Source organism: Rhinichthys klamathensis, unplaced genomic scaffold, assembly GCF_029890125.1.
Source record: "Rhinichthys klamathensis goyatoka isolate OS25496 unplaced genomic scaffold, OSU_Roscu_1.1 h1tg000176l_1, whole genome shotgun sequence".
Classification (NCBI taxonomy): domain Eukaryota; kingdom Metazoa; phylum Chordata; class Actinopteri; order Cypriniformes; family Leuciscidae; genus Rhinichthys; species Rhinichthys klamathensis.
The window spans coordinates 10389535-10450482 of record NW_026606705.1 but is presented as its reverse complement, the minus strand read 5'-3'; the positions used below and the strand labels follow the sequence as shown (position 1 = coordinate 10450482).

The 60948-nt window shown below is 40.3% G+C and overlaps 2 protein-coding genes, 1 long non-coding RNA gene and 1 pseudogene across 4 annotated transcripts; all 4 read right to left on the bottom strand.

Moving 5' to 3' along the window:
• Positions 1–1083: 1083 nt before the first annotated feature.
• On the bottom strand, positions 1084–6916 carry LOC130092525 (solute carrier organic anion transporter family member 1C1-like; annotated as a pseudogene).
• Positions 6917–9949: 3033 nt separating this feature from the next.
• slco1e1 (solute carrier organic anion transporter family, member 1E1) lies at positions 9950–28640 on the bottom strand. The gene is made up of 14 exons (XM_056260413.1): positions 28533–28640; positions 28231–28372; positions 27820–27952; positions 27580–27707; positions 26783–26929; positions 26017–26115; positions 25263–25493; positions 24860–25024; positions 22501–22696; positions 21761–21926; positions 14029–14213; positions 10867–10931; positions 10582–10699; positions 9950–10398 (listed from the first exon to the last, which is right to left on the bottom strand). The coding sequence occupies exons 1-14, from the start codon at positions 28635–28637 to the stop codon at positions 10170–10172; spliced, it is 2109 nt and encodes a 702-aa protein (XP_056116388.1). The 5' UTR covers positions 28638–28640; the 3' UTR covers positions 9950–10169.
• A 3460-nt stretch (positions 28641–32100) lies between these two features.
• Positions 32101–32653, bottom strand: LOC130092351 (uncharacterized). Of its 2 annotated transcripts, none has more exons than XR_008807906.1 (3): positions 32532–32653; positions 32321–32420; positions 32101–32177 (listed from the first exon to the last, which is right to left on the bottom strand). It is a non-coding gene; the product is annotated as an uncharacterized LOC130092351 (long non-coding RNA). The 2 variants fall into 2 exon arrangements; XR_008807907.1 differs by having other exon boundaries at positions 32365–32420.
• Positions 32654–38873: 6220 nt separating this feature from the next.
• slco1d1 (solute carrier organic anion transporter family, member 1D1) lies at positions 38874–58510 on the bottom strand. Its single transcript, XM_056260412.1, has 15 exons — positions 58417–58510; positions 57043–57099; positions 54474–54615; positions 52395–52527; positions 52097–52221; positions 51405–51551; positions 50980–51078; positions 49651–49911; positions 49382–49546; positions 46912–47107; positions 46358–46523; positions 44291–44475; positions 43700–43764; positions 43479–43596; positions 38874–39269 (listed from the first exon to the last, which is right to left on the bottom strand). Exons 2-15 carry the CDS (start codon positions 57091–57093, stop codon positions 39050–39052), a joined length of 2073 nt encoding a protein of 690 aa, XP_056116387.1. The 5' UTR covers positions 57094–57099; positions 58417–58510; the 3' UTR covers positions 38874–39049.
• Between the last annotated feature and the right edge of the window lie 2438 nt (positions 58511–60948).

Here is a 60948-nt window from a genome sequence, read left to right as displayed (position 1 = left end):
CACTAAGGGGCCTAAAGTGTGCCAAGAAAACATCCTCCACACCATTACACCACCACAACCAGCCTGCACAGTGGTCACAAGGCATGATGGATCCATGTTCTCATTCTGTTTGCGCCAAATTCTGACTGATACCATCTGAATGTCTCAACAGAAATCGAGACTCATAAGACCAGGCAACATTTTTCCAGTCTTCAACTGTCCAATTTTGGTGAGCTCTTGCAAATTGTAGCCTCTTTTTCCTATTTGTAGTGGAGATGAGTGGTACCTGGTGGGGTCTTCTGCTGTTGTAGCCCATCCGCCTCATGGTTGTGCGTGTTGTGGCTTCACAAATGCTTTGCTGCATACCTCGGTTGTAACGAGTGGTTATTTCAGTCAAAGTTGCTCTTCTATCAGGTTGAATCAGTCGGCCCATTCTCCTCTGACCTCTAGCATCAACAAGGTATTTTCGCCCACAGGACTGCCGCATACTGGATGTTTTTCCCTTTTCACACCATTCTTTGTAAAGCCTAGAAATGGTTGTGCGTGAAAATCCCAGTAACTGAGCAGATTGTGAAATACTCAGACCGGCCCGTCTGGCACCAACAACCATGCCACGCTCAAAATTGCTTAAATCACCTTTCTTTCCCATTCTGACATTCAGTTTGGAGTTCAGGAGACTTTAAAAACTCTTTTTAAAAACCTAGGACAACTTGACTTTGGATCTTCATCTTTATTTGATTTATGAATCAATGAAGCAAGGGTCACACACTGATCAAGCAAATTGATTATACCATTAAACATTTTTAACATTAATATTAAACAGTGTCACTCTGGTGACATGAGCCATTAACCAGGTCTAAATTTAAAATATTAAGTTATATTTGTAACATTTATATTGTGGGGTTATATCTAACTTTTTTGTCTATTTCTATTTGCAAAACACTTTCTTAACATTGATGACAATACAATATGTTATAATAATACATTTTTAATATAAATTAATTAAATATAAAAAATAAACAATGGGACAAAAGATTCTCAGTCTCCTGGCCACAGAAATAAAATGTCACCTTTTTTTTTTTTTAAATGACCAAGGAACAAAATAAAATAAAACAAAGCACATAAAAAAAAGCACACATAAACAAATACAAAATAAAACAATGCAGAACATTATTTTAGAGTCTTCTGCTTTTCTGGATCATACAGCACAGGCTCCCGGAGTTCTTTGTCCTTGGACATTCGTTCATCATTCTGTACTTTCCTGTTAATCTGTGTAATGGCCACCCATAACAGGATATATCCTAACACCCGCAGACAGTTGACCAGTCCCAGAAACAGGAACCTGATGAGGGTCACATTACATTTTAGCATGCATCAGTTGGGGCTACATGATACTCCTGCCAGATTTGCTCACCTAAAAGTCTCAGTGTCATACATTCTGCAAGCACCTCTTCCACCACATTTCTTGTGACCCCATTTCAGACAGGTAGAGTCAACAAGAGCCCCAAAGTAAATGGGAGCAGGAATACCACCTTTAAAAGAGTGAAATTACATTAAAAACAATGCTGTGCCAGACCTAAATGTGAATAACATCAGTGAATTAATGTCCATTCTTGGGGCACTTCTTCTAAATAAACCCAAACAATACAAATGTGAACCTACCCAAAAGTCTTAAAACTAATAGTAGCACGCCCACTGAGAGAGACTTTAGCTCAGAATCCACAATCCTGCAAGGACATATTAAACATTTAATACACATTTCATCCATATAAATATGGTGTATACCATTGTGGAATAAAACAAAGTTGTGATTAATCACTGCAAGATATGTTGTAAAGTAATTAAACAGAACCTCAATGAGATGATGAAGAAGGGAACAGTTCCCAGACAGAACACAAAGAAGGCGAGAGACTGCAGTGCCAAATAGATGTAGAACATTACAGTACATCTGCTCTCTCGTGAACACTGTCCAAGCACTGCAGAGGAGTTCCCAGCACTCATTCCCCAGCTCTGGACACATGCACAGTGGAGGAATGTCTGACAAACACATGCAAATGAAAAAAAAGAAAGAAAAGACACTCAAACACATGTTATAAAGACACTCAAACACATGTAATAATGAATTTGAGGTCAACAGTTAAAGGTAGTTGTTCACCATATTCTGCCCTGTGCCACGAGTGGAACTGCAGCCTGCGTGACAAGGAGAGATGTAGGTCAGTCCATTCTGTCCACACACTGGGTCCCATTGGAAGTCAGGACACCCACAGTCGGCATTGCAAGAAGTGAGTACATCACTGCTTATATTCTGAACTTCTACAGATCTGCCACATAAACAATGGATTATATTATATTACATATTTATATGACCCTACATAGGGCCAGCAGTTCGTTAAATAGAAAGATTGAATTGATGGATTATGTATAGTTTCCATGATGCAATAAGAATGTGACTGGAGATGAAAGTACCCTTGATAGGGGACTGTGACCCCAGCGACATCTGTATTTTCACAGCTAAGAGCAAAGTAAGGTATGGTGAGAAACAATGCGGCAATTGCAGTGAAAAACGACATTCTTGCAGATCCCAGCAGATCCAGTTTAAACCTCTTCATTATCCATCCACTCAGGAACATACCCAGAGCCACTGGCGGAATAGATGTCACTCCTACAGAAATATATAAGCACACTCAGTTTAAGCAGCCAGCAGACAAATAAAAACATTAAAATAGACATTGCAGTAATCATGGCAGTTGTCACCTATGAGAAAGTTTGTCTTGGATGCACTTTGTCCAAACTGCTGTTCCAAATACTTTGGCGTATATGTTATGAGTATGGCAAAGGCATTGAATGCCACTACATTGGAAACCAGGTATGAGATATATCTTGTTGGTGAGCAGACGCTTCAGAGACGGCCCAAAATCTAGATAACAGGCAAATAAGCAAATGTTGAGAACAATCTCTTTTTTTTTTCCTTTTTTTTTTTACATTGTCATAGTAGACCATAATAATACTTTATAATTTATAATAATAACCTCCATTAATTTCCTGAAAACTCATATTCTTCCAAACCTGTATTACGTTGATCTGTGTTACATAAATTAGATTTTCTGGAGGATCTCCTGATCATCTTTTCAATATGTATAATTAAAAGAGACTGAAACTGTAAAGCTCCATAGTGACACACACACACACACACACACACACACACACACACACACACACACACACACACACACACACACACACACACACACACACACACACACACGCACACACACACACACACGCACACACACACACACACACACACACACACAAACATCATAAAGTACTACATATGACTAATTAGTCTCAGTGACTCAGTGATTTAAATTGACCTAATTTGCATGCATCTAACCCTACCCTTGTGGTCTGTGTAAGGTTGCCATACCTTTAGCCATCTCTGTAATGCTGGGTGTGTGTTTATGTTGTTTTGTGGGGTGGTCTAGCTCATAGGTTTGGGGGTTTTCAGGTAAAGCTCTTGGCAGGAACCAGAGAGGCAAAGCAGCAAGCAGAGTCAACAGCCCAGACACCACATAACCCAACCACCAGGCCCCAACCCAGCGAGAGTCCTGAGGGGTGATGGTCACACTCTCTGATAATGAGAAGAAAATAAACAATATATGTGAATATATATTAAAACCTCAACCGGGCTCACCATCTTATTTCACTATTCGCCCACTCCATTCTATCACACCTGCTATCAAGAACAGCATTTATACTCCACAGTCACTCAGTGTCTGATCTCTGGTAAGAACAAATGGACTTCTCTGTTTTTAGTTAGTAGAGTTACTTACCTCCTGTCCATCTCAGCTTTCCTTCATCGAAAGCAACTTTATCTTCATCTGTTCTCCATCTGTGTGGTTCCCATCTTGCCTGTCCTGCAATCCCAACTGTTCTTTTTCTGTTGTCATACTTACCTGTTCACTATCCATAACTTTAAAAAAAAGACCATGGACTTGGGTTCCCCATGAAACTGTGTGTGTTGTCTACCTGAAAGTAGACCAGCCCTTTATTGTGAACTCAGGGGGATCTTAACTTCTCGCAGAGGACAAGCTGATAACACTCCCTCCTTTATCTTAACCACAGTGAGCAACCATATCTTCATCCCTGCCATCTCTGTTGCTGAGATCAACCATCCTTTCTTCCGTTCCCTTTTCCTGACCATAGAGGCCACTCATGGGCTATAATTCTCTTAGGTATCAGGAGTCTCCATTGAACCTTTTGTTTTGGCCACAAAGACCAACCTTAATCCTCCTTTACTACTCCACCAACTCCTCCATGGTATTTCCATCCATCAACTCCTCAGGGGTCCCTCATTTCACTGGCTCCCTCTGTGTCATTCCTCCCTCCATTTTGATCCTTTTTACCTCTGTCCATTGATTCTGCCAGACTCCTAGTTCCTTCAGCCTCCATGGCTTCATGTGTTGGGCCCCCCTAATTCTGTTTATCCTAACTTTCCAGGGAGTCCTGTTTTCCCCAAGGTACCAAATGGGTCTGTTCTCCTGGTGACAGTAATGGATGGTGGTAATGGCTCAGTCCATCTACAGCCTGAAGACCAACTCAGTGCTCCCAGCTTCATTTGCTGATACTTCCACTTAAGCATACTTCCCCTGATCCGCTGAAGCATCGGAGATCCCTGGGGCACAACCCACACTTCTGGTTCCCTATGGTGGGTTTCTAATCTTCTAATCTGTTGGCTCTTCTGTGGTCTTCCACTCAGCCGGCTTTCCTGAGGCCTCATAGTCTGCCACCCCATCCTGGGTCATTTGCTCCTCTGGCTTCCCCAAAGCCCCCTGTTCTGCCGGATCCCCTAAGGCCTCTTGCTCCACCTGTACCCTCATGGTCTTCTGCTCCACCATCGTTTTCAACTGTTCTGCCACGATTTTTCCTTGGTACCATGGTGGTCTTCTGCTCTGACAATGCTTCTGTGGTAGTCCCCTGTTTTCCAGCTTGATACCCTACCGACCCTCTGACCATTACCATATTCATACACCATGGTATTTGTTATGGTACCTCAAGGTTAAATAACCTTATTAAATAATAGGTTAGTCAAGGTTAAATAAAGGTAAAATAAAAATAAAGGTACTTCAAAGAGGAAGCACTACCATGGTACATGTCAAAACAAACAAAGTAATACCGCTCTTCTTTTTGGTACTTTCTTGTTAGTGAGTTCTTAGGTATAACAATTTTAACTCACCTCTATTAACCAAGCCAATATCCACGTAAATACTAGCACACAGAGATCCAAGTGAGTAACCGAAAATTGGCCCGATGACTCCAAGTGTGTGCAGGCAACCTACGGGGAAAAAAAAAACTGGACTGAGGGACAAGGGAACTTCAGTTTGAAATGTAAAAAAAAAAAAAAACGCACAATTTTCTCACCAATGTAAAAAGCAGAGTTTTCTGGGTGTGCATAATCATCTATGAAAGACATTCCCAAAGGACCGATGCTGGCTTCCCCGATGCCACGAATAATGTTTCCCAACAGCACAATCACCCATGTGGGCGAGCTTTCCTCTTCCCCTTTTTGGCATCCTATACAACCCATATAGAGTGCTCTGTTGGGTATTTTACTGCTTTTTACAATTAAAATATCCCACATGCTTTTCCACATATAACCATGCATTACCGGACACAAGCTGTTGAACAGTATTCTGGGTGTCAGATGAGCATGTGGATCTCACTGTGAAATTATCAGCATCATTAGTGTGGGCGGCAGCTGTATCGTACTTGTACCTGTCAGAAACAAACAGACACATAAATAGTAAAAGCATTAAAAATACAGATCTTCAAGAATACTGATCGTTATGAGGTGGATCTTTATTAAATATTTTAGAATTAATATACTAATTATGTGATGGCCATAAATTAATTTATTCAATATTACGTTAAAATAATTGATAGATACAATGACTTGAAAAGACATCTTTTATAATCAAAAAATCTATTAAAATATCAGAAAAGGAAAATTTTACTTAATGCTTGGACTAAATACTATGTTTTTGAGTCATTCAATTTGAACTTTTCATGAAAATGTTATAAAAGTGTTTTAAAATCATACGAAACTAAACGTGAATACAAAGAGTAAAATTCTAAGGATTTATAAAAGATTTGTTTCTGTTCTTTATCGCAGACACCCTCATTTGTCATTGACCCATGAACGTTACTCACCGGTCCATCATGAAGTGAGGTAAAGCCATTATCAGTGTCCCTATACCCATCAGCAGGACCCCTGCTCCAATGATCTTGGGCCTGTGAAACTTGGCGCCAAAGTAGCTTACCACAGTGATGACCAACAGATTACCTGGAAGCAAATGTGACGTTATTTAAAAAAGTTCTTTGTTGTTTCATAGCATACCATCAATCAACTGTCCCAGATTCAGTCACATTACAGCCTCAGTGGTGTGAGTCACTGCTATAAGCACTCATCTAATGGGTGAACCTCGGCCCTCATTTCTCAGTGCAGCTTGACGCATCTCAACTCACCCATTTCAAAACTGCCATCGATGATACCAACAGTAGAACTTGGGATCTCAAACCGCCTCTCAATCTGAGTGATGGTGCTTTTGGTGTAAGCCCCCGTCAGGGATTTGGAGAAATAACAGAAGGCAAGTACACCAATAAAGATCTTTCCAGTCACAAGGGTAGAAAAGAGATTAAGTTAGAAGATTTAACCTTTTTTGTGGCAGAAGCTATTATACACCATTATACAACAAATAATCAGCTAATAGTGGTTCTACAATTGTTGCTCGGTTAAACATGCATATGGTCAAAGACAATGTCTCTTGCCTTTAGACTTGGGGAGCAGCATTTGGCCTGAGATGTTTTCTTATTACTGTCTGAATACTCCATTGGTCTGGACTCAAAGAACCCCTCCGGGCTGCCCTCCACTATCATAGTAAACAATGGGCTAGTGAAGAGGTAAACAAAAGTCAAAGTTGTGTTCGGATGTGGAAAAATTTAAAATGGAGATTTAAAAAAAAAAATAAGTATAAAAATACTAATAAAATACAAAATAACATTATTGAAACAAATAAAATAAAATTCTAATAATAAAATGTTGACAGACTAAACTATTTTACCTTTCTTAAGGGTCCTTCGGCCCAAATGGACCCGAAGCATTTAAATATTTTTTTTTTTAAATCATAGGATTTGAATAGTCTAAGTGGTTGTAAAAAAAATAGTCACACTCAGGACCTTCGGGTCCAAATGGACCCGCATAGGAAATGAATGGGAAATTGGCAAAAATGTGAAAATACAGAGCCACGATCCAGAAAAAAAGCACACAACAGTGAAGGGGTGAATCTATAAAACATCTAGAGTGCAAAACAGACACACACACACACACACTTTTATACACACACACACTTTTATACACATACACACTAATAAATTCAGATTACATATGGGTTTTGAATTTTTTAAATGCTCTGTTTGTCCACCAGATGGCATCCATCTCATTTCAGACATTGCTTTCATGAGGCCTAGGCTTGACTCTAAAATGAAATACAGCTTTAAAAAAAATTAAAAAAATTCTATTATATTCAATGGGGAAAAAATGGGTCATAATTATTGCATTAATATTAATTATAAATCATTTTTATTTTTGAAATTATCTCAAAACACCAAAAAAAGAAAAGAAAAAATATTATAAAAAACAAGTAAAAAAAAAAAAGATGATTTTTTTAAAATAAATATTAATCCCACCCTTCCGGCCCATTTGGACCCGAAGGTCCTGAGTGTGACTCTGAAATGAAGGACCCCAGAGGGTTACAAAAATAGACAACAAAATACATTTGAGAACCATTGCGTCATACGTTCTGTCCTGATGTTACAGTTTCTTTTAAATATACAAATGTGTATCCATCCACTTCTATCATGTCAGAGATGATCCAAGGCAAATACATTTTAATCAAATGCAAACATTAAAATATTATTAATTTACACTTTTGAAACACTCACATGTCTAGATGTGTCTTAGAGAGGAAGTAGTTGAATATGCAGTTGAAATATGCCCAAAGCGGGATCTCTGAAAGTGTCTTTTATATTCACCTACAAGTCATTAGACAGTTTTATTAACCTTTAACTTGCACTGAGTGTTCCTTTAACCCAATTGTAGATCAATCAAAAACCATCACATTTACAGGCTGTTACAGTTATGTTCAGTTTGTTTTAGTTTTCATGGACATTTAGTTTGTTTTCATCAGTCACATGTTCTTTGTTTCCCGCCACTCATCTGTTTCCATGGACACTAAGCACTCTTCTCAGCTGCTCATCATTTAGTTCGTCACCACTGTGTATTTAAATTCGTACTTGTTCACTCTTCACTTGTTGTTATAATTTGTGTTAGTGCACGCTGCTATGCCTGCTGCCTTCTAGTTTAATAAACCTTTTTGATATTTTATAATCCTGTCGTCCGTCTTCTTCTTCTCCAGACCCCGTGTGACACATACAGTATAGTTTTTTTTAACAAGTTTACATGTTGAACATTCAACACATATCTGTTGGCAGTTCACATGTGCCTTTTCTGTCTTACAAAATCATAAACCTGCAGTTAATATGAACTAAATTATGGCAAAGAAATCACTTTCTCACAAATAATTGCAGGTCCCAACAGGTTTGCAATGCTTCAACAGTTTTTCAGCTACTGGCAAACCCAGTGCCCCGTCAGACCGTTTTGGCGTCCTATACACAATGTACCAGTTAGTCATTTATAGGTACTCTTTGGTCATTTCATGACTTACTAATTGACAAAGTAACTATGACATCTATGGTTGCCAACTTCAGCAAAAGGAAAATAATGGACAATCTTCATTCTTTATTGGAACAGGAAGGCAGTTAAACCAATTCTATTAGCAGTTGATGAGGTCAGATGACCTTACATGTTCTGTCACCAACACCATTAAAGGGCAGCTACATCATCACATCCCCAGTTCTCCACTGAACGAGTATGACGAGACGCAGAATCGTGTTCCATACCAGCCCGTTCTCATCCTTTGGCGTCATACATGTGACGCTTTGTACATTTTGTCGAAATCTTACGCACATGGCATCGTTTAGCGTCAATATGAGACGCAGATCCCAAGGCGTCATACAGGTGACGCTCGTCTAAATCCGACGCACATGGCATCCTTTAGCATCAATATGAGACGCAGAACCCAAGGCGTCATACAGGTGACGCTCGTCTAAATCCGACGCACATGGCATCGTTTAGCGTCAATATGAGACGCAGATCCCAAGGCGTCATAACCGTAACCCTACCCCAGACCTAAACCTACCCATAACAGTGTGTGTTATATTGACGCTAAAGGATGCCATGTGCGTAAGATTTCAACGAAATGTCATATGGCCTCACCTATATGAAGCCAAAGGATGAGAATGCGTTGTCCATACTCAGGGAACCAGTGTTATATGCATAACTGAGATGTTCCCTTCCATAGGTAGCCTAACTCAACGCTGCATCATGAGCTGATGCTAAGATGAACTGCATACCTACAAAATGCCTGGCTAACAAATTTGTGAAATTGCAAGTTTAGCACAAGTTTTGTGAGCACATGAATGAATCAACCCAGGCTTGGGATCGAATTTATATCAACAAAACCTAAAGAATTTTTCCGGGGAAGCCCAACCTGCCGCAGCACTAACAGCATATAAAGACGCACCCTTAGATAGCGCCTTAGAAGAGGCTACACTACTGGTGGAGTTGGCCCTAACCAACAACAGAACCAACTTAACGGTCAGAAATCAGAAAGGGTCAGGTCGGGGCAACTTGTTTTCCGACAAACGGAAGATCGGCAGAATGTTTGAGGAAACTGCTTAAAACCAGGTATTATTTCAGCAATTACATTTGTTGCCACATTTACTTATAACTGTACCATTCCAAGATTTTTTTTTTTTTAATATTATGTAAAATAATGTACAGAGCCACATATTAAAGAATGGAGATTTATTCTTGTTTTCAAATAGAGAGACACACTTTGGATCACGAAACAGATACAGTAGAAGAGAATAAAAAGTGTTATGGGGAGTAACATTGTTTTCCATATGGTTCTGGTCACTGAATTTATTAGTAGTTCTCCACCCATTACCATCTCAGCAATGCCTCCTGAATTCCCTGAAAGAGTTAAATAGCGGTGTGGCGGTGCTCATCGCTAGCCTTCAGTAAGGGTTGCTTCTGTATTTTCTGTGGTATCAGTTTTAGATCCATCATGGTGGCGCTTCTCTGGGGCCTGAAGTTCAATTTCATGTTGTTTGCTGGCTGTTTGCTGTAATGCTTTGACCTCTTCTTTACTAAACTGCTTCTGCAGCAGCACGATGACAGCAATGATGAAGAAGTAGGAGCATCCCCTTAAACATGTGGTCAGGCTCAAGAAGATTACTCTGAAAACAGGACACCAAGGTTTTTGCACAGACATCCAAGGTTTTCCAAATGTGAGCTTTAGGACTTTGTTTAGTAAATATCCAATATATCTAAATGGGCATTTAAAGACGTTATAAGCATGCTTTTTCTTTATTTGATACTAATAAAGACAATGGCATATAATTACATACACAAATACACACCTGTACATATCTGAGTCGTACATACGACAGGCTCCTCGCCCACCGCACTTCTTCATTCCCCATTTTAAACACGTTGAGTCAATGAGAGCTCCGAAATATACCGGAGCAGGAATACCACCTCCAGAAAAATATTAGTCATTAATGGAGTTTGCACAGAACATAATATGCATAAAATGTCAAATACAGTACAATATTGCCCAGCTTATAAGTGTGTATACATGTATGCTTTCTCGCCTTAGTAGCTGAAGTAACACTGAATAGCAATGAACTGAATATTAATTGTACCTAGAGTTCGCATCACAAGAGTTTGAATACCCAATGCCAGTGACTTCAGCTCAGGTGTAATGCATCTAAAAACACATTATATACAGTAAATACATATCATACAGGGATGGAATTTGAATGCATGAATAGTTAAAATAACACTTAAAGGAACACTCCGACTTTAGACTGAGAAAAGCCAGAAAATGTATTTTTGGCTTATGTGGATGAAAGACAACAACTCCCAGAATGCACTTGCTTCGCTGCCCTAGGAGGCCACGCCTACCGGTAACGGAGCGCAGTGTTAAACAACAAGTCTAGGCTACTAGTGTTATGATGGTTGCAGGATAGACGAACCCAAAAGCAGACTGATTGCTCTACACACAATTTATTGACAAAACAGAAAACAAAAACCCACGAGGGGGCAAAACAGGACAGATGGGGCAGTACAACTAGACTAAGACAGGAAATAAACTAGGATTAGATACTGACTGATAAAGACAAGATGAAGAAAACAAACAACTACATAAACTCACAATTCTTAATACAATATTCAGACAAAGTACTCACAGGACTCTCACAAAGAATATCACGCACAGGTTGACAATGTACCGACACAGGACAGCAAACACAAGGGGATTAAAAAGGGAGACACTAATGACAAAGACAGGTGAAGCTGACTAGACAAGGAAAGGTGAAACTGACTAGACAATAATGACAAGACGAGGATAACAAGGGGGCGGGGTAACATAACGAGACAACACAAGCACATGGCACAAAACACAAGACCATGTGCTTGCACACAAAACATGGGTCTGTCATGATCCTGCCTCAAGACTAGAGAAATGAAATGACAAGAGGGCAGAATCATGACAACTAGTGAGTCTCCGTGATGAGTCTGCCCAAAAATGAGTTTCGAGATCGCCCAAAATGTCCGGGATTCGGCTTTTGCGTTCTACAGTCGTCATTCATTATGTTTACTGTGGCGAGCAGCACGAGTGAGGGCCGCGGGAGAACGGCGCGAGGCCGGTGGCGTGATTACCGATGAGCGACACCTGTGAGACGCACCGGTCTCGTATCTCTCACGGAGGAGGGAGAATTTTCTTAGCAATGTTAAAACGCACATCAACCGATCACTTGTTTAGCGCTCATGTAAACACTACATTCAGATTCACCAATCGAATGAATTCAGTTAGATTGAAACAAAAGGTGTGCATGCAAACAATGAATGGCGACTGCAGAAAGCAAAAGCTGAATCCCGGACATTTTGTACGATCTCGACGGCCGGACATGTCCGGGAAAAAGAGGATGAATGGTAACCCCTACTACTCAGCTTTCTCCTACTAAGTTACTCAGCTTTCTCCACAGAACAATAGCCTGCTAGCTTAGCTTCCAAAAAAGATGTCTGACACTTATGTGTACATTCTGTGAGTGAGATCCCACCCTCTATGGGCGGGTTGAGAACATGTGGGACAGCCCCTACTACTGACTGTAGTCTTTAGCCTCTGGCCAAAAAATCATCCGATGACGCAAAATGACGATTTTTGCGTCATCGGAGGATTTTTTCCAGACAAAAAATACATAAATCTCTCGTCTCAGGGGGATATGAGGGTGGAAAGCACAGTCATTTGAAAATACTACAGGTTTTCTACTAATACAAAGCTTAATGCTAAATCCTGAAGTATCCCTTTAACCGTATAAATACTGGGAACTATATTCGTTGGAAAAAGTTTGCGTTATTTTGTCACTTATTTGGATTAGTATGCTAGCTGCAACCATTTACATCCAGTCTTTGTGCTAAGCTAGGCTAGCGGTGGGTGCGTCAAACAGACTTATAGCACACACGGAGATGAAAAAGGTATGTATGGACTTATCTAACTCTGGGGATAAGGTGAATAGGCTAAAGTCCCAAAAAGTCGGAGTGTTCCTTTAAGTAACACTTTAGTTTGGGGAACACATTCACTATTAACTACAACTTTTGCCTCAATAAAATCCTAATTTACTGTTTATTAATAGTTAGCAAGGTAGTTGTTAAATGTAGGTATGGATTAAGGGATGCAGAATATGGTCATGCAGATTAAGGCATGTGCTTTATAAGTACTAATATACTAAACAACCAATATACTAGTAATATGCATACTAATAAGCAACTAATTAATAGTGAGAATCGGACCTTAAATTATAAAGGTCCAAATATCTAATATATACTTATTATATATTTGTTCACACACGCACACACAACACACACACACACACACACACACACACACACACACACACACACACACACACACACACACACACACACACACACACACACACAATAAATATTAAATACAATCCACCGGTTTCACAGACAAGGTTCAAGCGTAGTCCCAGACTAAAACAAATGTTTGAGCTGTTTTAACTGAAAGCAACTTGCACTGATATATCTACAATCCTTTAGTCACTTTTTCAAAACTCTTCACAAAGTTCTCCTAACCAAATTTCAGCTTAGCAGAGCAGTTCAAAGCACTAGAACTATACCATAACACTTCATTCATGTCTCAAATCAACTCATACTTCCATAACACTGGCAAAGATTTTCATCCACCAAAACAAAGTTTGTCACTCATAAAACAACGACCTAAAAAACACTAACAACAGGCACCATTATACAATGTTTTCTTTTGTAAAGTTTCTTTACAAAGCAAGAATGACACTCTCTATTGCTTATAATTCGCTGCAGTGCGTTACATGGTCTGTGTTTACATTGTGGTACAAAAAGTTTTCCATTTTGTACTGTACATGGTAATGTACACCTATGTTCTAATTGTTTTGATAGTATTTCAGTTTTTAGAGTCGGAATATATTTCAATATGGTATTACTGTAGGAATGTAGGTGTCTAATATTATGTTATGTTTTGAACTTAAGTTTACAAGTTTTGAAAAGAGTGTGTTTTGAAAAGGTGCAAATTCTTCTGTAGGTTCGTAGAGTTTTGGTGGTGTTTGTGTCTAAGAAAATAATTAATGTAAATTGAAAGATGAAGAGTTTAGCCCGCATAAACTGCTGTTGTGCTCACTGTGAAGAGATTTAAAAAAATGACCCAAGTATCAAGAAATGTGTCCTAGCGATTGAAATAAAAAAGGCCACATTTTTGCCTTACCAGATATCAATAATTAAATTCTATCCTGGTGGTAACTGACCGTATAGTGATCATGTATCCAGGAGTAGTGCCCAGAGAGCTAATGAAGGAGCTGAGGACAGTTACAGCCATGTAAGAGGTGAAACTCCGGGTACATACTGGCCCACGGGGACACTGGCCCAGAGACACAGATCTGCTGCCCTCTACTGGTGAGGGGGTTAAGACACAGCTGCAGTTCTGGAAAACCTGTGATAAACAAACATAAACGAGAAGAAAAAAATACCACGTTTGTTCAAATTACAGTCTGTAAACAAAGGCTTGCAATACTCATTGGGTGCCTTGGATTTAGAAAAGAGTTTAAAGGGGTGGTTGATTATGATTTCACTTTTCTAACTTAAGTTAGTGTGTAATGTTGCTGTTTGAGCATAAACAACATCTGCAAAGTTACAACGCTCAAAGTTTAAAGCAAAGGGAGATGTTTTCTTTGAAAGAAATTACTTTTTAAGGACTACAACAAACGGCTGGTAGGGACTACGACATTCCTCCCGGGTTAGTGACATCACCAACCCTAAAATTTACATAAACCCCGCCCCCTGAACGTTATAGATGTATGGATTATCAAGACAGAATATGCTAATCAATGACTAGAAGATAACTATACATAAGCTACATAAATTCATCAACTAACCATTCAGAAATGTTGTCTACATGTTGTCACTTCTTCTTGAGTCTCTCCATCTTTGTCTGACTCCAGTTTGAACATAAAAGGCTAAAAGTTTTTGACATTTTCAGTGCACGTCTGTGTGAGGTAAAAGGACACAAGCTGTTGTAGCTCCGCCCTCTGTGCCGTGAGCAGCAGCTCATTTGCATTTAAAGGGACAGACACAAAAACTGTGCGTTTTTGTTCACCCTCAAAAAGTGAACATTTTAACATGCTACTGGTCCTTCTCAAAAAATGATAAAGTTCATTATTTTCCATAATGTAATGACAAAAATTAAACTTTCATATATTTTAGATTCATTGCACACCAACCAAAATTGAATTGAATTCCTAATTCAAAAAATGAGCATATCATTAAAAGGGTCTCTAAATGAGCTATTAACCTAATCATCTGAATCAACTAATTAACTCTAAACACCTGCAAAAGTTTCCTGAGGCTTTTAAAAACTCCCAGCCTGTTTCATTACTCAAAACCGCAATCATGGGTAAGACTGCCGACCTGACTGCTGTCCAGAAGGCCATCATTGACACCCTCAAGCAAGAGGGTAAGACACAGAAAGAAATTTCTGAACAAATAGGCTGTTCCCAGAGTGCTGTATCAAGGCACCTCATGTCACGGAATGGGTAATACAAAAAGGTGTGAGGACTCAAGTGCAGGAGAAAATAACTTTAATTATAAAATAAACAAACACAAACCAAACCCTCTAGGGGGGGAAAACACAATGAATAAACAAAACCACAACAGAACCTGAACAGAGGATCACGGGGAACGGGAGACATTAGACAACGATCCGACAAGGACTGTAAACAAGAGGAGACTTAACCCTTTAAGCGCCAGAGGTTTTTTCCTAAAACGTTCGTTCAATTTGATATCTTAATTTCAAAAGGCGATATCTTAAAAGTGATAAAAGATAGAGACTTTCTGTAAATTAGAGAAATATTAAGGATGACCCAAAGTTTATGTAGGGATTAAATTTTCCCATCTAATTTGCATATTATGACGTTGTCACGGGTTATGGTGCAGGATGAAGGAGAGGCTGAGACAAGGCTCAAATTCCAACATTTACTAAGATTTCCAAAACAGCAAACAGGTACAGGCAGGTTGACAGGCAAAAGGTAAATTCTCACATTAACACGTAACATATACACGTAACATGTTCAACGACCGACAAGGACAGACTGAACAGAAGCAAACTTAATACAAGCATGAATCAGACATAACAAGGTGAAAACAGGTGACACTGATGATGATAACGAGGGACAGGCTGGTAAGTGAGGGAGTGAATACAGGTGTGGAGACAAGAAGGATTCTGGGAAGTGTAGTGAAGATGACTAAGACAGACCGGTGCAGACGAAGACTGTGACAGAATGCCCCCCTTCAACAAGGCCCGGCTATGCTGGATGGAACCAGCGGTGAAGGCTCAGAAGGGCTGGACGGGACCAGCGGAGAAGGCTCTGGCTCGGCAGGCGTGCAGGTAAGCTCAGGCTCGGCAGGCGTGCAGGGAAGCTCAGGCTCGGCAGGCGTGCAGGGAAGCTCAGGCTCGGCAGGCGTGCAGGGAAGCTCAGGCTCGGCAGGCGTGCAGGGAAGCTCAGGCTCGGCAGGCGTGCAGGGAAGCTCAGGCTTGGCAGGCGTGCAGGGAAGCTCAGGCTCGGCAGGCGTGCAGGGAAGCTCAGGCTCGGCAGGCGTGCAGGGAAGCTCAGGCTCGGCAGGCGTGCAGGGAAGCTCAGGCTCGGCAGGCGTGCAGGGAAGCTCAGGCTCGGCAGGCGTGCAGGGAAGCTCAGGCTCGGCAGGGCTGCAGGGAAGCTCAGGCTCGGCAGGGCAGCAGGGAAGCTCAGGCTCGGCAGGCGTGCAGGTGACGTGAAGCTGCGGTGCAGGCCTGGCTGGGCTGGACAGAACCAGTGGTGCAGGCTGCTCTGGGCTGGACAGAACCAGCGGAGAAGGCTTGGCTGGGCTGGACGGAACCAGTGGTGCAGGCTTGGCTGGGCTGGACAGGACCAGTGGCGAACAGGGCTCTGAGCTGGACAGGACCAGCGGCGAAGAGGACTTTGAGCTGGACAGGACCAGCGGCGAAGACGGCTCTGGGCTGGACAGAACCAGCAGCGAAGAGGGCTCGGGAGGATGAGACTCAGATTGGACGGTCTCGGCGGGACGAGACTCAGGCTGGACGGTGTCGGCGGGACGAGACGTAGGCTGGACGGTCTCGGCGGGACGAGACTCAGGCTGGACGGTCTCGGCGGGACGAGACTCAGGCTGGACGGTCTCGGCGGGACGAGACTGAGGCTGGACGGTCTCGGCGAGACGTGACTCAGGCTGGACGGTCTCAGGCTGGATGGTCTCGGGGAGACTAGACTCAGGCTGGACGGTCTCGGCGGGACGAGACTCAGGCTGGACGGTCTCAGGCTGGATGGGCATGACACTTAATGTCTCAGACGCGGCGGGCATGACGCATACTGCCTTGGGCTCGGCAGATCTGGCGTGAAGTGCGGGCTCGGCTGAACTGGCGTTAAGTGCAGGCTTCCTGAGAACGAGGATCAGACGAGGTCGCCTACTCGGCTGGAGATTCCCCAGAAGAGTTGCGGGGTTCATGTTGTTTAGGTCGGTCGTTCTGTCACGGGTTATGGTGCAGGATGAAGGAGAGGCTGAGACAAGGCTCAAATTCCAACATTTACTAAGATTTCCAAAACAACAAACAGGTACAGGCAGGTTGACAGGCAAAAGGTAAATTCTCACATTAACACGTAACATGTTCAACGACCGACAAGGACAGACTGAACAGAAGCAAACTAAATACAAGCATGAATCAGACATAACAAGGTGAAAACAGGTGACACTGATGATGATAACGAGGGACAGGCTGGTAAGTGAGGGAGTGAATACAGGTGTGGAGACAAGAAGGATTCTGGGAAGTGTAGTGAAGATGACTAAGACAGACCGGTGCAGACGAAGACTGTGACAGACGTCATATGGTGGCGGCAATCTTGGATTATAGAATTTTCATGAAAAGTCACATGTTTAAATGATAAAATGCAGCACTTCTTTCCCCCCAAAATATCCATCACCTTCTGTATGCTATATTGCACAATTCTGAATACTCAGGTATATAGTAAGTAGTAAACAAACTGTGTAAATCATTACCAATAAATGGTAGAAACAAACCGAATGCATGTAGTGGTTGGCCTTTTGCTGTAGAGATTTTCCATTTACTAAATACAGTGGGCACTCTGATTCCATGTATGGGGCACATATATATTATTCATATGACATAAAAACACAAGTAGACAAGACCTGTTTAGTTCAAACGCTCACTCGCCACCGCAAGGCACAGATCATGAGTGAGATGATACGAGCAGCGCGGCCAGATCTGCCTCGTGTGCGCGCCGAGTGTGCACAGCTCGGACTACTGTCATTGTCATTGTGACTCCTCACCCTGCCTCCACGTTGCCTCCTTACTGTCCTATGAATACTTCGACCTCGTCTAACATACCCAGTGGTATTAGACAAAGTCTCCACCTGGCTCACTCGTCTCGCACACTAGCTCCGCTTTTGATCGCAGATTCAATGCGCTCTTACTCGAACATTTTGTATAGAAACATGACGTTTTTTTTATTCGGGGATGAAGTATGACATGTCTGCCATCCAGTGGAGGGGAGGTCGAACGAAATTTGACACCCAATTTGACAAAATCGACCATTTTATTCAGTGCCGCATCTTGTCGAGTAAACTCGACCGTGGCGCCTAGAGGGTTAAGAAGGGAACAAATCAAGAGGGAACAGGTGGGAGAACTCAAACAATAATCAGGTAACGAGGGGGATGGATCAGACAATGACAAGAGCACATGGCTCAACATAACAAACACCCATGTGCATCACAAGACAGGACAGACATGTGACATAACCCCCTCACTACGGAGCGGCTACCAGACGCTCCATCAGACCAGGGCGGGACAGGAGGGACAGGTCAGGGGGGGAGGACAGGAGGGACGGACCAGGGCGAAATACAGAGTCCAACGGGCGGCCAGGGTGAAACACATCCATCGGGCGGCCAGGGCGGTGAAGACCCCTCGGGCGGCCAGGGCGGTGCAGACCCCTCGGGCGGCCAGGGCGGTGCAGACCCCTCGGGCGGCCAGGGCGGTGCAGACCCCTCGGGCGGCCAGGGCGGAGCAGACTCCTCGGGCGGCCAGGGCGGAGCAGACCCCTCGGGCGTCCAGGGCGGTGAAGACCCCTCGGGCGGCCAAGGCGGTGATGCACCGGCTCAGGAACAGACACCAGCTCAGGAACAGCCATAAGAACTGTAACATCCACAAGAACAAACACAGGAACAAACACTGGCTCTGGAACTGGAACAGATTCCGGCTCTGGAACAGCCATTGGCTCTGCCTCCGGCACTGGAACAGACTCCGGCTCTGGAACAGGCATTGGCTCTGCCTCCGGCTCTGGAACCGGCATTGGCTCTGCCTCCGGCTCTGGAACAGGCACTGGCTCTGCCTCCGGCTCTGGAACAAGCACTGGCTCTGGAACAGGCACTGGCTCTGCCTCCGGCTCTGGAGCAGCAGCCACCGGCTCAGGAACTGCAAACACCGGCTCAGGTACAGTCCCTGGAACAGAAATGGTCACAAGGACAGACACAAACACAGAAACAAACACTGGGTCTGGAACAGACATTGGCTCCAGCTCTGGAACAGGCACTGGCTCTGCCTCCGGCTCTGGAACAGGCACTGGCTCTGCCTCCGGCTCTGGAACAGGCACTGGCTCTGCCTCCGGCTCGGGAACAGCGGACACTGGCTCCGGCTCGGGAACAGCAGACACTGGCTCCGGCTCAGGAACAGCAGACACTGGCTCCGGCTCTGGCTCCGGCTCAGGAACAGCAGACACTGGCTCCGGCTCAGGAACAGCAGACACTGGCTCCGGCTCAGGAACAGCAGACACTGGCTCCGGCTCAGGAACAGCAGACACTGGCTCCGGCTCAGGAACAGCAGACACTGGCTCCGGCTCAGGAACAGCAGACACTGGCTCCGGCGCAGGAACAGCAGCCACTGGCTCTGCCTTCGGCCCCGGAGCATCCACCGGCATGTCCAGGATCCGAGCCAGACGCTCCAGATAGTCCAGCACAGCCTTGGCGGCCACACAAATGGGCATCTCCTGATCTGTCTCAGACTGGGCAGACGGGACCTGCACAGTTTCTGACTGGGCAGACGTGACATGAAAAGTCTCTTGCTGGGCAGACGAAACGTGAACAGTCTCTGGCTGGGCAGACGTGACGTGAACAGTCTCTGGCGGGGCAGACGTGACGTGAACAGTCTCTGACTGGGCAGACGTGACGTGAACAGTCTCTGGCTGGGCAGACGTGACGTGAACCATCTCTGGCTTGGCCCCTCTTCTCCGCTGAGTCCTCATGTTGGTCGGATCGTTATGTCACGGAATGGGTAATACAAAAAGGTGTGAGGACTCAAGTGCAGGAGAAAATAACTTTAATTATAAAATAAACAAACACAAACCAAAACCCTCTAGGGGGGAAAAACACAATGAATAAACATAAAACCACAACAGAACCTGAACAGAGGATCACGGGGAACGGGAGACATTAGACAACGATCCGACAAGGACTGCAAACAAGAGGAGACTTAAGAAGGGAACAAATCAAGAGGGAACAGGTGGAAGAACTCAAACAATAATCAGGTAACGAGGGGGAGGGATCAGACAATGACAAGAGCACATGGCTAAACATAACAAACACCCATGTGCATCACAAGACAGGACAGACATGTGACACCTCAGTGGGAAGTCTGTGGGAAGGAAAAAGTGTGGCAAAAAACGCTGCACAATGAGAAGAGGTGACCGGACCCTGAGGCAGATTGTGGAGAAGGAACAATTTCAGACCTTGGGGGACCTGCGGAAGCAGTGGACTGAGTCTGGAGTAGAAACATCCAGAGCCACCGTGCACAGGCGTGTGCAGGAAATGGGCTACAGGTGCCGCATTCCCCAGGTCAAGCCACTTTTGAACCAGAAACAGCGGCAGAAGCGCCTGACCTGCTACAGAGAAGCAGCACTGGACTGTTGCTCAGTGGTCCAAAGTACTTTTTTCGGATGCAAGCAAATTTTGCATGTCATTCGGAAATCAAGGTGCCAGAGTCTGGAGGAAGACTGGGGAGAAGGAAATGCCAAAATGCCTGAAGTCCAGTGTCAAGTACCCACAGTCAGTGATGGTCTGGGGTGCCATGTCAGCTGGTGGTGTTGGCCCACTGTGTTTTATCAAGGGCAGGGTCAATGCAGCTAGCTATCAGGAGATTTTGGAGCACTTCATGCTTACATCTGCTGAAAAGATTTATGGAGATGAAGATTTAATTTTTCAGCAATACCTGGCACCTGCTCACAGTGCCAAAACCACTGGTAAATGGTTTACTGACTATGGTATTACTGTGCTCAATTGGCCTGCCAGCTCTCCTGACCTGAACCCCATAGAGAATCTGTGGGATATTGTGAAGAGTAAGTTGAGAGACGCAAGACCTAACACTCTGGATGAGCTTAAGGCCGCTATCAAAGCATCCTGGGCCTCCATAACACCTCAGCAGTGCCACAGGCTGATTGCCTCCATGCCACGCCGCATTGAAGCAGTCATTTCTGCAAAAGAATTCCCGATAAATAAGTATTGAGTGCATAACTGAACATAATTATTTGAAGGTTGACTTTTTTTGTATTAAAAACACTTATTTTATTGGTCGGATGAAATATGCTACTTTTTTGAGATAGGAATTTTGGGTTTTCATGAGCTGTATGCCAAAATCATCAGTATTAAAATAATAAAAGACCTGAAATATTTCAGTTGGTGTGCAATGAATCTAAAATATATGAAAGTTTATTTTTTATCATTACATTATGGAAAATAATTAACTTTATCACAATATGCTATTTTTTCGAGAAGGACCTGTATATAAAAATATCTGTGGGGTGTGTTGAGCTAAACTCTCAAATACACACTCTGGGGACATCAAATACTTTACACCTTGTGAAAAGGGCATTATACCACCCCTTTAAGAAAACAAGTTTTAGATAGATCCAATTATACTAGAGATACCGTGTTTTTGCCTTGTCCAGTGGAGGCGGTGCATCCGGCCAAACAGGGCGACACGTATGTAATGCCACTGTCAGAGCACACAGGATCCCATTCAGACGTTGAGCAGGAACAGTTCTGGTTACACTGAGACACGAGGGAGCGCTCATCAGAAGATGTATCAGGAGTCCTAGGGAGGAATTCTGAGATTGGTGATTGTTTCCAGTTTTGAAACACAGTATATACTCCGGCTGAGAGCCAATGTTCACTTATAACAGTGGTTCTCAATTGTGTTTTCAACCCATTGGCTGCATTCGAAATCGCTAAAAACAGTATGTGACAAAATAAGTATGTCCGAATTCTCTAACTCTTAAAGAAAAAGTACCTGGATTACCTACTACTTCCGGCGAGATTCCGAAGTGCGCATACGATGGACACTTTACTATCCCATGAGGCCACGGTAGATGATTTATGAATGGCAGTGAAGCGACACAACTGATGCTGGTAGGTTATGATAATGAAAACATGATGAATGTAGAATGTCCATATTACATTCATACTACACAGATTGATACTATAGAACATACTTTTTTGTGGTCGTGAAGTAATTGATTATTTAAAATAAGTACCTACTCAAGAGAGTATGCGATTTTGTTTCATCTATTGTCAAATATTTGAACGAGAGGAAGTGAATTAGATTTGAGAGTGTATTCCTCCACACATTTTGAGAACCACTGACTTACAGAGGTATACAAACATTTTACCCATTGTAGGACACAGTGAGCCCCGCCACAGGCAAATTGTCACACTTTGTGCCGAAATGGAGGAGGAGGAGAAGGAAGGCAGAGAAGGAGGTGATGAAGGAGAGCTGAGCCCCTGCCACAACGCTCAACTTGTATCTTTTCATTAACAAACCACCCAAAAATATTCCCACGGCAACCACAGGCAGGATCAGGACACCTGCGGGACATGACATGTCTTTAGTTTCAATTAATGTCAAGCCTGACAATCTCTGTGTGGGTTATGCTGTATGCTTGGGTTTCTTGGGTTCACATGAATTTGCACCAAAATACTGTAACTGAATTTGACAAAAGATATGAGAAGTCGAAAAAATTATTAAAAGTTTTACTTCAAATTACATGTTAAATCATGTTATAATAATCTTTTGTCATGCTTTAAGGAAGTACACTATGTGGATGTGTTGACAAACATATTAAAGCACATGTAAAGTACTTGATTTTTACTGTGGTGTGTTATATTCAATAGTGTATATTTAAAGTTAATTTATTTTAAAATGTACTAAACTGCAAGTTTATCATTACAAATGGGTAATTACAAATATATTTAAACTCATGACGTACACAAGTTTCATAAGAAATAGCTATTAGTCTACCATAAATGCTTGCCAGTACATTTGACAGTACTTTTCAAAGACAACAGAAGTAATTTACATTTACATTTATCTGACCCTTTTATCCAAAGCGACTTACAATTGCTATATTTGTCAGAGGTCGCACACCTCTGGAGCAACTAGGGGTTAAGTGTCTTGCTCAGGGACACATTGGTGTCTCACAGTGGATTCGAACCCGGGTCTCTCACACCAAAGGCATGTGTCTTATCCACTGCACCATCACCACCCGCCATGACCATGTAATTATGAAATTACATACGGAGATGTACTCAAGTCCTACTAAAGTGGGTCAAAAAACATTCTAAAGTTCAGCTAATTGTATTTAATATCAATTAAATGAATGTAAATTGATTTCCAATTAACATTCAATTAATTGTTAAAAAACATTACATTCAGTTAAAAACTTACAGGGATAGTTCACTTTGGAATTAATTTTTGGTATGTTTTAGCTTACCTCAAGGGTATCCAAGATGTAGGTGTCTTTGTTTCCGCAGTATTGATATTTTTAGGTCAAACCGTTCTTGTCTGTTAGTCATATAATGCAGGTCTATGGTAACTTCCTCAAAGAGCATGCACAGAGAAGTCCAAATTAAACATGATTTAATGACTCGTAAATGTAAGTACACATTGATGGCCTGAGACACGAAACGAGCAGTTTGTGTGAGAAAACGAACAGTATTTCTATCGTTTTTACCTCTTGTAAACACAGCCACGTCCAAGTGATCTCTCGCGCGTGTACGTCACTCATACAATTGTTTTATTTGTTTTAATTGTTTTCTTTTACGACGGTTTAAACATCCCGGATAAGCGCAAATTAGTACCATTTTAATTAGCCGTCTTACCTACAATCTCTGTTCTGTGTAAAAAATGAGTGACGTACACGCGTGCGAGATCACTTCCGGCGCTTTCCGGAAAAGACCGAAGCACCGGCGCCCTCAGATCACTTGGACTTGGCTGTGTTTACAAGAGGTAAAAACGATATAAATACTGTTCATTTTCTCACACAAACCGCTCGTTTCGTATCTTAGGCCATCAATGTGTACTTACATTTACGAGTCATTAAATCATGTTTAATTTGGACTTCTCTGTGCATGCTCTTTGAGGGGGAGACCATAGACCTGCATTATATCACTGACAGACAAGAACGGTTTGACCTAAAATTATCAAAATTGAAACTACTGCGGAAACAAAGACACCTACATCTTGGATGCCCTTGAGGTAAGCTAAAACATACCAAAAATTAATTTCAAAGTGAACTATCCGTTTAATATATATTTTTATACGTTATAAGTACTCTTTTATAAAAGTATGCTAAAGTGAACTTATTTCAAAATGAATGAAATATAAAATATATACTGTACATAAAATTCCATATAAACTGGAATAACATTGAGAAAAATAACAATAAAAGTTTGCATGTACAATAGTACAATAGTAAAAAGTCAGATTTGCCACTAAACACTAGTATTTTATGCATTTGGTTGTTCTGCCTAAAAAAAGCTATTTGCAGTATTATTATTATTATTTTATTTTGGTATATCATTTATGTATTGTTAAATCTAAATCTACATTTTAAATCTAAATCTAAAAATCACACATCTTAAATTTATATTTGGAATTCAAAATGGTTGGGTTTGTTCATAACCCCAATTAGGCACCAGACACTGAACAAAACGATCAACGGCCTGGACATTTATGAAAAGACTTCTTACCAATAAGGAAGTTTGCTCTGGACGCAGACTGGCCAAACTGTTGCTCCATGTATTTGGCTTTGAAGGTGAGCAGTCCAATGAAAGAGTTGAACTTCAAAACAGTCCCACACAGCAACAGGAAGTACGCGGGAGTGCACAGTAGTCTTTTCAGGGAAGGCAAGAATCCTTAACATTTACAAACAGAACACAGAGAGTGAGATTTGCATAGATGTTAGCTTAACTTCAGCTAATCATCTTTAAGACATGTTTAAAAGGTGCCCGTCTTACAAATTAGAGTGACTCCTGGTGAAGTACTGCTATTTGTAACATGAATTTGTTCGTTTTAAAGAGAGGAGGGAAAAGGAATAGAAAAACAAATAGTTCAAACAATGCTGCATTTAGTAAAATGGTGGAATGAAGTTGCCTTTTGCAATGTCGGACAGGTTCAATGAGTTTGTGGTTGGGAGGACAGGTTGCTCTTTGTTTCCCTGATCCATGGTAGAGTTTTCCTTCCCTTCCTCTCCTTGTTTGGTTAAAGACCTGGGTAGGAACCAAAAGGGAACACCAGCAAGTAGTAAGATGGCAGATGACACGAAGAAGCCCAGCCACCAAGCGCCGACCCAGCGCGCATCCTGTGGAGTAATGGTCACACTGTCTGCAGGAGAATGAGGGAATATATAAACATAAACTGTATAGAAATACTGTATATACAGTACATGTGAAAATGTAACAGCTCTGAATCAAACGGACTAATGATCAGATGAAAAACAATCAATCAAATGAATTAATCGGGTTACAAATAGCATGGTCTCACTTTATATTTGGTGTCCTTAACCCTAATTACGCACTTATTTTACACTGAGACATTTTATACAATGAACTTACTGAGCACACACATATTGTTCTGGTAAGAGATGGTTTAGGGATGATGTACGGACAAATATGTAATTACAAGTATGTAATTATATTGTAACTACAATGTAACAACATCCACAACAGAATAAAATTATAAAAATTTTAAGTACATAGTTCAAGTCTCATAATATAAAGCAGGTCCAATAGCAATAGCAATAGTGTGTGTGTGTGTGTGTGTGTGTGTGTGTCTGTGTGTTTCAAACACAAATGAAACTTCATGAACACACACAGCACTGGTGACACTAATTAAACTGGATGCTTACCAACACTGACAAATCCAATATCCACATACAGTCTGGCACACATGGAGCCCAGTATGAATCCAAACATGGGACCCAGCAGCATAATGGTCTGAAGACATGCTAAACATCAAAACAGAGTTTTTAACTAAACATTTCCAGAAAAAAAAGAAAATTTGCTCTTCCCTCGTGAAAAAGAAGTATACTTTAGCATACTTTATACTTGAGCAGAATATACTAAAGTGTGAAGTAAATGTAATGTTTTCGGACACTTAATTGCATGTTAATTGCACTTAAATGTATTATAGTAAAAATGTATAATAAATGCAGTTAGCTGAACTACATGTAATTTCATAATTTGACTTTTAAATATGGTTACATTTATGGAAAAGTGTACTTCTTTACAGCACAACAAAATATTAAAACATTTTTTTAATTTACTTTAAAGTTAAACTTTCAATTTTACATTATTGCATTTAAGTGTGTTGATAAAAGTGTACTCTCTTTATGCACACTAACGGAACGTGGCCTTTTTATTTCAGTGCAGTTTTTGTATAAATATACTTAAATATTTGAAGTACACTACAAGTGCACATTCAATACAATTAGGCACTATTATTTTCCCCGAGGGTTTAAAAGCTCACAAACACAAAAAAATTTAAGCGGGTAACATAATGCAGATATCGTTTTTTGTTGTGTTAATGTAATTTATACTTCTATGCTGTAACACAATAGAGTTTCTGACCTCTAGTAAAAATAATAATAAATAAAATCTCCAAATTTTACTTACAAATGTAAAATGCTGAGTTTTCTGCTTTTGCAAAGTCATCAATATAAGATATGCCGAGCGGTGTGACTGGAGTCTCTCCGATTCCTCTGAGCGCATTACCCAATAACACATAGATCCACATACTAGATCCAGGGTCCTTCACGCAGTCTAAGGTTAAAGTGGTAGAAATCAGAAATCAAGTACTTCGAACTTTCAGAAGAATTTTATATGTTGACTTTTTTTTTTTTGAAGAAAATGTGGTAAGCTGTTTAACAATTGTTCAAATCCTGAAACCTAAGACGGGTTATTATTTCTTTGAATGCTTGATTCTGATTGGTTGATGAATGTTCTAAGGTGTGCATTCATTTAGCTAAAGTAGTTCCAGGCAGGTATGATTGTATTACAGTTCCAAATCACTTCTCCAAGGTCCTTACAGCCTACGAAAGCAAATTAACTTGCGGAATACTGTTAGCGAACATCCCGATGTCGTTCACGCTGCTGGAAGTAGCGTTTAGATGAATATGTAAATACTGTGCGCTTTCCTCTCAACAAAGAAATAAGTACACAACAAAATAACAGCGGTGAGAAAACAGCAGTTTAGAAAGAAAGTGTCTCATCATAGATATGTTTGCACAATCTCATCTGGTACTCCAGTCAAGTCATGTCTCTTGACTCTCACTTCGCTTTGGAAAGCTGTTTCAGACTCCTGAAACGAACCCCAAACTACTTTCATTTTATGTTCGAAATGATGTCACACTAGTTCACTTAAAGTATATCAGGGTCTATATCAGGCTATGGGGTAAATGTAAAGCAGTTACCTGTTCCAGTGGTATTAGAAGGCTTGATGTGTGTATTTGAATAATTGTTTGGAACCGTGGGATACTGACAAGGAGATATACTGACAGTCTTGTTTAAAGAGCCTTGCATTACAGAGTCATACTTGTACCTGTAGGAGTATAACCGACAGGGAGAAAGAAAGAAACATGAGAAACTTTATAAGGAATGATAAACTAAGCTAACTGTGTTTAGAATTAATATGCATGTATGAATGAATTTACCGCCCCATGAAAAAGTGTGGCAGTCCAGTGAGAGCTGAGCCAATGGCCATGAGGAAACAGCCCATTCCTATGAGCCGTGGCCTGTGCAGTCTCGCTCCAAAATGACTAACCGCTGCCAGAAAGAGCAGGTTACCTGCAGAAGAGCATCCAGAGAACAACCGGTGAATCCAGAAAATAAATAACACTTATTTTAGCATGATATGGACAATCCACGGTCCATTCACTGATCATTGTATTTTGCAACCCAGGCTCATTGAAAAAAGTGCCTGTGACAACATTACTGCAAAAATGACACTATGTTGCTTCTTGCACATTTTGTGACAATTTTATAGCGAAATGCCCAGAGCGTGGCGCTTAAATCATGTTCAGTTTTATCTGATTTTTTAGCCATTGTGGGATCCTTATACAAACCCATTTCAAAACTTCCATCAACGAGGCCCACGGCAGAGCTGGAAAGGTCAAATCTCCTCTCAATCTGAGTGATAGCGCTTTTCATGTAGGTCCCACACAGAGTTTTGGAGAAGTAGGCGAAGGAGAGGGCCACAATGAAAATCTTGAAGAAAAGTTACAATGGAAAGAGAACTGATTTATCAGACTTGTGATAAATACTGTCGACAGTAATCAAATTATCTTTATTTACATTAAGACTGATTCAAATGACCACATACAGAATAAATTTTTTTTTACACCCACACTCAGTAAAGTACAAGTACCTTTAGACTCGAGCAGCAGGGGTCTTTTGGGGCCTCTTTTTCTGGAATGCGAAGGTCTTTTTGGCTGGTCGGCTTTCCATTGTCCTCTGCAGTAGGCTCAGACATTTTGCTGTAATGATATATTATCAAACAATTATATTTTAGTATTTTCGGTCAAGCTTCACCTCATTAGATTGTTTTCTGACTTTTCTGCATTTCAGTTAATTTATGAATTAAGTTTAAATGTATGCTTATTGTAACTTTCCCTTATTTCTCTGAGTTTAACGGTTGCTTTATAAATCCTTATCCCAATATTCACATGGTAAATCCACAAGATCACAGCCAGGTACATACAACCGCACATTGACATTCTCCTTGACGTACATTCACGTGTATAGACGTGTGAACTGAACACACACAGTAGTCCATTACAGATTTGCGCAAAACTTTTGAGATATTTTCCAAATGTAGATAAAAAACTATTGCAAAATGACAGCGTTTCCATTAACCGATGTTATGCAACTAAAACGTAATTTTTTCCTCTCGTGATAAGTCATTCAAAAAAATCATGACAACGGATGTTGGTAGTTTTATGTAAATCCCAGCCACCGCACTAGCCATTATTTTTAATTGAAGGAGACGTAGGTGTGTTATCCAAGCTTTAATGGCAAGGATAGACCTTTATACTTGGGAGCGGCACAGCACAAATGAGGTGTTTCTTCCTCCTCCTTTGCTTTAAGGTCTTGATCATTTGTGACATTTCTCAAGAGATCATTTGAGAATTGCCTGAAAATTGCCACCTCATGCGAGCCTAAAAACTTTTTTGCAATATGTAGGATTTTTTGCGAAATTGTTTCCATTGGGCTTATTTTCATTTCACAATTTCAATTTACAACAATTTGAAGGGTAATTGAAACGCAGCTAATGATTAAACACATAAATAAAGAATCAAATAGTAACTATGGTGACATCTAGTGATGGGAAATGGTGCAAACAGACCAAACAGTGTGATATTGTGACATTACGCCCCCCTCCCGGAAAGGCGTGACCTTGAGCAGATGAATGGAGGAGGTTTCTGTGTAGGACGGGAATCTGGGTGAGGGATGGAATGAAAGGAGGTCCAGGGTGGTGCCGATGGTGGTGTAATCAAGGGGATGGCCTTGAGCATGAATGGCGCTCCAGGCTACAGCCAGGACGGCATCCCACAGTTTCTTCACTGGAGGAGCTATGGTGGTGAAGGTCTCCACGCCACCCTGGGGATGAGCGGAGGTGACAGAGTCAATAGAGGTGGACAGACAGAAAGCCGAAGGAGTGGAGTGACAGTGAAGGTCCCTGAGTCCATGACGAGCTGCAGAGACGACCCCCCGGGATGGAAACAAGGTACCAGAGGGCTGAGATGGAACTGGAATGACTGAGGGCTGAGGCATAGCTTGAGGGAGGGGGGAGCCAAACAGAGCCGTAGGGGTGGAGGGACTGAGAAAACATCTCCCCGGCTCCGGGGGGATGTTTAGCTCAGCCATTCCTTTAATCGCTGGCTTCTGCATAGCAGTCGAGGCAAGCTCTCTATCTGCAGTGGGCTCATGCTGCCGCTCCTTGCCATCCGGTGGCTCCTGGTTGGGCACTGGGAGTGGGGCTGGTGTCATCGTCATAGGGTTCGACAGTGAAAGGCGATCCACATGACGCCAGCTCCCACTCCGCACAGTGGCAGCTGTGGCCTAATGTTTAGAGAATCGGATTGTAACCTGAAAGTCGCGGGTTCGCGTCACAGTACTGGAAGGTAGGAGGGGGGAGTGAATGAACAGCGCACTCTTCCACTCTCATTATAACACAGTCTCATCCCAAGACGTCATCTGTCTGACGCTTTTGACCATACGTCAACATCCGACGTTTTAGGGTACCCTTTAACGTCAGTTAGATGACGCGGGTAGGTTTAGGTCTGGGGTAGGGTTAGGATTAGATAGCGTCATCTAACTGACGTTAAAGGGTACCCTAAAACGTCGGATTTTGACGTATGGTCAAAAGCGTCAGACAAATGACGTCTTAGGATGAGACTGGGCTGCTCATTACCCTCAAATAAGGTGCCCTTAAGCAAGAAACCTAACCACCAATCGCTCCTCGGGCGCTGTAGCAATAATGGCTGCCCACTGCTCCGGGTGTGTTTTCAAGGTGTGTTTTCAATACTCACTGCTGTGTGTGTGCACTTGGATGGGTGAAATGCACAAATTCCAAGTGGCTAAACATCACGTCACTTTCATTTTCACTTTTTCTGGAAGTCCTTCCCTGGACAACTGTGCCTTTGTCGATGAAAGAAGTTGTACAAGAAGAATGAACAAAGGCAGTTGTCCGGGAAGCTTGACTGATGTGCTAGGTCGAGGAATTCTGTCACATGTGCCTCGAGGGAGTGATTTCTGCTCAAGGCCTAATAACAGGAACGAGGGAGAGTCGATGGTGACGGGAAAAATAAACAGGAAAACACTGACACAAAACAAAACAAAAACACACCGCAATCTCTTTATTAACACTTTTGGGTCCAGTCTTCTTTCACGGCTGTTCTGCAGACAAAGGCCTGAAGACGAAGATGAAATTTTCAAACGGTATTTAATAATATCCACCGGGTAAATCCACGAGATTACAAGAAGGTACACACAACCGCATGTCGACGTTCTGCTGGCGCACATTTACGTGTTTAGACGAGACTGGACAAATGTGAACTGAAGACACAGGGATTAAGTACACAGACAAATGAGGTGATTACAGGTGACACAGCTGATTGTGATAATGAATCAAATAACTATATTGACATCTAGTGACGGGAAACGGTTCAAACTGAGTCCATATGGTGAAATTGTGACAGACATGTTTTTGGCAGTCTGGTGAGATATTTATAAATGGACACTGTTAGTAGTAGAGATGCACTAATTGTATGTGCCAATGCTGATTACTGTGCAAATATCAAACAACATCTGCTGATACTGATAGTTTCTGCTTTATACATCACTGAGAATTAATCACCCAACATCAAAAAAAAAAAATATATATATATATATTTTAAAACAAAATTACATTTACAGTACTTACCATTTAATTTTAATTAGAAAATGTAATAAACAAATCACAACTCTGCTATCATTTTTCCAGAGAAATTTTATTCAGCATGAGTTTGTTACTTTATTATTGATGGATTTTTTTCTGCCCCCTATTGGGGATAATTGGCCCTGCTCTTTAAAATAATTGGCCAATGCCTAATTTTTGGCCTATACTATATGATTGGACGATACATAAGTGCATTTCTAGCTAATACAGTGAGCAATTAAAGGCTTATTTTAAGAAAGAAATATGTAGGAGTTAAGATTCCGAGGAATTACTTACTAATTTCCTAAATTATTTGCATATTAATCTGAACATTTGATAAGATTCAAATACATAGTTACATAAAAACGAATTTTACATAAATGTACATAAAAAGGAATTCCTCTATAACAAGAAGCTTCTAGTCAAATCCAAGTTTAATGGCCAATGTCTCAAATGTCAAAACAGTTGAAACTTCATTCAAATTTAAAAGGAGTTAAAAAAATCATAACTCACCTTATATTTAAACTTTCAGAAAGACTGAAATATTCCAATCTTTGCAGCAGGCAAAGGCTAGCTTCTGTTCTATTGCCCCATCTTCAGAATAGTTGAAGGGGAAGACAAATACAAACAGTTTAAATACAAATACTACCACTATTACTACTATTACTACTTCTACTACTACTACTAATAATAATAAATATATAATAATAAAAAAAAAGAAACAAGGAAAAGCCAACCTCGTGAAACAGAGAAAGCCTTTTACTGTGTTTTTATGACTTACTCAGATAATCCTCTCAGAATTAGTTCGGTTTAAATCTCCCCTCCCAGTCAGAAACCCTTCAACAGCCATTCATCTAAGGCAGAGAAAATTAAAGTTAGGGGGTTCTGAGTAAACAAAGGGACCAAGAGAAACAAATCATGTGCCAAAGTGGCCAAAGTGTGCTGTACCTGACATGGGCACAGGGAATATCCTCCCTCTTGGAGAGAAGACGTGTTTCTGGGTCTCTGCATAAGCCTGTGGTTTATTCTCAAAGCTCATCCACACAAAAGCTCAGCACATTTCTATTCCAACAACGTGCCAGCTCAAGAGACCCCAACAGCTCAACACATGCTGCTAAAAGAGAGTGGTTTTGCTCCAAGAAAAACTCAGAACCTGATATTTTAAAGCCTTCATTCTCATAACATGCATATATTTATATTGTAAGTTATTTTATAGGGGACACCAGTGGAAGATTCATTTTAGTTTTTAGCTGCTTTAGATTTTCATCTGGATCAATTCAGGATTTGACATAAATTAAGATTCATTTTGTGTCTTCATTAAAAAGTTTTTAAGAATGGTTTAAACCAGCAGGTTGGCTAAACCCCACTGAGTGTGGTCAGGCCGTGGCCCTGCTGCAGTTGAGCTGGACTTGAGCCAGGGAAATGTGCTATTATATCGACTTCACATGCAAATTTCCTATTTCCCACTTCTGAAGTCGTGATTACGAGCTCGTCACATTCAGGAAAAGGAACCATGGAGGACACCAGATTAATTCTTGCCTAATTGGGAAAATCTTATTCAAAATTATATTTTGTGTCCCATTTATTGACAACCATAAACATTCATCAAGGTAGTCAGCTTGCTGACAATTCAGGAATTTCAGTCAAATGGCTATTTTTTTTTAAATGGCTAATGGTGTATAATACTAACAATACACTTCAAACAATTAATCATATGTATTGTAAATATGCACGACATTACGACAAGACATGATGTAGCGGTTGTGGAAAAACGAAGTAGGCTTATACCAGTCACAGCAGCAATCGCTTCCGCCATGTTTAAAGTTTGTGACCCTCCCATCTCGGTAACTTCAATCAAAATTATCCCCAAACTTCCCAGTGGTAAATAGAACTTGAGAGGGCGTTCAACTAGGAAACTCATATTTACAATAATTCTGATAGCGCATGAAGACAGCTTAAAACAACAGTAGCATCAGTGTTATTTTAATATCATTGAGATACTATTAGAGTCTTTATTAATATTTTGAATTTGTTAGTTATTTTAACACATCAAATTAAACCAAATTAAAGGTAATATTTTCAAGGTAAATTTAGGTGTCTTTAAAAAAAAGTACACTTTAATAACCAAATTAAATAAGGAGTCCATATAATTCATAAATGTATGCACACCAAAACACCCATAAAAACAAATTTCAGAAAAAAGACTTTTCAGAATTCACAGTGTATAGTATGTGTTAGGTTCAACAGCAAAGAGCTTGTTTACATTTTAGACAAGTCAAGTTGCAATACTGAGCAGAACCACATGGAGGTTTCTTGATGCCAAAACCCCTAAGCCGACCATCTTGATCTGACTGCACTACAATACACAGATCTATTCAGAATTACAGCAACAAACACAGGACAAATCATTATCCTGAATGTGTGTGGAAACAACGTAAATGTACTGAAATGTGCATAAATACAATGTGCAATCAGTACGTCGACAGCGCACATACACGGTTTGGTTCCGCATTTATATAATAACTCAAGCCTTGTTTATACTTTCGCCTGGCTCCGCACCACGAGTCTCCACTTACTGCGCGCACACCTCCCAAAACAGATGTTTATACTTGATGAGCTCACCGTTAAACTATTCTTTGAAACGACAGGGGGCGACTCTGAGTACTTGTCCTCTTAAACTATCAGGAAGTAGCGGTTAGAAGCAAGAGGGTAATCCATCGACCGGAAGTTGAAGCCAGCCGGGTGCCGCCATCTTGTAGCAGAACTTCACTTGCGTTAGCATTTCCATTGACTCCCATTCATTTTGGCGTCACTTTGACAGCGAATAACCTTACATCTGAGGCGTTTAAAGACTCCATTTGTCCATTATTTATTTCTAAAGAAACACGACAATGTATAAAGGGCTCCATTACCTCATGTTACATTATGGCCCCGTAGAAACAGTTTTTGTAAAAATAGGCTAACGATTGCGTCATAACCACTCGACTCTCTGTCGCGCTGTACAGAAATTACCGTACAGACAGGAGGAGAAGCTCGCAGGCAATCGGGGGGACGTCCTGTCAAGAGAGAAGCCCATAGATAATGAGTCCATAAAAGCAACGGAATACTTACTCCTGCTCACTCACGCCAAAGAACTCTTTGCTCAAGTTCCCCGTCTCTGCAAGATTAACGTTGGCAATTTTCACGCACAGCTACTAGAAGATTAACGTCTGTCAGACAGGTTGCTCACGTCATCAAGCTTAGTTTGAGTTGGTTTGAGTCTGCGCGTCAGGAACGGAAGTGCTCACAAATCGCTAAAAATGGGCTTCAACCAAGGGGGTGATCCATTAGCCGGAAGTTGAAGCCTCGCGGGAGCCGCCATTGTAGCAGACCATCACCTGCTGTTAGCATCCCATTGACTCCCATTCATTTTGGCGTCACTTTGACAGCGAATAACTTTACATCTGAGGCATCCAAAGACTTCATTTGTCCATTATTTATTTCTAAAGAAACACGACAATGTATAAAATGTTCCATTACTTTGTATCTTACGTTACGGCCCCGTAGAAGCCGTTTTTTATAAAAATAGGCTAAAGATTGCGTCATAACCACGGGACTTTCTGTCGCACAATAGAGACATTACCGTATAGACAGGAGGAGAAGCTCGCTGGCAATCTTTAACTGTCTATGAGGCAATCAGGGGGACATGGAGGCACAAAGTCAAGGTAGAAGCCAATAAATAGAGAGTCTATAAAAGCAATGGGACAAAATATTTCAACAACGTTTTTGAGGAATTAGGTGATTCAGATTTGGCTTGGCACAGCTACTAGAAGATTTTCAACTGCCAGACTGTCGTCACGCTCAGTTTGAGCCTGCGCAGTCGCTCAGACAACAGACAGGAAGTGCAATAATCGGGCTTCAGTCTTCTCCGTTGAAATCAATGGGATCGCTCTGTCCATTTCTTTTACTGTCTATGGCTTCAACTGTCTCAACTGAGTTCCAATGAGATGGCTCTGTCCACTTCTTATACTGTCTATGGTTTGAAGCAGTAAGGTACACAAGTGACAATGTTTGTTTTTATTACATCACCAAACCCACAAATGAACCAAATAATGGTGAAACCCTGTAAACCTTAAGATTATTACTTGTTACATTAGAACCAAATATATGGATATAAGAAAATATGTATAAAATTACCTAGTTCTGGCATTAAACTCTAGATGGTGCAGGCTGATAGGTCTTAAACACATTTGGTAGCGATCACGTCATTATCTACATAGCTGATTGGTTTGTTGTTGCTTCAGGGGGCAATGAGCTTCGGCTCAACATTCAAACAAATACCGGTAGTGTTGCTGGTAGCTGGTCTGCAGCACGCTTTCAGAAACCCTCCACCTCCCTAGCTCCACCTGTATAGATCTGCGTGCAGCAACAGTAGCATGTTTTACATGCTCACAACAATGTCTGTGAATGTTTTGGCAGTAGCAAGTCTTGGTACTTGCTCTGCAGCAGCAAGCAGTGTGGCCGGCTTCCTTTTGTAACTTCCACCTTCCGCCATCACGCATCACGAGGTGACACAGCAACAGAAAAAACAGTGTGCCCTCGACGTCGACCCATTCGACTATCACGGTTGCGAAGGCATGCGATTATATGATGCTGCCTCAGATCGGAGAGACACTTAAATCTGACTACCTGGAAGGGTACCAACTGAGGGACACTGGGTTTTCAGCTAATTTCATAGAGACCATTCTCAGTGCTACAGCTCCCTCCACTAGAGGATGTTAATCCAATAAATGGGGTGTATCAGCAGGCACATGCCCCGCCACTCTCAGGGTTTATGTGGCCGCTTTATAGGCTTGCTACGCCTTGATTGACGGGGTGCCACTTGAGAAACATCCTCTGCTTGCTCGCTTCGTTCGTGGAGCCTGGCTGCTGAGGCCTCCCGTTAAAACCAAGATCCCTACATGGGACTTAACTATAGTCCTTGAGGGTCTGGTTGAGACCTCTAGGGTCAGCTTTGAACCTTTGAACCTCTAGGGTCAGCGTCTGACAAACTTCTGACTTTTAAGATGGTTTTTCTTATGGCTATCACTTCTTTAAAAAGTATCTTGCATCCTGATCCTGACTTCTAAGGTCCCCTTCTCGACTGTCACTCTTCGAGGCCTTCTGCCCTCACAACGCCGGGTCAGGAGAGACTTCAGAGACTGTGTCCAGTCCGTGCTCTTCCGACCTACGTCCACCGCACTAGACAGTGGTCAGAGCAACTATTTGTTTGTCATGGAGGCCATAACAGAGGCGGCGCTGTATTGCCGTGCTGAAGATGTCCCAGGACTGCTCAGACAAAATATCCTGTCGATGCAGCTGTGGCTCATCCATTTATAGCCTCGCGGCTATAATTATATAGCCGCGCCGGTGACGTCACCGTCCGAGGCTATAAAAGTTCCCGGTCAATTTCATTGACGTGTTGCACACATATTCACAGCTGGTCACGTTAAAGACATTCCCAAAGCGCTGATCGGCGCAGCATCTCGTTCCGCGTTTTTAGGAAACAGGATTACAGTCAAGTAACCCGAGACGTTTTGTATTTATTATCTTTGACCTGATAATGTATTTGGCATGATACATTTACCTGCCATAATAAATTGTTACATTTGGATTTACAGTAGTCTGACTAATTTTTTGATGAATTGAAATTATTAAGTAATGACCAATAACCAATTGGCATTCTAACCTAAATTCGAGGTCGTCATAAAATGGAGTCAGATAAAAGTATAATTGGAGTTAAATTACTTTGCCACGCTGAAAAGTAACACGCAGTAAACCTTCACCCATTTATCGGAAACTGTCGTTGGACCGATTGGGCAGGCCTTACACAGGCATGCTAGAGGCATTCCCATAGCTTCATCATTGGAAGCAGTGCCTCGTTCCCCTCTCTGGGAACCAGGGTTACATGCATAACCTGAGAGTTTTTTTTTATGGTTTTAGTTTTAGTTAACTATAATAACCCTGAGCAGCATGTGCCTGCAGACGGCCCAGTCATTCAAGCAGCTTTGCTCTCATAACTGAGGATTAAGATTTAACAATGGATGCATTCCTGAACATAAATCACAGAAATGGGAATTTTTTTTGTTTGTTTGATCATTTTATAAGCTTTATAACAATGTTTGTGTCTCCAAACATCACTTTTTTTCCCTATTTTGGAATGATTATCTATTAGTTGGGGGATTTGTGGAAGGATTATAAAATAAAAAAATAAAAATAAAGATTTCAGAGCAAATATACGAATGTTATATTAATTTGCCATAGGGCATTCATTGATTCCAGAAGATATGATATTGGAATCGAAAACAAAATTTGGTGCCAGTTATGCCATTGATATGCTGTCATTTAATTTAATTTCTGAACTTTCAGGACAACAAATATGTTTTTTTTTTTTCAAATGTCCATTTTTAAAGTATTTAACTATTCCTAAACTGTTAAATGTTTTTTGCATAGTTAACCCTAACACCATAACTGTGAATTATTACTATTTCAATTGAATAAATTGTGCATAAGTACTTTTACTGTTAGTGACCTCTTTCTCTTTTAAAATGTTTTGTGCTAACCTTAAATTATTTCCCCTGTAAAAATTTATTATAATGAGAGCTGGAAGTTGGCTCAATAAGACAAATATGTAAAACTGTAAACATAATGAAATATGGACAATAAAGATAGTTTACTCTGTTTTAAACCTGTGCAGAAAATGTCACTCCCTTAAATATGATGTCATGAATACCAGAACATTATTTAAAAAATGGGATGTCACAGCATAACAGGGTTGAGAGCAGGGACAGAAGACAAATTATTTTATTCTATATGTAAAGGACTTACAAAGAAAGAATTTTTATTTCATAAGCAATGTTGCAAAAGGATCCAATTTTCCATGTACATGACATACTGTCCATTATTTACAGCTGTATACGTACAATTTTAATCCATCCAGAATTTTTACAAAACAGTGCAATATATATATATATATATATATATATAAATGACAAAATATGATGATGTGACCCAAATGAATATCATAATGACATGACAAGCAGCTCCTAAGAAACAGGAAACAGTGAGCTCACAATGACCTGACACTATAACAGTGATCCTACGTAACAATGTTCTGGTCTGAGGAAACACATTATCCATACATACAGTAGGAATGTTTTCTTTGAGTATAATATATTACCTTCTAGCTTATAGTTGTTGGATTGGATACTGCTTGAATGTTGTTCTTTAAATGTGTAAATTATACGAATAAATGTATTAGATCCAGGAAATATCTGAAAATGAAGATGAAGTTGAACCTAATGTAGAAAGTCTGTAGATGAGTTCACAAACAACATTTAATACTCTTATCAATAAATGTACAAGTGGCAGTTGTAACTTCACTAACACACTATTACTTTGGTGCAACACACACATTTGACGTATTGGAACTTGACATAGTAGTCTCTTCAGATAGTAGTCTCCTGGTCTGGATTTTCATTGCATTTTACAATAGCTGAAGGGGCATTCATATTGCCATTAGAAACCCCACTGCCATCCTGTTCTGGAGCTTTTAACTGATCCTTTAGTGCAAGCTTCTTTTCACGACGAGACAGTCTATTGTACATGATCCCCCACAACAGGTAGGATGAGGCATAAAGGCCATAAATAAGACCAAAGAAAGAATTTCTGTAGGGCAAAAAAGAGACCAGAATATGTAGTTAGAAAAAATAAACATTTATTATGTTTGTATTTTTTAAATGTTTTTGAAGTCTGATGCACACCAAGGCTGCATTTATTTGATTAAAAATATAACTATAGCCAAAAGCATTGGAAGTGACAAAAAAGTTTGTTTGCAAAGTTTGCTTTTTCAGTGGTGATGATTCACATTGTTTCTATATTATTGTGCAGAGTAATCAAATGGCCAAAAACATGAACTTTATCCCAAATTTCACTTTGGCCCTGGCACAAAATAACAAGCTAACATCATTTCACTAATCATATCATCACAACATGGGAAAGTGTGAAAAAAAAGTACTAGTCAGGTAAAACCTCTCTGTCATTTGGATGGTGTCATGGTCTCACCAGGCTCCACTCTCTCACACACCCAATGCTCACTCTCACCTGAATACTGATCACCTGCACCTGTCCCTCCTAAGCATGCCAATCAGGACCTATATAAGAGCACACACCTCACAGTAACACTTTGTCTGGTCTCCAACGTGGATTACTGACTCCTTACCTGTTATACTCACCTAACAATAGTCCAAGTATTCCAATATTCCAAGTGATCTCCTTAAATCTAGTAAGACTCATAATATCTACCTGTGATACTCCCGCTTCAGTAGCAGTCAATAGCTCTTACTTTGCATCAAAATAGCCTCACATGCAAGGAAATTGCTGCAAAGGATATTGCACCTGAAAGAGCCATTTACCCAATCATCAAGAACTTCAAGGAGAGGTTCAACTGCAGTAAAGAAGGCTTCAGGACATCCCAGAGTTTCCAGCAAGTGGCAGGACTGTCTCTGTCTAAAGACTCAGCTCCAGAATTGTGTCACCACCAGTGCAGAGCTTGCTCAATATCTTGATCAAGACTTTGGGACAATGGGCCGTATTTTAACTATCTGAAACGCAAGTGTCAAAGCGCAAAGCGCAAGTAACTTTGTGGGCGGATCCCGGCGCTGTTGCTATTTTCCCGGCGGGATAAATGCCTCTTGCGCCTAGCACAAATCTAAAAGGGGTTGGTCTGAAGTAGCTTCATTATTCATAGGTGTGGTTTGGGCGTAACGTGAAATAAACCAATCAGAGCGTCATCTCACATTCCCTTTAAGAGCAGGCGCGCTTGTTCTAAAGCGGATTCCTATTATAACGGCGGATTTGCCAGGCGCGCGCCAGGAGTCGGTTCACAGCCGAGGAGAGCAACGTTCTCGTCAGGGCCGTAAAACACAGAGAAGTGACATTGGGGATGAAGAAACCCACCCAAATTAACTTCTGTTAAACAGGCGTATGATAATTTGGGTAAATGTGTAAGGTACATGTATGCTTTTATAATCAATTGTCTATCTATCTATCTATCTATCTATCTATCTATCTATCTATCTATCTATCTATCTATCTATCGTAATAATGTATGACTTGCAAAAATGAAAACTGCTGCTTAGATGAGAGAATCAAAGTGTATGCGCGTTGTGCACACGCTACATTGATTATGGCCAAGAATGCGCCCTTAAAATAGCATAATGAACAACGCGCAACGCGCCACTGACTTTAGACTAGGTTTTTTCTGGTCAGTGGCGCAATTGTTTTATAGAACAGCAAAATAGCATGAGGGAAAGTTTGCGCCGGAACACGCCTCCTCTTTGCGCTGAACCGCCCCGGGGAGCGCAAGTGTATTTCTTAGTTAACTGACGTGTGTCTGTGGAGGGAAAAATCCGCTTTGTGCGGGTGCAAAATAGGAATGATACATGCATCAGTGTACAAAGTCATTTACGCCGGGTTCAAGATAGGGCCCACAGTCCTTGTGTCAAGAATGGCTGCAAAGGAGCCACTTCTCACCAAGAAATACATTAAGGACAGACTGGAATTCTGTAGGATGTACAAGCATTGGACTGCAGAAAACTGGGGCAAATTTTTTTTCTCTGATGAACCCTCCTTCCGACTGTTTGGGACATCTGGAAAATGGATTGTCTGGGGAAGAAAAGAAGAAAAAAGAATCCTGCTTTCATATCAACAGTGAAGCATCCTAAGACCATCCATGTGTGGGGTTGCTGTTCATCCAAGGGAGTGAACTTATGAAGAAGAAGGGACAGCTGACGGAGATTGAGATGATGGAGGTGAAGACCCAGGCGGTGCAGAAGAGCCACTGAGACCAAGCGACAATGAAGGTTCAGGAGACTGAGGTAGAGCCACAACAAAAAGCATCCAAGGTGGACCCAGGGTACGGGAGGATAGCGGCAGAGCCGGAGGGAAGGTGGAGCCCAATGGAGCTGAATGGGTGGAGGGAGGACGTGCAGCTGATGGCCCGAAAGTCCATGGCGAAGGCAGAGTGATGTCTGACCAAGGCAGAGCTGGAGGGACGAGGGAGTCGTGAAAGTGATTGTCCCAGGTGGAGCCGAGGGAGGGAGGAGCCAAGGTGGAGCTGAATGGTTGCTGAGCCGAGGTGGAGTGATGGGCTCGGCAGCTTGAGGTGGAGCCATGGGATCCTCTAGCCAAGGCGGAGCTGGTGACCGGAAGATCGGAGGCGCATCCACGCAGCATAGTGAGGAGCAAAGGAGGAGCCGAGGAGCTGAAGGGAACCACCAGAGGTGGGCAGATAGACTGGCTGGCTTTGGAAGAGGAGGCGGGAGAGGGAGGCTAGGCGGGATCTTTCGGAAACACAGGAAACTTGGAGCTGGGCGGGACCAGCAGAGTGTGACGCAGGAGACATGGAGCTGGGCAGGAGCAGTGGGGACGAGAGATTCAGGGAAGTATCTTCTTCCAAATCCTCATAATAAAACTGTAGAGGCCAAACTCAGCATACCCTCAGTGGTGGGAGTGTGAGCGGGGCTTTCCTCCATGTCCTCGTACACTACGAGCAGCCATGGACAATGTAGCCGGCTCGCATACCTGGTCAGACTTATTATCGAGCTCGGGCTCCAGGGCGATGGTCGGCTCAGTCACTCTCTTTGGCCTTATCATCGTGGCAGGCTCAGGCTCCCTGTTTGCGGTGGGCTTTGGCATAATGTCGTACATAGTGGCTGGCTGGGCTCTGGGTCTCATGTGGCGCTGGTGACGTCCTCCTCAGATGGGCAGATGGTGAAAGCAGACCCGCAGTTCACCAGCACCCACTCCACAAACCCCAGAGGACCATCACTGGGCAGGTGTGCCTTGGTGCATTTGTACCATTTTGTAAGATAGTCCATAATCATGACAACTATATTGTATATAGCCTATTAATATATTAACAATGTAGAGACAACAATTAACTATGAATTGACTATAAACTAATAGTTTGAAAATTACTTGTAAGTACTTTATTATTGTACACTTATTATAAAGTGTTACCAAAGTTACTTTAAATTGAAATAATATTACAATATAACTGTTTTTGTTGTATTACTGATCAAATGTAGCCTTGGTGAGCACAATATGTGTTTTTCTTTCAAAAACATGAAAAAAATATTAATTATTCAAAGCTTTATTTATATACACATCAATATCACATTAACATTTTATGACTGTAAACAGTCAATATGGTGGTAATGAATACACTATCATACACCTTTGGTGTTATGCCACTTAAAAAGTTGTGACTATAAATTCCATGTGGTAACATACATGTTATTGTAAACAGACTTCAGATAACCTTTGCCATTTACCTTACTTCAAAGACCAATACATAAGATAAAGCTATTAATTAATTGTACTGTAATTGCCTACTAGCTGCAAACAAAGGGTTCACATTCATGGCAAGTTGCCATGTTTTCAGAAGGATCATAGGTCTTTTTCAAAAGGATAAGAAGTTGCACTGTTCCACTATTACTGCTGTGCTGCAAATATTTCATGCTTGTCATGAAAGCTTTTCGTCAAATGAAATTTAAGGTCATATAATTTGTTTGTTAATGTTATAATTCTTTCACTTTTTCCAGTACAATTTGGAAAGATGACTACGATGACTGGTAGGCTAATTTCCCCAAAAGTGCAAAAACAGGGACTTGAAAATGTTTTGGGTCAAGTTATCTTTTTGTCTGACCAATGATACAAGGAGTGTTTTGAAAGCATATTAGCAAGAATTATGATATTTACAAGTTTATTTCAAGGTGATAGTGATGCAGAAATTTCACATTCACCTTTAAGGAAGACTTGGTTTATTTTTTATCTGTTCAACTTCTTAAAACAGTGTAAGTTTCCAGTACTAACCTGAAGGCGCCTGTTTCGTAGATACGACACGCTCCTTTCCCTCCACATTGTTTTGTGCCCCATTTCAGACAAGTCCTGTCAATCAAGGCTCCGAAATAAATTGGAGGGGGAATGCCACCTATAAAAATTGTTTCTCAGATCAGCTGAAGATACTTCTTTTTCTGCGGTTTTAGAATCTTGCGTTAAGAATAAGTACCAAAAAAGAAAAAAAATCCTCTTACCCAGTGTCCGAACAACCAAAGTATGCATACCAAGAGCAAAAGACTTCAGTTCTGGTTTTATGGATCTAAGAAAAGGTCAATCATGAGGACATTTATTATCATTAAAACAATCTGTATTATCTGTATGTATGTATGGAAAGAACAGGGAGGAATGTCTAACAGGGTGGAATAGGCTAAGATAAAATATAACTTTAAAAAAGTGTGTTTGCTATGATACACGTTATGTATTTTTAAGGAAATGTTGGTGTTACTTCAAGCTGGTGAGTCTACCTGTTAACCCTATTATTCCGTTTCACAATATATCATGCATTATAATAACTATAATTGGGTTAAAACTCTTACAGGAACATGCTTATGAAAAAGTTAGAACAATCAAATTAAAGGATGTAATGTTTATGACCCAAACAGAGTGGAAATATGGCATGGTATATAGTACTTGACTTAGTCTGTTTCCTAAGCCGACTTATTTTTGTCTTTGTGCCCTTGGATGAAAAGGTGCCCTTGGATGAGAAGGACCCACATATTGCAATGTACAGTTTCCCTCAAACACATTTCAATTCTTGTTGTTGCACTGTTGGGGACATTTGTTACCTGAGCAGAATAATGTAACTTGGTGTGGCCCCACAAGCTGAGAGAAAGGCACCAATGACTGATACCCCCATGTAGAACTTAAACATGTAGTCACAATCATTCTTTCGAGGACACTGGCCCAGCACTGCTGACATATTTGCATAGGGGAAAGACGACTCTCCAATACAGGTGCAGTTGTGGAATACCTTTGAAAAGATTGAGATTGTTATAGCAAAATCAATACCAGCCAATGCAGTGGGGTCCAAACATCTTGATTTTTTTTTTAAATTATTATTATTAGCAATAAACACATTTTTAGGATGTTGAAAATGTCTGTAATGAAGAAATTTAGTTTAAACAAATATTTAACACCAATTCTGGGACACTACTCAAATGTAAGTGAACCATGTTCACTCGTTTGTACAAAAGGTCAGCTTCCTCCACTGAGGCTCACAACTTGCTCTTTGGAACATTCTTATATCATGCTGGCATAACATGGATCATCAGGTTTACATAAACTAGTCCATGCCAGAGCGAGTTTAACTGCCAAATGGGGGACATACTTATAACCCTTTGGTATTGTTCAGTTGGGAGTCACACTTGTGTTGTTCGTGGTCAAAAGTGACTGAACACCTGAAATGTAACTTTTTTTATTTTCAGTAAAATCAATGTAATATATTTTCGTTTTTATAACATTTTTTATTTTTATTTTGAGAGAGTTTCATTGTACTTAGTAATATTTATGCAATAATTATGATCATATTTTCCCCATTGGAAAAAAGAAGAAAAAAACAAATATTTTGTATTACTTTTCAAGCTATATGTCATGTTAAAATAGGCACAACTTTTAAAATCCAATTTTTGCAGGCATATTATTGCCATATGGTGGGAGTAAAAAAAAGAAGAAAAACATATGTAATGCCGTGTTGTAACCACTAGATTCATATATGACTATATAAAAAGCTTACCAATTCTCTAGTTGATTTTAGACATAAATACTTATTTTGATTATTTGATCTTCTGGTTGTGGAATTAGATATATATTCAGACATTCTAGAAGACTACTTTTTGAGGTTTTTGATTTTGGAATCTTGATTTGAAGTGTCAATTAATTTTACTACCCAGAGAAAGGCATTTTGTTTCACATGACATCAAAATTCAATAGAAATGTAACAAAAATGAACAAGATTTTTTTTTTCAGAGCTTTATCAGCCTGATTTTAACCTCTTATTTGAGTCTTCTGGTTGAATTTTGCCATATTGTTACAGCTACAGTTTCTATTTTTCACTCTTGATATTTTAGGATGTCACCCCTTCATTGCTGTGTACTTTATGTTGCTGATTTATAGATTGTACACACAGAAAATTCTCTGTATTTTCGTAATTTTGCCTATTTCCCATTCAATGTCTATGGCAGTCATTTTTGACCGCGAACAACAAGAGTGTGACTATTTTTTTTACGACCATTAAGTGTTTTTGAATTGAAGCCCACGATCTTAAAAAAAAAAATGTCATCACATAGCGACTGCCACAAAAGTCACAGAGGTTTGTACCATTCAGAAGATGTAGCAATTTTTTTAAATTAAAAACATTTATTTTTATTTTTTTATGACCGTACAACAACAGAGAGTTGATACCAAAACATTACAAATTTGCTAAATAGAATCAGTTTTACAAGTGGTCTCAGACTTGTGGACCCCATGGTATAAAAAAAAAAGGAAATTTAGGAGTGCACAATATTTCACAACTAGGTTTTAGTTTTAGTTAACTATAATGATCCTTGTCCATGGTCTATGATTGAATCAAATCTTCATGGCTAAAATCTGTTTCACAAAGAAATGTATCACATGACAGCAGTTTCACATCGTTTGTAATAGATTGTTTACTCAATTCTATCACAAGAACACCCCAGATAGCAACATAGTGTCGGACCAGATCCGGGTACATGTTGATTCAACGCGTACCAGATGACACTATGTTGCTGTCTGAGACACACACAAATAAAATTGGTATAAAAGTATAGAGGTCTTTGGCCAAAACAGATTCAGCAACAGGCATGTAGTTATCTGGAAAAGTGGGAATAGCTTACCATCTCCTTGCCAACCCCAGTGGAGGTTTGGCAGCCAGCGAGGCAGGGGGAGACATAGGTCACGCCATTGCTGGCGCATATCGGATCCCAGTGCTTGAGGGAGCAGGAGCAACCAATGTTACACTGAGAGAGGAGTGTGTCCTTCTGGTAGGACACCTCTGGAGCCCTGTGAGAAATAAACAGAATAATAAAACCACTTAAAATTCAATATAGTTGTACTTATGGACTTTAAAAAATTATAGTAATTTTTTAACAAAAAACTGAATTATTGTTCAAAGACCGCAAAGGCCATTTAAATGCCTCAAAAAATGCATAACAAATTTATTTTCCTAATCTTATTTAAACTTTTGCTGTGATCAGAGGAAATTATAAAAATAAATGGCACCAAAACACGTTTTTTTTTTGTCCGCATATCAAATCTGGGCCTCTGAGACCTAAATAGGACATGAGGGTTAAAATATGCCATTCATCAATTCCATTGACCACTCAAAGCTGGCAGAGAAAAAGATGATCACCAACACAATGAACTCTAGGACTATTTCTGGAGTGTTTACCCTTGATATGTCACTGTAAGTCCAGCCACTTGTGAGTTGTCACACTGCAGGAAATACTGAATGATCAGCGAAATGAAAGCCATAATAGAGGCACCAATGCAGATCTTGGCAGCTCCGAGAACTTTCAGTTTGAACTTCTTCATTATAAACCCTCCGGTGATGATTCCAAAGGCCACAGCTGGTAGATTCATAATGCCTGAAAAGATGATAGAAGATTGTTATACATGCATTTCAACCGAGTACTCAAACTTATAACACAGATCCTTTTCGAAAGGGAACTCGCGGTGCATCCTCTAGGGGTCGCTATGGGGTCGCATGTCCAGTGTCTGAAGTATGAGTCTAAACACGACAAGGAATATGACATTGGCAGGCGGCAGCCTATGACATCACCACTGGTATAAAAGGGCACCTGTGCAATACATCATCCTCTTCTTGTCTTCAGGATCTGTCTGTTTGAAGGTGTGTCTAAACGAAGGTGACCATGCTAAAGCTCTTTAGGAAGTGTGTACATCCGTGTCAGCGTTTCTGAAACTTGATGACATACGATATATGCTTTGTTTGCATGGGTGATTAGCATGCACGCTCAGTTCTCGAGAGGGCTGTTTGCTTGCATTGTGAGCGCTGCTCAATGAAGAAACCTGGGCTTTACTAAGTAGCAGGCTCTCAGTGAGCCTCCTTAGTTACTGCATTCATGTTCACTACATGCAGAGCTCTGCTCTCTTAAGTACAGTCAGGTAGTTAGGCTTTCTGTGAGCCTCCTTGACTGTTTATTTATGGAAGTAGTCTTTTGCTCCTCTCACTTGAGAGTCGTTAGGCTAAAGATCCGGTTGGCTCTATGTAGTCATCATGCTGAGGCCTCTGCCTCTAGAGCTTATCCAGGCAGTTTGCTAAGTTGTTAGGCTCTTTGTGAGCCTCCGGGGCTACTGCGAGCGTCGTTAGGCCACCTCTCGCTAGAGAGAGTTTTCTTACTGAGGCTTCCACTCCTCAGAGCTCGGCCCGGATAGCAACGTCTAATAGCTAGTCTTGCTGTGAACCTCCTTGGTAGCTGTCCTTGGTGTAGGACATAGTTAGGCTTCCTCTCACTTCGGAGAGTCGTTATGCTGATGCCACCGTCCTCAGAGCTCTACCAGGCAGTGGTGCTGAGTCGTTAGGCTATCCCTGAGCCTCCTTGGTCCCTGCCTTTACACAGAGCGTTATCAGGCCTCTTCTCGCCATAGAGAGTCGCTTTATAGAGGTCTCCACTTCTCAGAGCTACGCCCAGATAGTGATGTTAAGGGGTTAGGCTCTCTGTGAGCCTCCTTGTAGCAGTCGCGTGTGTAGGCCGTAGTTAAGCCTCCTTTCACTTTGGAGAGTCTTTTGGCTGAGGCCTCCGCCCATGAGGCTCGACCAGGCAGTTCTGCCTTTACATGGAGCATTGTTAGGCCCCCTCTTGCTTTAGAGAGTCGCGTTATAGAGGTAGATAGACTCTCTGTGAGCGAGTAGTTAGGCTCTCTGTGAGCCTGCTTGTAAGTTGTCGTGGGTGTAGGACGTAGTTAGGCCTCCTCTCATTTTGGAGAGTCTTTATGCTGAGGCCCCTGCTCCTAGAGCTCGGCTAGCGGTAAGGTATTATGCTAAGTCATTGAGCTCTCTTGGAGCCTCCTAGGCTACTGACCTCAGTGAGAGTCTTCATATTGAGGCCTACACTCTCCGGAGCTTCGCGGGCCAGCTAGACTGAGTTTAGCTCTTTTGAGCTTTCTCTGTACTGCCTTTGAGTTAGAGTGTTGCCGACCTCCACTCTTAAGGGTTGTCTGATAGAGGTTCTGAGCAACATGCACAAGACCCATCTTGGTCCCAGCTTTAACCCAGCCAACATTTGTATGTGGGGCCCATGTGGTTTTGAAATGGGCTGAAAAATGGGTTCTATATGGGATTGTCTGTAGTTCATGCAGGATTGCACTTGCTACTAGGTGGGACCCAAGTGGGCAACATCCGTAAGACCCATCTCGGTCCCAGCTTGAACGAGACGTTGCGTCCCTTTGCCATGCTTTCGGTATTCCTGCAAATGTCTCCTTTAGATGAGAAGTGGATGAAGTATTGCACAGGTGCCCTTTTATACCAGTGTTGACTTCATAGGCTACTGCCTGCCAATGTCAAGTTCATTGTCGTGTTTAGAATTATACTTGAGACACGGGACATGCCGGAGGCATTCCCCATAGTGACCCCTAGGGGAAGCAGCGTCTCATTCCCTTTTCACAGAGAACCAGGATTACACGCGTACCCTGAGACGTTTTGTTTTATATATATAAAATAGGGATGGATTATTGGATTATTGTAGATGTGTCAACATCAGCTAGATTTTGTGAAAGTATTTTTTTTTTGACATATAAATAAGAGGGACACAATTGGCCTCACTACTGCATGTTTTTATATGGAAATTAATCTTAAAGAGTCTTAAACAAAGTCAGTTAATGTAAAATAAATGTAAACCCACCTATCAAAAATATGGCCCTTGATGGTGATTGACCATAAGTTTGCTCCATGAACTTTGGTTTGAATGTGATCATTCCTATGAAACCATTGACTTGCACAAAAGCAGTGCCCAAGAGGAGCAGGTAAATCTGGTTGCTGAAGAGTTTCTTTAGTGATGGCAGAAAATCTAAAAACATCAAGAAGCTTTACACAAGGGTCATGTATGATCAATGTCTCAAAGATATCCTAGTAATAAACATATTGCAAAATATATATTAATGAAATGCACACCTTTAGCCAGAGTTGCCATGGAAACTGGAGCAGGTTTGTTGGGAGGAGTACTGTGTTTGTTGTTGTCAGGAATGAAACGGTCCTGCTCGCCCTCTAGAACATTCAACTTTTTCTCAGTTTCAGTCTCACCCTGCTTAGTAAGAGACTTGGGGAGGAACCAAAAGGGAATTCCAGCCAGTAGCATCACTCCACCAGTTATCAAAAAGCCCAGCCACCAGGCGCCAACCCAACGAGAGTCTTTGTGATTGATGGTGATGATATCTTCAGAAAAAAACAGACGTGGACATTTTGTTCACAAATCAGGCAGTTTATAGTTTGAAATCCTAATGAACAGAATGACCGAAGACCCTTTATGTCAAAGGGTAACTAACTTAGTCAGCCAGTAAGTAATTATATAGAAGACTAGTTGAATTTTACTCATAACACACTGTGAATGTGTCACATATATGCATATCATAAAGTCATGTCATTCATTAACATCACATAAGCACACTGACTTCAGGTATTAATGTGTATTATACTGCATGCAGGGTTAGGATCTGGAATCCTCTTGAGTAAACAGAGTGATTTTTAAAGTTAACCTTCTGAACAAGTGACCTGACCAATCGATTAGACTAAAGGACAAACATCTACTTTTCACATTATTTGGATGCAACAAGCAACTATGACACAGTAAAACTGAAGGTACAAGTGCTAGTTTGTATGCATCAAACGCCTTTAAGAAAGGTTGCTGGGAGTTTTTTTTCCTAGAAATGCACAGAAAATTATTATCATGTCAGTTTTTGATCAATTACATTTTTTGCAGTGCCATAAATAATTTTCTTGACTTCTATTTTTAGTTTTCCTGAATAAAACATGTAAAATATTAAGGTGTTCAAAGAATATATACTATACTGTACAAAGTAAAAATTGGCAATTAGGTAATAGAAATAAAAATAAAATAAATAAGATAATTAGATAATTAATTTTGCTTGCAGATTATAAAATTGTAGATTGGTTTAGTTTGAATGCTTTTATTAAGATAAAACAGACAAAAACAGTATACATTTTTAATATTGGCTATATTGTCTATGAACAAAAATATTTATTTAAAAACATTTATTTTGATTTTTTATTAACCAAAAATGTAATTTAATGTATAAAATATTTATACAATATGGGAAGAAAATATTTAAGACATACATAACCATGAAAAGTTCTTAAATCACCAATTTGGCCTTGGTATGGTCATATGTAAGATCATTTGAGGGCAAAAAGCCATTATCAGTTCCAGTCTTTTTTGGTGAATGCAAGCACCTGATTGTTTACAGTTTGAAAGAACAGTGTTACCTAAGTCCACTGCGCCGATGTCCACATAGAGCTTGGCACAGAAAGATCCTAACATGAATCCGAACATGGGCCCCATTATTCCCACCGTCTGTATGAGAGCTGAAGAAAACAAGACCTCAATCAGAACAAAAATGCTGATTCACACTGACAAAGAGCAGGAGGGTGATGTCGAGAACCCATCATATTTCACTCTCTCACCTTCAACCCCCCACCACAATCCCCCCTCCAAATTTTTGCCTGACAATAAATCATCACAAATCAAATCAAGCACAGTACGCTATTAAAATAAGGAACAGTCAGCTTGAAAAGTTTCAATTGCGTAATTGAGCGAAATCTTATGGGGTTGCTTTGTAACTAGCAGGATGTTAATAGGCTTAAATGTATTACAGTATTGGTAATATCATACTCAAAACCATCAATCATACCCAGGTAAAAAGCAGTGTTTTCCTGCTTCGAAAAGTCATCTAGGTAAGACAACCCAAGAGGCATGACGGGTGTCTCCCCCACCCCACGAAGCATGTTCCCGAGAAAGACGTAGAGCCACATGGAGGAACTGGTTGCTTTCTCACACTCTGAAGGAACAAAAACACCACAAATGAAAAACTACACAACAAGACTCTGCTAACATACCTCAAAGCATCTCAATGAAAGATCAAAGTCTAAGTATCAATTACACAAAAAACGATCAATTTCAACATATTGGGCCTCTAACAGTTCAGAGTTCAGAAATACAAAGCTAGATAAGCAATCTAGAGTGGTAGGTCAATGTTGGTAGTACATTCATATTACAAGCCAAACATGAAAACTGATTTGACAGCTCCACTTTCCCAACTTATGTCAGGTATCTTCTCAGAATAATAAAGAATCAATTCTTTCATGAGAATATGGATGCCGGTATTAGGTTGAATCTGTATATGTCTGGCTCATATTTCTGTTACTTAAATAAAAGGTAATGCAATTTTTATGCTGAATATAAATTATTCCATTTTTATTGGATTTTTGGAAGAAGAAACTTAAGTGGATAGGCTTGATCTTATCAACGGACATTGTGAAGGAAGGCCCATCACCTTAATGTGTTATCGCAGGTCTGTGTCAGGATCAAGCTCGAACAACTTACCTGCTTGAACTTTCATTGTGTGAATTTCATTATCTTGTGAAAGACTCCTATTGGTTAAGCATGGTAGAATACTCTCTGTCCCGTTGGAGGCAGACAAATATGTAATTGTCGTCTCGTATTTGTACCTGTGGAATATAAACACACGTTTGACACATTCTACCAGTATTTACTTGAATCCAGAAATGTGTACTTGCTGATACAAATACAGTAACCGAAGTGGGTTTCAGAGTAGTTGATCTGCATTTCTAAAAACACTGCCTTGACAAATGTTAAAATATATTTATCCACGTAAACTTACAGTCCTTGGAATAAATGTGGTGCCGCGGTTATGAAGGATCCTATGGCCATGAGTAAACATCCAGCTCCTATCAGTCGTGGTCTATGTAGCTGAGCGCCAAAGTAACTCACAAAAGCTATTACAAACAGATTACCTGAAAAGAACAACAATTGGTATCCTGTTAAAATCACTACTCATTTTATATTCCCCAAGAGAGAAATATATTGCAAATTTACTCGCAATTACACAATAGACTTAAGGCCCCGATATATTCACGGCAAAGTTCTTTTTCGTTCTTCGCTTAGGGGTAAAACGAAGTTCGAAATACGTGACCAGCGATATACTGTTATCGAACATCTGACGCCGCCCACACTGCTGAGAACGACGGTTAGATCAATCGAGCGCAGCGTTCGTTCAAACAGGCCACGTAGGCATAGGCCGCGATCAGCTGTCAAATCGTTCCAACCACTACCATTCTCCTATTAGACCGGGAGGATATATATACATGGCACTACTGCCCGGGAAACTTGCTCAAACTGCTCGCAACTCTCCTGCCCTCCCACTATAAGTATCAAGCATACTTCCATGCACCTTCTGGCTGTTGTCTTCTTTGTTTCAGATTACCAAGGCTTCCAAGTCCTAGCGTCACGGACATCATCGCCGAGAGACACTCATCCACATGGCCAAGCTACATTATAGACATCCAGGATTTCACTGCTACGTCTACATGTTAAAACTGTTGCTTAAAGAACTTACTAAACTGTCTTAAATCTGTATATCACTCAAGCTGATGGTTCTATGCGGGGTTAATGCTAAAGCTCTGTATGTCATTAATTATGGAGCAAGAACCCCCATAAGGAACCATACCGCCAAAGATAAATTGCCTAAAATCAAGCAGCTTTACCATATTAAACATGAAAAACATTATCAGTGTCTCATTTGATCAGAAGTACAACTTAATTTTTTCACTCGCGGAAGTTTGACCTCGACGGACTGAACCGGAGAAATTAACCGGAGAAGATTTCCTTGTGAAAGAAGGCGGAGCCTATTATGTAATCGCCACGGACCACAAAGGCGTTTACCAGCCCGAAGCAAACTTTTCCAGAAAGTTTGCTTTGGCAAGCTGTTTCAAACTCCCAAAACGAACTCCAAACAAAGTTAGTTTTGGCCTAATTTTGTTTCGAAATGACGTCACATCAGTTCGTTCTTTGATTTCGATAACTTAATGAAACAGTGTGGCCCCTGAAAATTCAATGTCCCTAAAAAGTATTTGGAGACTTTACCTTACTTAAAAATGTTTCAGTGTCACTGTATTAGATATTCACATTCAGAAATTCACTAAAACCACGTGGTTAAAAAAGTCCACCCCAAACCCCCCCCCCCCCCCCCCCCCCCCCCCCCACACACCCCCACACCCCATTAAAAAAAATTCATTAGAATTATTTTACTTCTTAGAAAAGCACTAACATCACTTGTTTACTTAAAATATCACACCAACTGGCATCTACCATTGCATTTATATATTTTTAAGTGCCACTTAAGTGTCCATATACTTTTTGGGGCCAAAGTACAGTATATGCAATCCGATCTCATGAAAAAACGTAACTATTTGGTGGGGTGGTGATGATACAGTGATAAACAGGAAAGCAATGATTCAATGATGCAAACAGACTTTAATTCTGCTGTAAAGGCTTTAAAAGACAATAGTAAACATATTCAGTTGAAATCAGTTCAGTGTTGATTCAACATCTATGTAAAGTTGGAATGAGTAAATTATGGAATGAGTGTAAGCAGCTCTGGAGAAAACTGTGATAAATTCGTATGCATGTGTATATTGTGATTCGAATGGAAACGTACGATTTTTATAAAAACACAAGCATCAAGGTTCACCCCCAACCCCACACCTAAACCTATGGGGAGTAAGACGACTGAACAAAAACTCTCGAAAGAATTCATACATATCAGTCAGCAGTTCGCCAAAATAGTTATGAATTAACATGAGAGGGTTGTTTTGTTTTGTTTTGTTTTTATATATATGAAGGTTTTTTTTTATAGCATTCTGCTACATTAAGGCCCAACATATGTAATTTTGGTTCTCACCAATTTCAAAACTTCCGTCAATGAATCCAATCAGCGAGCTGGGAACGTCAAAGCGCCTCTCAATCTGTGTGATGGAGCTCTTCATGTAGCTGCCCTGAAACGCTTTGGCAAAGAACACAAAGCACATGGAAGCCAAAAACATCTGCAAAAGAAAAACACAAGATTTTTTAGAAAACAAAAGTAAGCATGACGGTCCACCCCTAACCTTAACCTTAAAACTGACTGTCTGTGGGGCAGATCGTATAACAAATGAATGAGATTGTACCAGTTTGCCAAAACAGATCATAAAAAAGAATAAATTGTGCAAATTGTGAAAAGTGCCCTCTAAAACTAGCCTCTGCTAGTTTGAGCTGTACCATAATTTGATTATAATGCAGTGATAGTATGTTTTGTAGACAGCTCTGTGGAACCAATGACAATCACTAACAAATTGTCCATTAAAAATAAATAATAACTTTGATAATGACCCACAAAAAAAGTGCTGTTTTGGAACACATGTATTTTGTAGGTCATGTCATATATGTGCATTCAGTAACATTGACATGGCAGTGACACATATTGAGAGTTCACAGACATTAAACCCATATTTTGATGACTAGTCAAACTAGTTTCTGCACATTGTATGTTCATGTTGCACGAGTTAACCATTAATAAGTTTATGCTAGTTTGGGTCAGAAGCCATGCCATTGGTTCGTTTAACCAAAAGGAAGTACACTAATCATCAACCGCCACTAAAACTCTGTCTCTGCCCCAAACATTGACCTTCTAGAGGGACTAATTTCGTCCGAACGATAATGCCAGAAAATTTCCTAGTAGAGTATTGCTTGGGAATGGAACGTTTCCCATGCACTGTTTGAGTAAAGTTTTAATTATTTTGCAGTATGGGACTCAAAATGAATAATTTACTCACCCTGGTGTCTTAACAAACCTGCACTCTAAAAAATGCTGGGTTGTTTCAACCCAAATTTGGGTCAAATATGGACAATCCCAAATGTTGGGTAAAAAATGCAATTAAAAAATGTACAGTTGAAAGTGAAAGTTGAAGTTGGGTTAAAATTTGAAATTACATTTTTAACCCAACATTTGGGTTTGTCCATATTTTACCCAAATTTGGGTCAAAACAACCCAGCATTGTTTAGAGTGTGTATGACTTTCTGACTTCTGTCTTCTAAAAACGTATTTGGTTATGGTTATACGTTATTTGGTAACACTTTATTTTACAGTGTCCTTGTTACACGTTACATGTAGTTATTGTAGTAATAACTATAAATTATGCATAATTACATGCAATTAATCCTAAACCAAACCCTCATCTAAATCCTAACCCTATAGTAAGAATATGTAGTTAATGTGCATTACTCTGCACTTAAATGTAATACTGACACCTTAAAATAAAGTGTAACACTTTATTTTAAGGTGTCCTTGTTAAACTGTAGTTATACATGAAGGTATACTGAGTAATATTAATTATCTACATACTTAGGGTATGGATTTTTTTAGTGTTTTTTTTAACATGTATGCATAATGTATAGTTATTACTATAGTAACTACATGTAATGTGTAACAAGGACACTATAAAATAAAGTGTTACCTTTTTTGGACCTCATTGACCTTCATTGCGTAGGAACAGTCTTTTAAAATGTCTTCTTTTGTTTTCCACAGAGGAAAGGAGGTCAAACAGGTTTGGAATGATACGAAGGTGAGTAAATAGTGATTGCACATTAAAGCCTCACTTGCTTGTTGTAAACAAATGATGTCCTGTGATTTTTAGTCAAGTAACCTAGACAATAGTAAACGGTCATTATTCAGCTGAAATCAGTTCAGTGTTGATTCAGTCATCAACTTTGTTAAGTTCATCAATTATGAGTTCAATGAGCTCTGGAGAAAACAGTAATGTCATCATGTCAGCTCAGTTCAATTCTCATGCAATAGTGTCAGTGCATTCAAGTCAATAATATCGCCGAATATTAAGTGTCCCCAACTAAGCATAGTATTTTTTATTTTATTTTATGGAGGATAATGGCTACCATCAACTGTCTGGTTACTAACATTCTTCAAAATATCTCCTTTTGTGTTCAACAGAAGAAAGAAACTCATAGACGTTTGAAACAAAATGAGGGTGAGTAAATGATGACAGAATGTTCATTTTTGGGTGAACTATCCCTTTAACAGAACAACCACAGGTTATTAACTATGAACATGGTCCACTTAAGTTTGAAAACCAGAAAGTGTCCAAATACTTTCTGTCAATATGCAATTTTCACTAAATGCTATTTCATAGATTTTTAATGATTTGCACGGAAAATGTGATAATGCTATTTTTATTTTTCAAAAATTCCACTTGTTTGAATTTCTTTCTTTTTTTTATTATTATTACATGACTGTGTGTGACTTAAGTGTCCAAATTTATTTTTGGGGCTACTATACAAAATCTCCAAAGACGAACTGAAAGTATGCAGAGAAAGTCAATAGAAAGTAAGTTGTTGATGGGATTAAATGGGCTGTTTCATGTCTTTGATCATAATGTACTCAGGAAGTTACAAAGCAGAAGAAAATGAATGAAAATTACCTTTAATTTGGAGCAGCATGGCTCTCGTGCCGTCTTCTGTTCCACGCTCATGATTCCCTGGAAGCAAACGATACGAATGAAAGATGACAGAACAGTGCAGAGCGTTTTAACACCGGGACCATTATGTCCAGCATCATGTTATTGTCGTGCAAACAGAATTTTTTTTTTTTTTTTTTTAGGGTCCATTGTTCGGGGGAGTAAGAAAACATCATCTGAGGGGAAAGACCCCTGAGGGTGGAGCTGAGAGTGGATTCAGAAATTGCACCACATTTCCTGCCAGAGGAAGGGTGTTTGAAAAAATCAAAGTTTTCAAGAATCATGGACAGCAGGACAAACTTTGTTGATGTTGGTTTGATGCTGAAGACAATGAAACGTGTTATGAGGTATATATATATATAAAATTGCTAGACAAAAAAAAAGAAATTATTTAAGCTGACTAGTTGTCACAAGTGTTTGCAAATCGAAATTATTATAAGGTTTAGAGGCAAATGTCTAATAAATGCTCAGTTTATAGGTTTGTACTGTACATTCACCAATTTTATCCTCTAAACTTATATGCAAAGATATATTTTATACAATGTTCGGCAAAACAATGGTCGTTTTTGCATACCTTTTTACATTCTACTGTTATGTATTATAACGGTTTGTTTTATATTTATTTATTTTATTAAAAATCATATAATAAGCTGATTGCTTTCGAGACCCCTTATATTGTGACGAGCTTTTATAGACGTGTTACAAAATTCACAGATTCTCAAAAAAAGTGGCAAACAGCTCTGGTCATACAGTATGTATAATATAATAGAACAAAATGCATAAATCGGTAGCACTTTACAGTGAAGTATAACATTATTTGTAAGGTAACACTTTACAACCGTAATTTATTAGTTGTATTAACATGAACAAACAATGAGCAATTTGTTACAGTATTTATTCATATTTGATAATGTTAGTTAATACATATACAGTCATCCATTGTTTGTTCATGTTAGTTCACCATGCATTACTTCATGTAACAAATCTAACTTTTGGTTTTAATGTACAGTAGTCAACATTTGCAACCATTTCATCAAAGTTACACATGAATTTTGAACGTTTCTTGTCTTAGGGCAACTTTGATGAATTTTTTTGATCCACTTCAAATGTTGACTACTGTATTAGTAAATGTTGAACATCAACTACTAAGATTAATAAATGCTGTAGTATTGTTCGTTCTTAGTTCATGGTAACTAAAGTAGTTAGGTAATGAAACTTTATAGTAAAGTGTTACCGACATAAATCAGCTCTGCAAACAGGATTTTTTTTTTTTATAAACAACAAGAAATCGATCAGACTTATAGTAAAGACAGTAAGAAATACAGAGATCATATGTACCTGTGCTGTTGCCGGTGTGCCTCGATGGATGGATAGAGGACTCTGACACTTTGCTCACAGGTAAGGCCTTATCACGCAATGTTATAACATTTCATCTAATAAGTAACCAAACAATCATGTGCATTTGCTAATCTTGTCAACAGACCACTTCTCGACAAGTGAGGGGGGGCTGGGGTTTCTCAGAGTTACAAGGGGGCACAGCAGACCAACGCTGTCTCATAATGCTTTGGACAAACAGAGATGGGACGCTTCAGTCAAAAGTCACTGTCACTGGAAGTATTGTGAGGCTTTCACTCAAATGCCTGTACCGTCAAATGACCCTTCATTCCAATTCAAATACTCTATATGTTTGGTAAGTATATTGCAGTACCAGAAGTCCATCAAAATATCAACATTTATCAATAACAATTATCAGTATTATAAGAATAATAAAAAAAAAAACGTATATTGATTATTATGTTAAGGTTATAACAGTTTTGTTGTTTTTATTATTAGAATTCATGGGGTTTTTGTTCATTAGAACTAGAAATAAACAAAGTAGTCAAACAAACAAATGAAAAATGAAATGAATTAATTTCTGTCATGACAACTCTCTGAGTGTTTGGCATGGTAATGGATATGACAATGTCTATACACAGTATTTGGTCTTGGTGCAATAGATACACTGCTGTGCTGCTGCTTTTATTGCTGCTGTTGTTGTAGATTATTGCTGCTGCTGTTGGTTATTGCTGCTACTGCTGAAGATCAAGTACGACATGCAGCTGCTGTACAATATAGTGTACATGAATTACCCATATCAGATACAGGTGGAGCTGGGGAAGGAGGAGAGCTTCTGAAACTGCTACAGCAAATGCTGACTAAGTATTTGAAGGTTGTGAGCTCATTGGCTACTGACACTGCAGGAACCAATCAGCTGTGCCCTATAGAGATGATGTAATTGCAAGCAGATTGAGTTATACGTTGATTTCACGCTGCCGCCATTTTGAAATCGAAAGCGAGGCTCCGGTGGGAAGAACCCCGGAAGAACAGATAGACAACAATGCCTTGGACTACCAACCTATCAGGCGCGCTGGAAGCTGTTTCATGCGAGGGGGGCTGAGGGCTGGGTTGGAAAATATGTGACGTCATTGTGTTATGGCTGACGACAAGACATGACATTTCTCTGTATATGTTGTAGCCATTAAAGAAAACATATTTAGTTTCATATTTATGTTTAAATATTATAGGCTAATGTTATTTTTTATTTAATCAATGTTGATTATGAAAGTGAGCGCGCAGCGTGAGAAAGACATGATACATGAGATCATGAAATACCCAAAATGTCTGGAGACATGTCACGAGGAGTGGGTAAGACATGATTTTTACCTTCACTAAGTTTTTTTATTGTTGTTGTTGTAGAAAGACTCTTTTAAAAATATTTTCGTTTAGTATAAATTGTATCTTAATTTTGATATGTTTTATCAAACAATTGCCTGTATTTAATAGCTAAATAAGAAGCAAATATAGCAGACAATGTAAGGCGCCGGCGATCACTTGCATTGCACGTAAACTGGAGGGCGCCGAAACTCAGCTAGTGCCTCACAGATTTTTTAAATATAGGATATCTATTAGCTTGAAATGTCTTCTTTCAAACGAAACTATTCAAAACGAAAAGAAATAGACTAGGCCTACTCTCTGATTATGTAATCAAATGTGCATTTCTCTCTGGCGTTCATGGCGAGTCCGCATAACTTCATCTTTGCAGCGACACAGAAAACACCTGTTTATTAATAAACAATTAAATGTCTCCTTGCTATTTTTGACACATTAATAATCATTACTTTCGCCGGTTCTTTGTGGCAAGGTTTATGAGTGCGGGCGTGCGCTTGAGTGCGGCTATATTAGGCTACGTAAACGCCCATCCTGTAGCCTATTTAAGTAATTAAATCAATATAAAGGGGCGATGTGTCCACAGTGGCTAAAATGAACAACTACTAATCGACTAGAAGAAACCTTTAGTCGGAGGCAGCCCTTATTCCACATATTTTCGAACCAGCAGGCCATTCTGGGTTGAGCGCGCGACCCTGAGCGGAATGAGCGAGCGGAGGGATTCAGAAATGCGCTCTCCGCTCACATGCTCTGATCGGAACAAACTAAGCATGACAAATTCAAACTTTATTTCATTTTCTCCGTAGCTTAAACACTCAAACACAGCATGTCTATTTTCATTTTTTCCCCCACGTTTTTTAGTACAATATTATGTTAGTCCACAGCCCCCACCAAGGGGGCTGTGGCTATGACGAGGGGGGCTGCAGCCACCGCAGCACCCCCCTTCCCGCGCTACTGCAACCTATCCAGTATGTATATAGTTCGTTCCTGCTTCTTTTTTTACGTTCTGAATTATATATTAAAAAAATGTTTTATTTATAAATGAATTTCACTGTATATAGTCTAAAGTATGAAAGAAATGTATGTACATTTTTAGAATAACTAATTTCTACATTAAACACAACAATACGCCATCGCATTCGCGACTCTCTTATGATTAAAAGT

Coding starts and splice junctions, on each gene's coding strand:
- slco1e1 (XM_056260413.1), bottom strand. CDS start 28,637: ATGTCTGAGCCTACTGCAGAGGACAATGGAAAGCCGACCAGCCAAAAA. Junction 25,494..26,016: donor TATTGGATTTGTCAGTGTTG/GTAAGCATCCAG, acceptor ATTCTCCTGCAG/ACAGTGTGACCATTACTCCA. Junction 10,700..10,866: donor TCTTGTGATGCGAACTCTAG/GTACAATTAATA, acceptor ATTTTTCTGGAG/GTGGTATTCCTGCTCCGGTA.
- slco1d1 (XM_056260412.1), bottom strand. CDS start 57,093: ATGAGCGTGGAACAGAAGACGGCACGAGAGCCATGCTGCTCCAAATTA. Junction 49,912..50,979: donor CATCGGCGCAGTGGACTTAG/GTAACACTGTTC, acceptor TTTTTTCTGAAG/ATATCATCACCATCAATCAC. Junction 43,765..44,290: donor AGTTACATTATTCTGCTCAG/GTAACAAATGTC, acceptor ACCTTTTCTTAG/ATCCATAAAACCAGAACTGA.